Source organism: Capsicum annuum, chromosome 9, assembly GCF_002878395.1.
Source record: "Capsicum annuum cultivar UCD-10X-F1 chromosome 9, UCD10Xv1.1, whole genome shotgun sequence".
Taxonomy (NCBI): domain Eukaryota; kingdom Viridiplantae; phylum Streptophyta; class Magnoliopsida; order Solanales; family Solanaceae; genus Capsicum; species Capsicum annuum.
In genome coordinates, this window is record NC_061119.1 from 23,104,444 (window position 1) to 23,171,183 (window position 66,740).

Sequence of the window (66,740 nt, forward strand, 5' to 3'; positions counted from 1 at the left end):
GATTTAGGACTGTCAGCTACAATTACCCACATTATCAGTTATACTCAGGTACGGTCATTCATGTTATCATTCATGTCATGTTATCAGTATTCAGATTCAGTAATCACGATATCACGTTGTCAGTTACAGTTACGAAATTATGTATACATTCTCACATTCATGTTAGACAGTCAGTTAGCATTAGCATGCATGTAAACCCTTGCATTTAGCTTACCTCACATATATACTCAGTACATATGTACTGACACATTTGCGCTATGGTGCTTTCTTTTTATGTTACACCATGGGTTCAGAGACACAAGTTTCAGATCAGCAGTAGATTCCAGATTCAGCAGTCAGAGTAGAAGTGAGTCCTCATCCTTGAGGACATAATGATTTTCTAGAATCTCATTGATTAGCTTATTAGTTAGAGTTAGTTGGGGACATGTCCCATCAACTCCTTATTCAGATACTTCAGATAGTAGAGGCTTTCAAACTAGATACAAACTATCATATTTTAGACTTCAGTTTTATTTTGGGTATTCTATTATCCTACACAGATGTTACGTTATTCAGTTATGTTCATGATTGAATCTTATGGCCTTTCAGTGCATGTTTCCGCATTATTATGTCATCTGATATAGTATATAGGTACAGATATCAGTCATGGGTTAGCTTGTGGTCGTTCAAGGTCATGAGCACCATGTAGTATTTCAGTTCAGCAATTTGGGTCGTTTTATGGTGTTGCTAGGTTGATTTGTTGTCTGTCTTGGTAAAAATGACGTTGCAATAGATGAAAATCTGATGCGATAGATGAAGATTTCTAATGCAACAGATGAAAACATCTGATGAAACAGATTAAAATCCGATGCAATAATAAAAATCTAATGCAATAGATGAACAATCTAACAGATCATTCATCTGTTATGACGGAAGACTCTTCTGTTTGGAAGAAATCTAAATAGTATTGATCCAACAGATAACTCATTTTACAACAGATGAGTGATATATTTAAACAGTTCAATGATCTATTTTTATTGTCTCCAACAGTTTACTCATCCGTTGCAATAGGTTTCAACAGTTTAGTGATCTGTTTTTATTATCTCCAACGGTTTACTCATCCGTTGTAACAGGTCAGTTATATATCGCAACAGATAACATACCTGGTGCAACAGATTAGTGATCTATTTTTATGGTTTCCAACGGATTACTCATCTGTTGCAACAGTTCAGTTATATATTGCAACAGTTTAGTGATATATTTTTATGGTTTCCAATGGATTACTCATCCTTTGCAACAAGTTGGTTATATGTTGCAATCGATAAACTACCTTGTACAATATATTAGTGATCTATTTTATGGTTTCCAATGAATTACTCATTCATTACAACAGGTTGGTTATATGTTGCAATAGATAAACTACCTGATGCAATAGATTAGTGATCTATTTTTATGGTCTCCAACGGATTACTCATCTTTACAACATGTTGGTTATATGTTACAATAGATAAACTCCTTAGTGCAACAGATTAGTGATCTGTTTTTACTATTTCTAATGGATTACTCATTTTTGCAACAGGTTGGTTATATGTTGCTACAGATAAACTACCTGTTGTAACAGACTAGTGATCTATTTTTATGGTTTCTAACGGTTTACTCATCCGTTGCAATGGGTCGGTTATATATTGCATCTAGATAAAATAACTGGTGCAACAGATTAGTAATCTGTTTTTATTATTTCCAATGGTTTACTCATTTATTGCAATAGGTCGTTTATATATTGCAACAGATAACATATCTGGTGCAACAGATGTGTGGTCTATTAGAACTGTTATTTTACCATTGTGCATGTTATATCTACTGTTATCCCTTTTTAATGATACATTAATCAATTATAATCTATTTTATGTTCCTGTTAATTTAAGATAATATGGATCCTAAAAGAAAAGAAATCGAATCAAGTCCAAGTAAAGAAACAAGTGCAGCAGCTTAGCTATATCCACCACTCTATGAGCTCTCTTTACAAGTGTTATCTCAATCAGGAGCAGAAGATAATAAACACGGGGTGGAGGAATGTCTCAAAAGAGATGATCCAAATGCTAATAGCCCTTCCACCGAAGAGTTGGTCAAAACCTTAAGCATTGATCATTATCCTATGAGAATGCAGTGCGATGGTGCCACTGATTTAACGGATGATTTCATGGTTAAGTCAGTCATGGAAAAAATTTTCGACGCCTTCAGAAAAAATACTTCGAGAACAAAAATTGGATGCTTATTTTAGGGAAAGCTACTATGGGTAATATCTTGATTTGCCGGAGGACAATAATGCTCGTTTATAGATGAAAATGGTATACGATCTTCTCAAGCGTAGGTTTATGTATGAAAACAAAGAAAAAATGGATGAGGTGTGGATAAATTACTGTCGCATGCCTGTTTTTTTTGGTTGGAAGGAGTTTGCCATAGTTACCAGACTAAAATGTTATCCTTCTTTTCCTTTTTAAGTTATACCTATCTGACCCAAAAAAAAACACTCCACACACCCAAAAAAAAGGTAAAGGCAAGTCGAGTGATTGTGACGACCTGGTGTCCATTGTTGGTCCAAGCTTTAAAAACAAAAATTTGATAGAAGCATTGAAAGGTAAAGGACTCTCAAAGAAGCAGCAATCATTGTGCTTGGTTTGGTTTGTACATAATATTCTTTGGGTGAGAGACGTTAACAACATCATAAGCTCCAGTTTAATAAATCTCTCCGAGGATCTTGAGGCATTTAACAGCTATCCTTGAGGTTATGAAAGCTTCAAAATAACTGTCCAATATTTGTTGACTCCGTTAACGCCAAAGACAGTCAACTTATATGGCTTTTCATGGGCCTTCATGGTAAATATTTCTTTTATCATGATATGATTCATCAGTTTTTAATTTAATAATGCTTTTGATTTATTGGTGTTATGTTATACGCTTGGGCATTTGAAGCCATTCCTTATTTAAGACAACAAGTGAACTACCAGAAAGAAGTTTTCTGTCCAAGAATCCTGAGATGGTTTTTGGCCAAAACTGATAAAAATGTAAAAAAATTTGATCTTTTCAACTCCTCGAAGGAAGCAGTAAGTCCAATTCTAATCAAGTTTTTATTTTAATTAATGATTATTTTAAATGATTTAATCATCATTCTAATATATGTACTGATTATTTTAAATTGTCCATCCGTGGCTTGTTCCGATCAAACGAGAGTTGAAGATGCTCTTTTTCTTACTTTATGGTCTGTGCAAACTTTATCAGGCCCTAAGGTCATTGATGGAATAAAAATGGAATTGTTTGGAGCAACAACCATCAGAAGAAAAACAATTTTGGAGGGTGGGCTTGTTGCTATTGATGATGCTAGTGGTAGTGGTGCTGTTTTTGGGGCTAATGATGCTCCTCTTATAATTTTTGAAACAAAAAGCCATTATGATTATGATCATACTGGTTGTACAGATTTTTTTTCCAAATTTGGCCATATCTAGCGAATGTTTTGCATGTAAATTTCAAGTCTGCAAGGTGAAACACGATGGAGTAATTAATGCTATTAATGCACTAATTGCTTCTGTAAAGGAAATGACATCTAAGAGGGATGTCATTTCATCAAAGAGAATTTTATATCCATACACTCCACTAGAGATCAAGGCGGCTAAGAGAAAAAGGAAAGATACTTCCAAGGCATCATCAAGCATCGAAAAAGCAAAATTGCAATGCCTCTGTCTTTGTCTTGCACCATTGTACAGTGTGCAAGGGCCACAAGAGAGAAGCATGAGCCGAAGAAGGTGAATGTACATCATCTATTCCAACAAACAACCAGACTCATATCTGTTTCAACAGCTGATACATCTGCTGAAAATTATCAAACAGATATATATATCTGTTGCAACTGTTATCTAACCTGTTGCATCATATGCGTTATCTGTTGCAACAGATGAGTCATCTATTTGAAATTATTGTACTGCTCTTGATTTACCTATTCGAATTCGTCCCAACAGATGATCTATATATTGCAACAGATGGATAATTTCTTATATATCTGTAATTAGCATTGACAATTTCTGGCTTTTCGGGTGGATGTCACAGTAGAAACCACTACTGAAAAGCATAATATCACAGTCTATAATCCATCAACTGCTTCCAAAGAAGAAGAAAAATTAGAGCCTGTCAATTCGGGAGAACGGAAGAATTATCCATTTGAAGGGTTCAACATCTCGGATGAGGCTCCAAAAAAACTAACACAGTTGATCAATGAATATTCATAATGGATTGCCGATGGGCTGTTAAAGCATCATGCCGGCAAGTACATAAATCAATTTTTAAAGATATTGATTTATACGATCTTGTTGTAAGAACGGACATTAACACATATAAATCATCACGTAGAAAATAAAATGACGAATGCTATAAAGTGAACGAATCGAGTCTTGGTTTTGATATGTTTGACTTTATTATTGCACATCCTGAAATGAAGAATTCGTTCTATTTGATGTCACAGACCCAAACTTACTGGAATGTTGAGGTTTAAATGTCATACATATTACTATTAATTAATATTTTATTTAATTATATCTGTGTATTAATTTTTCATCACGTAATCCAAAATATTTGATTATATGTGCAGCACATCGATGTCATTTTTTACTACATCCGAAAGAAGGCCAAGTTACAAACACTAGAACAAGACAGATACACGACAGGCAATTGTTTGTACAAAGTTTACATCAATAATACCTATGATAGGTATTGTCAACAACAGCCGAAAGTTTCCTGAAATGAGTTATGCTTAATCAAAATCATCAAAGGTTTTAGCATTCTGACTGGCTTACCTTGGCATTTGGTCGACGAAGTGTACATCCCAATCAATTATGGTGATGAATTCCATTGGGTGTTGGCTGTCGTCGTTCTAAAAGAGAGGCGCATCCAATTTTATGAATCGATATCGTGAAAGAGACGTTTCGGGCCGTCGTCTGAGATACAAAAGCTGGCCAAAATATTACCTACTTACCTTGATATGAGTGGCTTTTTGGACCACAAGGTTTGTACTGATTGGTTGACAATTGAAGCATACTGGATAAAATGGGTACTCTATTTGATGTACAATATGTTGAAGGAATTGCTCAACAAACCATTGGCAGCCTGTAAGTTTAAGTGTCATGATTTAGTTTTATTTCATAAATTTTACAACGCTTGCATGAACGACAAGATATAGATTATCTATTTTTTTAAAATGCAGGGATTGTTGTCTTTTTGTTGCTGCGTACGCCAAGTATTTGAGCGATGGATTACAAGTACCAAATGATGGACTTGATGTCGGATTACTCCAAAAAAGATATCCTGCTCTTTTATGGAATACGGAGAAGCAAAAGCTCAAAAGCTGTACGCAAGCGACATTAAAGATCCACGTCGACCAAAGCCAAAATTTGCAGCACCAGATGAAAAACTTGTCCATATGGAGTAGATCTTTATAGCTTGAGTCTGTCAATGTAAAAAGCTATCCTCCTTGGTTTAACTTGTTGATTTATTTGTAAAGTAGATCATTTGTACCCATAATAATTTTTTTACATTTCATTTATTTGTTAAGTTATTTCATGTAATTTTTGAAGGCTTCAACTTATTTTATGTTGTCTATGAATATGATTTAATCCTTAGTTTTGAACATGTTAATTGAAATGGAATACTAGATTCAAATATCGCAACAGATAATACATCTGCTGCAACAAACGACATATCTTATCAAATAGATTTAGACATATGTTGCAACATGAGATGCAATACGTAGGTCATCTGCTGGAAATTATATAATAGGTCTTCCTACTTTCTTAATTTTTTCCAACAAATTACCTGTCAGTTGCAATAGATAGATTATATGTTGCAACAGATTGGATATCTGTTAAGACATACAGACTAGGAAACATCTATTAATGCAACAGATGACCAACCTATTTCAACAGATAATCAATCTATCACAACAGGTATTATATCTGTTACAACAGATATACTATCTGTTGCATTATAAAAATTCAACTTGGCCAGTATAAAAATTATTGCCACTACATGTAAAGTGAAGTGGCTTGAAATGAAAAATTATTATCGTGTTCGTCTCCGTCTTTGTACATATTCTTCTTTATACATGGGATCCAACCATTTAGTTAGTACCCCATAAGCCTAGACCTATTGCATCTTTCCCACAACGGCGTCGTACATACGGATCTTTTCTGTGCCGATTAGCAAACACTCGATGTATGCAAGCGAGTACGCCCGCACGCTGTACCAGTTTTATTTTTTGGGAGCTGGATGTTCTTATTTCGACCTTCAAAATCCCATGATTCCTTCATCAAGACTTCAGTCGGCAAATGATCCATCAGCTTACTCTGCATCAACAACTTGGGCAACAACTTCAAGAATGGCTGCATGTGGGCTAAAAATGGGTCCTCGCTGAAGACAAGTGAGTTGCAGTCATAAACCTTAATCTTTTCCTCGTAGAGTAGTATCTCAACAACGAGAAAATGTTTGAATTCCATGTTCATGACTGCAAGGATTCTCTTTGCCTTGGTCTATCTCTTGTCGAGTGGATATGGCCTCTTCCCTCTAATATATTTAATCACTTCTTCATCCGATTGGACATAGAAACTAACTTATCAAATCCTGAGCCACTGGAATCAGCTAGCTTATGGAGATCAGCGTACCTATCCTTGAAATTATAGTAGAAGTTGAGGTCCATTATCCTATCGGCAACATCATAAGCATCCGGGTACGCTAATTGCCTACCCCTCATGAGGCAAAGAATTTCATCAACATACTATGGTAGAAGAAGATAATTTTTAAATAGGTTAGTAATTCTAAAGAATAAAAACACAATGAAAAAAATTCGAAGTAGAGGGTTCTCTGAATCAGTTCACAGATTACCCAGCCAACGCAACTTATACAACAGATGTGTATTATGTTGCAACAGAATACCAAGCTCTTGCGATAGATTACACATCTACTGCGTAGATTCTTCTTCATGGAGTAGATTGAAAGGCTAGGTTAGTAAAAGTAAACTTTCATTGTCCTCGTACCACTCACCCATGTTTGTCATATTCATAAAGTCTTTGGCGGAAAATGAATACATGGTGTATTATTTTCGAACCTTCATCCTGCCATTCATGATTTCTTGCAGTTCCTTCTTCTTCTCCTTGCCAAGTGCTGCAAATATGCCCACCTTTTTCAGCGGCCCCTGAACTTCAATAACTCTTGGAGCGGGAGGAGTTGTAATTTTTGTTGTTTTCAGAACGAAGAGAATTTATCTAATTTTTCTTCTCTTTCTCCTAACCGCCACTGTAGGAGTGCATGGCTCCCTCACCTCATTGGATGGTATGACACCCCTCCTGGATTTTAACTCCTCAGCAGCTTCAGCAATAGCCTCAACCTTTTCAAGGATTTTATCCTCTCTGTCTTTGCATACTTTGTATTTGCAATAAGAACATGAGGGTAAAGAGGGGTGAGAGGGACCACTGTAAAGGAAGGAGGACCGCTATAGGGGTGAGAGGGACCTTTGCAAAGGGTGTTTCCAAAAGTATTTATTTTTTGCTGAGCACCAGCATCCTCATAATCACAACTGACAGCAGCAGCATCAGGATGGCTGCCACCATCATAAATAACTCCACCAGCAACACCCCCAGAAGAAGCACCCAGATCTGTTACAGTTTGAGGTTGGTCGTGAAGAACTTCAACATTAGGCTGACCTTGGCTAACTGCTCTTCTTATGGATGTTATTCCAGCCAATTCCTTCTTTATTAACTCCACCTTAGGATTTTCTTTTGTATCAACAAGACCCAATGTAAGAAAAGAAGTCATCCCCAGCTCATCAATAGTAGGCACGATCCAAGGATTCACAACCTATAAAAAAATATGAGGCATTTAAATCATATAATAATAATTTGCAGTCAGTTGGGTTACATGGATGTTAACACAGGCAACTTATGCAACAGACGATCTAGCTACCACAACGGCTGATTTGTATGTCTCAACAGATTGACAATATGTTGCATCAGATTACACACATGTTGCATAATTTGTATCAGATGGATAATCTATTGAGTCATGTTCAGAGAACCAGAGCAACAGACGGTTAAACTATTGCGAAATATGGATCATCTGTCGCAATAGATTACCCATATGTTGCACCAGTTGCAGTTAATAGGTAATCTATTGCAGCAGATGACCTATCTGTCGCAACAGGTCGAACATCTATTTCAATATCTTTCTTTGAGGCAAATTATTTTAGTTGAAAGAAGACATACTGCATCATCCGAAGGGTTAAAGAGATCAGCCTCCTTAATATATTTTTTGCTGCTCTTGGTTGCAGTCAACCACCTAAGGATCCTTGGATGAAAAACCTTATTCGAGTAATCCTTGAGCTGCTTTCGGAGGGGAGGAATGGCTTCATATGCCCAAGCCTAAAAAATGTAAACAGAAAGCAAGCAAAAAAAAAGTCATAATAATTATATTTAATATAAATTAATGGATGAGTAAAAATAGTGATCAATTTTACCATGAAAACCCAGGGGAAGCCGTATAATGTGATCGTCTTTAGGGATAGCTTTGTTAGTAAATATTCGACAGTCAAGTAGTAGCTGTCATATCTCCAGGGACAATTGTTGAATTTTCCAAAATCTTCAGCAAGCGCCAACAAATCAGGTTCTATGACTTTCGTGATGTCTCTTGCCAATAAAATGGAATGGACAAACCAAACTAAGCATAATTTCTCCTGTAGCGCTTTGGTATGTTTTTATTCTCGAGATCCGCCATAAAATCCTCCCCTTTGTAACTAGATCCAACAATGCTCAACAACCCATCTTTTTTACCTTGCGTTTGTTGGACCCTTTGTGGGGTGTTTCCTTGATGAGAGGTTCTTCTGGATGATCGCATCTCAAGCCCATCATTATGGCAAACTCTTTCTATCCAAATCAAACCAGCATGCCATAGTATTTGATCCAGACTTCATCCATCTTTTTTTTGTCCTCCTTCGAATCTTTATCATCCTCCGCATACTTGATCCTAGACTTAAGAAGGCTATATACCATGCTCATTAGAAAATGGAGAGTGTGGTCCTCAGACAGCTCGAGAAAGTATGTAAAGAAACTCTTCTTAAAAAGTCCATCTATGTTTTTATTCTTCATAATACTCCTAAGTTCGTCAAAAGGTTTCCCCAACTGACATTTAAGTACAAGATCACCAAATACTGTGTTAGGGCTATTCATCGGCATTGCAACTCGAAACTTGTCAATACTAATGGTTTTGACAGAATCATGCTGGGATTTTGATATTATTTCATGCCCCATTGGTGAGAATAAGTTATCACTTTCCTCAGCTTCATTTTTCCCTAACTGAGATTGTTCTGGAAGTTCCTCTGAATCTATCCGTACTCTAGCCTTTTTTGTTTGGTGATCAAAAGTTGATCCACTTTCTCCACTTTCAGTTTCTTTTCATTTGAGAGATATCTTTTAACTATAAACAATAGAAAAAACAAAAAATACATTGCATTTGATGTCTGCATAATTTTTTTTAAAAAGGTAAGACAAATTTCAATAAATTATTCTACTCCACATTACAAAAAAAATACTCCAACGGATAACCCATCAGTTCGAACAGATAGGGAATCTGTTTGAAGACCTATTTAATATCTCCCAATAGATCTTCCACCCGTTGCAACAAATGGACCACCACCACCACAACCAATGCCACCAAGACCACCACCAATACCAACACCAAGACCACCGACACCACCATCAAAACACAAATACCGACACCACCAATAATAGACACCAACAACACCACAAATACCATCCAACAATACCACAACAGTCAACAAAATACTAAGACAAAAACTAGGGTTTTCTCGGGTGCTTCCTACTTTTTAGCATCAAAATACAAAATTGTTAACCCATTCTCGAAGATAATACAACTAAAAGTCTTCTTTTTCATCATTAACTAAAAATCCCTAATTTTTAGAATAAAGAACAAATGTAGAACTATTCTCAAACTCTGTTACCTGCGAAGACAGAGAAAATGACGGATACAAGCCAGAATGAAGTTGAAAATAACAACTATATAGTCGAAAATTAGAAGAAAATTGATCTGTTTTGAAGGGTTGAGCAATATGTTGAGTTGTTATTGTCTGCATTGTTGAGAGAGAGAGAGAGAGAGAGAGAGGAGCGAGAACTTGAGATTTGAAATGAGAAAAAGTTTTTCCCACGAATGGATGATATGTATAGGTTGATTTGTAATTTTGAAAAAGAATGACAAGTTTTGAAATTGTTAATTTGGTCCGAATTGATCTTAATTAATTTTTAAAATTTCGAAAGATATAGTTTTTAAAATATTAAGTTAAAGAGAACTCATTTCAACTCAGAGTGATCAATCAATGACTCAGATCGGGATGAACACAATACCAACACCATGCAAATGCAATGACTCAATTGAGGTTGTTGTTGACCCTGTGAGCTTATTCATTCATTCCTAGTTCCACCTAAATCAGTTTAGGTACTATTAATCTTAACATTAAGTTAATGAGAACTCATTTCAACTCCGAGTGATCGGCCAAAGACTCGGGTTAGGATGAACGCAATACCAACACCATGCAAATACAACAACTCAATTGAAGTTGTTGTTGACCCCGTGAGCTCATTCATTCATCCCTAGTTCCACATAAATCAATTTAGTTACTATTAATCTTAACATTAAGTTAATGAGAACTCATTTAACTCCGAGTGATCGGTCGACGACTCGGGTCGGGATGAACGCAATACCAACACCATGTAAATGCAACAACTCAATTGAAGTTGTTGAAGACCTTGTGAGCTCATTTATTCATACCTAGTTCCACCTAAATCAATTTAGGTCCTATTAATCTTAACATTAAGTTAATGAGAACTTATTTCAACTCAGAGTGATCGATCGACGACTCGGGTCGGGATGAACGCAATACCAACACCATGTAAATGGAATAACTTAATTGAAGTTGTTGTTGACCCCATGAGCTGATTCATTCATCCCTGGTTCCACCTAAATCAATTTAGGTACTATTAATCTTAACATTAAGTTAATGAGAACTCATTTCAGCTCTGAGTAATCAATCGATGACTCGGGTCGGAATGAATGCAATACCAACACCATGCAAATGCAATGACTCAATTAAAGTTGTTGTTGACCCTGTGAGCTCATTCATTCATCTCTAGTTTCACCTAAATCAATTTAGGTACTATTAATCTTAACATTAAGTTAATGAGAACTTATTTCAACTCAGAGTGATCGATCGATGACTCGGGTCGGGATAAATGCAATACCAACACCATGCAAATGCAACGACTCAATTGAAGTTGTTGTTGACCTTGTGAGCTCATTCATTCATCCCAATTTCTACCTAAATCAATTGCAATGAAATCTGTTGCAACAAACGACTGAGCTGTTGGATATTTTTAAACAAATAATTATATCTGTTGCAACAGATGACATATCTGATTTAATTATCAAATAAACATTTGCATATGTTGTGACAAATGACTAAGCTGTTGGAATTTTTCAAACAGTTATTGATATCTGTTGTAACAGATGACATATTTAATTTAGTTATCAAATGGACATTTGCATCTGTTGTCACAGATGACTGAGCTGTTGAAATTTTTCAAACAGATATTTATATCTGTTGCAAAAGACGATATATCTGTTTGAAATTTTTTTTTTCTTTTAATTTTAAAGCAAGCTTTTGTCCAAGTAGATAAAGTAGTACTACTAAAGGCAGTAAAAAATATTTCTTGGATAACTCAAAAATCTCATTGAGTAGTCTTGTCTTGTCTTTTCAATGTCACCAATTTTCTTCCTCGTGCCCCTCAAATTATTAATGAATATTAATTAATGAATATTGAAACCCCTAATACTTCCTCCGTTTCATATTAGTTGGCCCCTATTGACCTGGCACAACCATTAAGAAAATATTAATTAGGGATTTATTTTACCAAATTAGTCTTATTAATTATGCTTTGAAAATATAAATTTGAATAAATACATTTTTTTTAGTCATTTAATATTAAGGGTAGTACATCTAAAAATTAGAATTATCTCATCTCTCCTTCAGCCCTAAATTTATTTTATTCGTCTCTCATCTTTTTCTTTGTCTCATTTTTAGGGTTATCATAACCTTTTTTCTCTCATCTTTCTCATAAAGATCCTTTCTGATCTAAACCGATCTATATATTAGATTCTTCGACTGAAATTATTGTTTTGATCCCCTTTTGACATTAAGTATGATTCACTATTGCTCTTTCATTCTCGTCTTCTTCTTTGCAAGTTATTTACGTTTGTTTTTTTATTTAATTACCATTTACCCATATCATATTTATTTTAAAAAATTGAAGGAATTTTTAATTGTTGAATAAACAAACCGAGAAGTTTTACTACAATATGCAAAAAAAGTCATCTGTTGGGAGAAGTTTAAAAGCCTTATTGGCAGTATCATTTTTTTGTATGTATTTTTATTTGTTTCTTTGTTGTTGATGTTGTTATTGATGTTGTTGGTAGGGTTGACATTGTTGAAACTTATGGTGTGTTGTTGTTGATGGTGTTGGAACATAGGATGTTGCTTCTTTGTTGTTGATGATGTTGTTAGAACAAATGTTGTTATTTTCTTTGTTGTTGATATTTTTTATTTGTTGTTTCTTTGTAGTTTAAGGTGTTGTTGATGTTGCAACAGACGGAGCAATTGTTGGAACAAATCAAACCACCAACAAGGCTAGTTTGATGTATTCCAACAGACCCCACATCTGTTGTAACAGACTCCAGATCTATTGCATTAAACTCTATATATGATACAATAGACTCCTTATCTGATGCAACAGACTCCTCAGCAGATGCAACAAACTCTACATTTGTTGCAACAGATGAATAATGTTCTTTTTGTGACATTAATTTTTTTTCTCTTCTTTATAGATATAAGGTACTGAAAGTTGATCAACTTTTGCCCGACCATCACACGTGGCTACAGTAAAGATGGGTTCAGAGGAATAAGCTGCATGCAGATAAAACCACTTCATATGTGGGAGGTATGTATTACTGATAATGTTATCGTGGAAACACACATAGAGTACACTGATTTTGTGAATGTTGTTTTTACCGATTAGTCATAGATCATTAAAACAAGATATCTGCAATTTTACAGTTAAGTTTGGTAGGTCCAAACTGATAAGGCTGAGGGACCATGAATATGGTTCTGATACCCTGCTAAGATTTAATGTCAGTTGTTGCTCATGTTTATTTGTTAAGTATTATGAAGGGACCTAGTTTTGGTGCCATTGTCAAGAGATTCAATAGCAATTGGACTAACTTTTAGGGTGCATTGGACTTTGAGAAGGCCTTTGAAACCTTGCACTACATCTAACAAGAACGAAAAACCAATATAGTTATCGCCCTAGCCCAAATTTATATGGTTGGGTTGCTCGGGGTGATAATTATACGCCAGTAAGTGCGGTAGGAGAATGCCTTCAAGGAAAAATGGGTGGTTGATGAAAGACTATATCATATGAGAGTTAATTAAAGAAGAGACATAGGGTAGAAAGTAACTTCTAGCGAATCTGGCTGATGGAATTATCTTAAAACATGAGAAATCTGAATCAAGTGCAAATATGAAATCGTATCCGATAATGTAAATTCATTTTTTGTCTCTCTGAAAGAAAAATAATGCAGATGGTTACGTTGCTAGGGAGTTGTGACTAGGTAGCGTGATCTGGATTATCACCTAGATAAAAAATAGCAGAAGACTAAGAAAGCAGCCTTAAGGGCATCGAGGGTTGAAATGATGTATAGTAAGTCTAGAAAACTTGTGCCAACAACAACTACAGTTAAAGTAAGGAATCTAAGTGAAGACGGTAATTTCTAAATTTTAAATTGCATCTCATGCTTTCTTGTTTGTGGTTCCAATTATGTCCACTGTTGTTGACCTGATCGGAACCACAAACGTGATTGAAAGACAAATTGAGTATCATTACTTCCTTATCAATATGGATTAATTGATTGTGTTTTATAGCCTTAGGATGCTTTCATTATTTCTTGGAGAAGATCATAGGCTTGCTCTAGTTTGTGAATTTTGATAATTTTCAAGCTTACTTCCAGCTTGCTGATTCTGTATTCAAGCTTATCGTTGTCGTCTTCGAAGTACGTCAAGAGTTCCTGATCTCTTGTGAGCTCAATCAGGAACACCACCTTCAAAGTTGTGCATTTTAGAAGGCCTTCAGAACACTTTCTTCGGAAGCCTTAAAGGATATATAGAGGGTCCCTGTGTTTGTTATAGATTAAAATGTGTTGATGCACACTAAAGATGTGGTCCCAGTAGTTGAACACACTTTTATCGAGCGATGCTCAATACAGCTTGCTCAACCAATTTGATAAATTAATAAGCAAGGAGTTACATAGCGTGTGGTTTCGATCAGGTCAACAACAGTGGACCTAATCGAAACAACAAACAAGAAGGCACGAGATGCAATTTAAAATTCAAAAATTACTGCCTTCGCTTAGATTCCTTACTTTAACTGCAGTTGCTGTTAGCGCAAGTTTTCTAGACTTACTGTACAACATTTCAACCCTCGATTCCTTTAAGGTGACTTTCTTGGTCTTATGCTATTTTTTTATCTAGGTGATAATCCCAACCGCGCTACCTAGCAGCTCCCTAGCAAAGTGTTCATCTGCATTATTTTTCTTTGAAAGAAACAACAGACGAAATTACATTATCGGATACAATTTTATATTTGCACTTGATTCAGATTTCTCATGTTTTAAGATAATTTCATCGGCCAGATTTGCTAGAAGTTCCTTGCTACCCTATGTCTCCTCTTCAATTAGCTCTCAGATGATATAGTCTTTCATCAACTCCCTTTTCCCTCGAAGGCATTCTCCTTTGGTTCCTTCTGGAGTATAATCATCTTCTCGAACAACCCCTCCATGTAAATTTAGGCCAGGGGAATTTCTATTGGTTTTTCCATTCTTGTTTACTGCAGTGTGAGGCTTCGAAGGCCTCCTCAGAGTCTAATGCACACTTAAAGTTAAGTTCAATTGTTATTGGATCTCTGCAATGACACCAAATATTGACCCCTTCTCAAAACTTGACACACATAAACAAGAGCAACAACCTTTTGTAATTTGTAACAGGGTATCTGCACTATCTTCATGGGGCCCTCGGCCTTTTCAAATTTGAACCCATCAAACTTAACTGTACAATGCAGGATCTTGTTTGAGTGATCAGTGCCTAATCGATTAAAAACTGCATTCACAAAAACATTATACTTTGTGTGTGTTGTCCCGGTGACCTTGTCAGTAATACTTACTTAACTCCCACACATATGATAGTGGATCCATCTGCACGTACCTTATTCTTCCTAGCCCATCCATGGCTTAAATTGAATAAACAGATGATTAGCTAGTTGCAACAGATGCCACATCTGTTTAAATTGACAAACAATTGTAGATACCTGTTACGACACATGATCAACCTATTGCAATAAATGGCATATCTATTGGAAAAATCAAACAGATATATCCATCTGTTGCAATAGATTGTTAATATGTTGTAAGTTATCTAACAGATGAAATATATTTTGCAACAGATTACCCATCTGTTAGATTTATTTTAAAGCAATTTTCTTTTCTTTTCGAAGTACAATAAAAATATAAAATATTGTATTTAGATTTTTTTTTACTTTACATATTTGAAAAGTCACCAGTTTTATTTAATTAAGAGATATGAACAGTCGTGGCTTTTTGTTTGACTAACCCCTTCCAATTCAATCATTTATAAATAGATCTCTCCTTACTTGTTCATTCTACTACACTTACAAATATGGTTGATCCAGATTCGTACAAGAAGATTCATATCGAGTCCTTGCAGGAACTTCAAAGGCAATTAAATGAACTCCAGAGGAATATGGCAGACTTCGGAGCAAAGCTGAGGAGGGCCCTGCTGCTGCCGGATGAAAATTGTCTGGTTGACAATACTAATAGTAATAATAATAATAGTAATGATAATAATAATAATAATAGTAATAATAATTAGGTTATGTTTTTTTTTCTTTTAGCGTATGTATGTATTTTCCTCCTTTTGTATATCAGATTTACCCAAGGGATTCAAAAATCTATGTTTGGTGGTCGACTTTGAACTTTTAATTCTTATTTAGTATTTAATTATCATTCTTGCTTATTCCTTATTATCAACATGTCGACAGAGGTTAATCTGATGCGATATATCGATCATATGTTGCAACAGACGGTTATTAATAAAAAAGAGTTATTGTTATTGAGGGGGTGAAAAGACATGACTTTCCAATTATTTAATATGAAAAATGATTCGTAAATAAATAATAAGGAAATAAATGATAAACTCAATTTATAACCGTAACAGAACGGTTATTTAATTTTAATAATTGATCGTGACTCTTCGACATATTTATTTTTAAATCTATTTTTTTAATTTATATAATAAAAGTCACCAAATTTGTATTAAAGATATGTTGATTATTAAAAAAGATAGCTTATATGTGCAACAGATATATTATCTGATACAACAGATTGTAGATTTGTTGCAACAAATGGTATATCTGTTGAAGCTCAAAAAAATGGTTACTGAAAAGAACTTATCAAGTCACAACTTTCCACAGCAATAAAAAAGTCACCAATATTAATAAATGGAGGTGAACAGTCGTGCCTTTTAATTTTTGAATCTGTGTTTTAATTTATATAATAATAAAAAAGTCATCAAATTTGAATTAAAGATAAAGATATGATGATTATTAAGAAGATATATGTTGCAACAGATATATTATCTGTTGCAACAGATCATAGATTTGTTGCAACAAATAGTATATCTGTTGTCACAGATGGGTTATCTGATGCAACAAATATATAATCTGTTGCCACAACTCAAAAAAATGGTCACTGAAAAGAACTTATCAAGTCACAACTTTCCACAGTAATAAAAAAGTCACCAGTATTAATAAATGGAGGTGAACAGTCGCGCCTTTTTGTTTTTTAATATGTTTTTTTAATTTATATAATAAAAAAGTTACCAAATTTGGATTAAAAATAAAGATATGATGATTATTAAAAAGATATATGTTGCAACAGATATACTATCTGTTGCAACTGATCGTAGATTTGTTGCAATAAATTTTATATCTGTTGTCACAGATGGGTTATCTGATGCAATAGATATATAATTTGTTGCCACAACTCAAAAAAACAGTTACTAAAAAGAATTTTATCAAGTCACAACTTTCCACATTAATCAAAAAGTCACCAATATTAATAAATAGAGGTAAACAGTCGTGCCTTTTTACCTAACTCATTTAAATTCAATCCTTTATAAATATGTCCCTCCTTACTCGTTCATTCTACTACACATATGTATTTATTTCTTGCTCTTGTCTTTCGTATTACACCTTCAACTACTTTCTCTTCAAGAACTTGATTGCTTTTCCCCGTCTCTGGTAAGTTTTTTTCTTGTTTTTTGTGTAAATATACGTTGTATTACTTTCGAATTCTTTTCTTTACTTTTATTTTTTGCGTTTTTTGTCAATTTATGTATGTTCTAGCTATGGGCGATCTAGTGTGGGATGTCGCTATTTTACGAGACGACGTACAAGAACTGAAGAGGCAGGTACATGATATACAGTGGGAGTTGGCCGCTGTCAGAGTAAGGATGTTGCAGGAGATCCGCAGGATAAGAAGGACGTTGCTGCTGCCTGCTGAAGATGCGGCTGGCGATAATAATAATAATGATGAAGAATCTATTAATAGTAATTAGATTATTTTGTTTCTTCTTTCTTTCTAAGTTTGTATATGTATTTCTATTTGTTTTAGTTTAATAAAAAAATTATGTTTGATCAACTTCGATCGTTTTAATTCATATTTAATCTTCATTATGTCTATATTTTCTCAACAAACATGTCGACGATTGGATGTCGACGATTGGACGTAAGGAGTAATTTTGAATCCAATAGCAATAGCAAGATTTAAGATTTATCTGTTGGGTTTGTGGCAGGGGATGATTTATGTTGTTCCAAACAGATTACTCATATGTTGCAACAAATAACTAGTCTGTTTCAACTGACAACTCCCCCCGTCTCAAATTACCCTACCCGTCCCAAATTGAAATGACACATTGATTAAGAAAAATAATTAATAACATGCCTAATTTACCATAATACCCCTAGTAAATGATGTTTACATTTTAATTTGAAGAAAAAGTGATTAATGCAAAAGGTAAAACATGAAATTTTTTTATCTATTCTTGATTAATAAAAAAAACAAGTTAAATAAGAAATCAAATTAGAAAATTTGGGACGGGTAATTTGAGACGGGGGAAGTATTTAATTTTCATTCTGTCTATTATATTCTCAACAAACATGTCGACGATTGGACGTAAGAAATAATTTTGAATCCAGTAGCAATAGCAAAACATATTGGTTATCTGTTGGGTTTGTGGCAGGGGCTGATTTGTGTTGTTCCAAACAGATTAATCAGTCTGATGCAACAAATAATCAGTCTGATGCAACAGATAACTAGTCTGCTGCAACAGATTACTCATCTGATGCACCAGATGAGTGATTTGTTTAAATTGTGGGCACTTATGTTGGATTCATGGTCTGCTTCTATCCATAGTTAGAAAAAATAGCAGTAACTTTGTAGCTCAGATGACAAATTCAACTAAAAATCATAATTTGACTTACCAAGGTCTCCTATGAAGTAATATCAAAGTGAAAAGTGGTGATGTTCGAAACAAAATTTGACCTAAGAAATTGATAAAATAGCAACAGTAAGGTAACAACAACAACAACAATGGTCGACAAGAAGAAGATGAAGATGATGATAATGAAGCAGCAGCGGGAACAATGAACAACAATAATCGTGAAGAGAGAGAAAACAACGGATGAGAAGAGAGAGAAACATGCCTTTTTCCCTCAATTTTCTGTTATATTAACTAACATTTGGATCAAAGTATAAATTTAAAAACTTGCGAGTTATTTTCAAACTTCTCCAACTTTCTTAATCCATAATAAAGTAATTGTCACCTCCACCTAATAATTAAGACTTGTGTCACCTACACCTCATTTTAACACTTTTTGTCACCTACAGCCCAAAGCCCCCACTCTCTTACATATAATAGTAATAGTAAAGTAATATATATATATGTGTGTGTGTTACACACATATATATAAAAAGTGATAGTCAAAGAATTTTATCATTTTATGGCTTTATCTCAAGGTAAAATATGTTGGAATTATTTATACCACTCAAAGAATGGATAACTTATCCCAATATTATTTGTTAATCCCAAAATAATTTATCGCAAACTTGACAATCAAACAAGGCACAAAAACTTTTATCCCAAGACTATTATTTTATCCCAGAACTATGTGTTTTAATACCTTACACCAAACGACCCCTAAAGGTTTTAAAATTAATGTCACTAACACTAGTCTTAAAATTATTACCTCTACTCAATTCTTAAAACTGTGTCACTCTTTTTTAGTTTTGAATCCTTTTTATCACCCTAATTAATTTTCCCCACTGAGCCTAACATTACTAATCTACCTACGCCAATTCAATACTATTCATTCTTATACACTCTACTACGAGCCGTAAAACAAGATTACCCTGAAATGGGATGGATATCAATAGTGATTCTATTGAGTACATTCACCAATCTTTTGTTAGAAGAGTATTTCAGCCAGATGGTATAGTCCAAATAACTCGAAAGTGTTTCTACTGAGAATTTTATTGAAAAAACAATACCATGTGCTACTTCATTCTGCGATATGCAAAAGATCTCTCTAGATATCATTGTCTACGTCCAGAAGATCCTGTGCTTTGAAAGAAGCTCGGAAAACAGTTTTGACAATTGATCAAAAGAAGAATCCCCTTTAAACGATATTCCCTTGGACACGGCCATACAAAAGATAAAACTCACGCTTGGGAGGGGGAGGAGCACGGGGGGCGGGGGGGGGGGGGGGGGGGATTTGCTAGAGCAGCGAATAAGATAGGAGCATTCTCTACATACGAAAGAATCAAGTACAGTTGCTTCTGAAAGAAAGCAGCTTATTCTGTAACAGATTTTCAACCTCCTTATAACAAAGAGATTGAAAAAAAATAAGAGTGAATTGAAGAAAAGAAGGAACTATTCTCATCTGGCACAAGCTCCTATTTTTGCTTTGCAATGCAATATTTCAATAGAACATGCAAGATCACAATTTGCAAATATTCTAGTATTTGAACATCAAGTAGTAGCTTGGAAAAGGGAATGTAAGGAATCTCCATGTAGCCAAGGGAAAATATGCAACATCCTCAAATTGTTTCTTTGGTGTAAAACAGCAAAGTCTAGACCCTGTCAGCTTTGTAACAAGGAAATACTCAGTCAAGAAGATCGAAATAGAGACGAGGAAGAGTAAAATTATGCGAAACGAACAATCAAATGTTAAGAGGCGAACAAATTGGAGAAAAATCACCTTCACGCAACAAGAAGCAACTCATAAGTGAAAACATCATCCATATAGGAATAATGCATCAAGTGAAAGAGAATGGATACTGACTAAAATTTGGAGAGGTAAATATCTTCAATAAAAATGTTTAGCAAATACACATGTCTAGATGGTTAGTAGTGAGTCCCATCTTATTTTCCTCTTGTTGTTTTCTGTTGTTACTACCGCCTCTTTTTCATTGTTCGTTTCAGCCGAGAGTCTATTAGAAACAACCTCTCTACCTTATCAAGGTAGCGGTAAGGTTTGCGTACACTTTACCCTCCTCAACTCAGACCCCATTTGTGAGATTGCACTGGGGCAAGTCTCTTACTCAGATATGCTATTAAGAATTACTATATTATCTTACGGTGTTTTGTAAAGGCTTGGTATAAAAATTCTCTCCCCACCCCCTACACTTTCCCTTTCAAAATACATTTCTAGATCAGTCATTGTTCTTACATTAAATTAGAATAGTTATATTATCCATACTATTCTAATTTACATATACGTGGGTGGACAAACAAGTAGACAGAGAAAGTTACTTTGGTGCAAGTAAACAAGTAATTTTTGAAAAGAATCTGACGAAGTAAATGAGTAGCACACACAAACAGGTTAAAGAAAATGATTCATCATAGATTATTGAGCGACTTTACTTTCAAGGAAGATTTTTGGTGAAATATCCAAAGCTGAACTTACTTAGGGCAAGGCGGGGTAGGGAAAAAATTGGGAAATGCTAAAAGATGTATGCATTTTATGCCAAACATCACTACCCCAAACTTAAGCTCTTGCTCGATCTCAAGAGACAACCCCACTCCCACTAATAACATACATTTTCTTTCATGCACCCTCGGTTTTCTTCATAAGTTTCCGTTCTAGCTTTCTCATGTTCATACTTCCCAACTTCTTTCAAGCACCCATTTTCAATTAAAGTGCTTTGAGAGTTGCGGGATCAACTTCTTAAGCCAAGTAGAACAAAATGAAGGTTGGCAAAGAGATGGATAAAAATAAGGCTAATCGAAGAACCACCTAAATCATTTCCTCGTCTCAACAGGCTAAGCTTCACTTTGGAGACACATCAAGCAAGTTCTAAACATTAATAGAAAGAACGGAATATCACAAATACTGGCGCACACGACGAATCCATATCAACTAGGGGTGTGCATCAGTCGGTTCGGTTCGGTTTTATGTGTTATTGGTTCGGTTTATCGGTTTTCGATTTTTAAATATGTAAAACCAATAACCAACCAATAAGATATTTTCCTATCGATTTCGGTTTATCGGTTTTTGGTCCTTCAGTTCGGTTTTCGATTTAACCAATAAGAAAATACTTATAAAATAGAAATAGTAACAAAAAATGAAATCTTAGTTACTGCCAAAATCCTATGCAACGCATTTTAGTTTACAAGAATCTTCAAACTTGAACTGAATGTTAGTTCGGAAAAAATTGAATTCTAATTGTTGGAAGCTATAAATGCTTCAAGCTTTCCAATACGATAATAGTCGAGCTTTTTATTGTGCCTTTGTTATCCCGAATAGGTTAATACTTTGTGAATCACTGAATTGTGAATAAGTAGTGCATAATATATATATATATATATATATATATATATATATATATATAGAGAGAGAGAGAGAGAGAGAGAGATTTATATATATATAACATAAATAAGGATAAAACAATAACTTAGTGTATCCTTATTGGGTCATCGGTTTAACCGATAATCCAATAAGCAAAAACCGAAACCGAATCGTTTACCCAATAAATTTTCTTGTAAAATCAATAAAAAACCATTAACCCAATACCAATAACCCAATAACATTTTTATCGATTCGGTTTATCGGTCGGTTCGATTTTTGCACACCCCTAATATCGACCTCCAAATTAAGCAAGCAAAGACACAAATTCAATGCAAGCATTGCTAAGCCAATATAATCTCAAGAGAGAAGTAAATGAGCCTAGGCATCTCAATGCGGCTATTCAATTTATCCAATCATGTTCTTAAATTCTTCCAAGAATTTCTCAATGTTGCACCTAATCTGAGCACTTAGCATTCAAACAACTTTAGTGCCACCAACTTACTACCTAATGAGTGAGTTTCCTCAAGACGATCGTCAACCATCCATCATCGAAAAAAATCCTCCCTAATCCTACTTTCATCATCTAAGCAACACACTACTCCAAAAAAAATTCATGATAGGGTCCAAGACGCGGGATAAAATACTCCCTCATTTTTTCCGAAACTGTTATCCGTTATCCCACCAACCAAACTACCATAGCAGTTTGCAGAAATGTGAAACTGACAGTTGAGACATCAAACGGTACGTTATCCTGAGAAGGGAGTATAGGGCATGCTAATAGCCCGTTTGGCCAAGCTTATTTTTCCCTAAATTTGCTTATATTTTCTTGGAAGTGCTTATTTTATAAAAATGAGGTATTTGGACAAAATTTTGAAGGGAAATAAGTGCTTCTAAAGAGTAGGGAAAACAATTTTTCATAAGCTAAAAAAGTAGTTTTTTCCTAAAAGCACTTTTGAGATAAATACACTTAAAAACACTTTTAAAAAACTTGGTCAAACACTACTTGCTGCCCAAAAGTGTTTTTAAAATTTATTGGCCAAACACAATCTGTTTATCACCAAAAGTAATTTCTTGAATAGCACTTCTAAACAAAGCACTTTTTAAAATAAGTGGATTTTAGAAGCTTGGCCAAACAGGCTATAGTTAGTCTCTCTCCCGGCTTCAATGCGCAAGAGAACATTATTATTATACTCCATTTGACATGGATCCAACAAAGAGCTAATTGTTTTTGTTGTCCTTATATCATATTAAGGGTATCGTTTCGTTATTGGGATGGGATAGACAAGGATATCCCATGAAATTAGCTATCCCACCTTCCATATGGGATAAGATAATTCCACCATTTTAGTACAAATGGTTCTGGACACTAATTAATAACATAACCAAATGCGGGACAGAATAATCCTAAGATTGTTATCCTTATTACACCAACCAAACAGCCCCTAAGAGTTCATTTTATAAAGCATTACTTTAGCAAAGTTCAAAGAGTTAGCGAACATGTTAAATCACAAAGCGCTGGCCTACATAGCTATACTCCTCCTCAGTCAAGTCCTGGTGGATTAACACCCATATGATGATACTCTAAAGCATCACCTAATATGCTGACGGATGACGATAACATGTTATGTATCTAGTTGTTCACACAGTCTTCAAATGTATTCAGTTGCTACTTTACTGTGCTAATAGCCTTAACTCATAATTCTGATTCTTGGAAAATTGACATTATATGACCATGCCATTCCCATACCATATAATCCAAACCCGTATCCTTATGCAAAACCGATACATATATGATGTTCACCAATAACATATCTCAACGCGCTAAATACTCGAGCAAAACACACAAATGATAACCGTGAAAAGTGGTAATTCAGCATAGAGATATCAAAACACAATAAACAACATATATAAACACACAAAATACTCAAGCTAAACACACATAAAAAAAAAGGCGAAAAGCGTTGATTCAGTAATAAACCTTGTAGAGCCAGCATTTATATTCCTCCTAAGAATCCGTCCCTCATTATTCGTCTCCCCAGATTGAATCAACTCTCTCAATCCCAAATTCCCAATTTTCTCCTCTTTCTCACTTTCCTCTTCTCCCCTTTTCTCCTTCACAATCTTCCCATTAACTCTTTCAAAATAATTCCCATATATATATTCCGGCATATACCCATTTTCCTCATCAAAAAGCATAATATGACCATGCCATTCCCACACCCGATAATCAGAACCCGTATCCTCATGAAACCCAATACATATATGATGTTCACCAATAACAACAGCTTGACCCGAATTCGGCATCAACGAATCAACATTCCCCGTTAATATTATCCGTATAATCTCTTTCTCTACAAGGGATTCTTCTTTCGATAACTTGGCTTGGGAAGAAAAAAGGTCGATTTTATCGTTGTCGTCGTCGTCTTCGGAAGAGAAAGGGAGGGTGTTGAAGAGGAGATCTTCGAGGCATTGTGGAGAAGGTGAGTTGGAAGGAGAACGAATTTGGAGACGGTTCATTAGGGATTGGAGGAGGAGGTTGTCGAAGTTTGGGGTGGTGGCGGTGAAGGAACTCATGGTGGTTGACGGCGGTGGAATGGTGATTGGAGTTTTGAACTTTGATGAAGGGTTTAAGTAGAGGTTTTTTTGGGTTTATGGGCAACCAAGAAAAAGAGAGGGAGAAGGTAGAGCATTGTGAAGTGTCTTATTTTATAGTCCCTCTAACCAGTGACGGGAGTAGAATTTTCAATAAGAAGTAAAAAATAAATAGCCGATTGCCATACAAATTTTTTTCTTTTTTTTCAAAAAATTATTTTATTTTGATGAAAAAAAGTAAAAATAAAAGACGTTTGATCATTAATTTTTTAACTCCAATTTCAAAAAATTATTTGAAAAATTGAAAACAAGTTTTATTTATTTTTACTTTTTCACTCATACTTCTCTCACAAAATTTTAAAAACAATTTTAATTTATATTCATGGTCAAATAGAACTCCAACTCCAACTCCAAAAAATAGTAATTTTCATGGCCAAATAGAGCCTAAATTTATCAATGAATATCAATCTGTATATATAATTAGTATACGTACCCATGCGATGCGCGAATACTATTAAAATATTTTTTAATTATTTTATTATGAAATATCTTGTTTGAATATGTTAAATCACATTATCTTTAGAAAAAGTTCAACTTTCATTTTTTTTCTTAATGAAATGGTAAAACGAAATCTACATCCCCACCCACTTTCCACCCCTACCCCACCCTGCGTTCATATCCATCCCCCACCTCCACCTCCACCCCCACCCCCACCCTTAATTTTAAAATAAAAAATAAAAAAAAGCTACCTCTTCCTCCCTCCACGCCCATCCCCCTAACTCTAAATCAAATCTATAAAAAATACTTTATTTTTAATCTATCAAATCTATAAAAAAAAAAAAAAAATCATTAGTTGTAAGAAAAAAATACTTTATTTTGCTCTAATATGACTTTGCATAAATTATTTTTTGTGTTAATTTTTTTATCTCTTATCTCAAAATATAGATATTAAAATAGATAAATTTTGTTATACACAACAAAATAAATAAAATAAAAATTAGAAGAAGACTCCAAAATAATCTAATTTGTCAACATTTGTCTCTTCATTTAAAATTAGTTAGTCACTTTTACATCTACCGAAATATAATTTTATCTCATATTTTAATTTTAATTTTTTTTTTTACTCAAATTCAAAATAAATTATAAACTTTTCCTAAGAATTAAAATGAATCCCATAATGTATGTAATATTTTTTGAATATTAATTTTAAAGAAAAAGTAAAATCATAAACTCATTTAACTATAACAGTTTACTCATCATAATTAAAAAAAAAAACACTTTCAAAAGTTCAATTTATTTCTTAACCTTTAATTCATCGCCCATGATTTTTTCATTATTTAGGCTATCTATTATATTATATTATATTATACAATGTACAGGATCTCTTAGGCTGGGGTATGCCACTCAGCCTACCAGACCATATAATAATATCGGATTAAGCCTAAGTCGGAAGATCGAACCAAAGCACCAACCGAAATAGAAAAGAATCTTAAGTAGTTTTATGACTGTATGGACTTTTTTACCCAAACATGGGGCCTGTCAGAGATTTAATAACCTTATGTTGAACCTGTGTGTCTAGAAGTTCTAATTGTGTGGAAATTCGTCCTTTTCTCAACAATACAGGCTAGAGAAGCACAACTTATTAGACGGTGTCACAGAGACAAGGTTAACATAAGTGTATTGAACTCGACTGTACCTCCATTTTAGAACCAAGTCAAGAAATTAAAAAGATTCTTTTATATTTTGATAGAGTCTGGAGCTTTCATAGTTAACATGTCATCGAAGTTAGATCTTCAACATAGATATAAGAAAATATTTTAGCCGGACATAGTCACGGCTGGACTATGGTAGAAGTTTAAGTAAATGAATATAAGTAGTAAAGAGATATGTACCTGACTAGCCGGGAACCAAACTGAAATAGTAGTAAACAAGCAGCTTCTTCTTTACTTAATTCTTGAATATATTACAAAGAGAGAGGGAGAGAGGGAGTTTTTGAAAAAGAAAAGGAGAGAATTTCTGAACTCCTCCCTCTTCTCAAGAATGAGGCGCCTATAAATAATAAAAAAGAGAATCTTGCACAGTAATAGATGGGTCCCTGTGCACAGTGATTTTACTATTACAAAGAGGAAATTATTACAGTTATATCTTATCTATCAGTCATGTGTTGTCTTTTCCTTTCCATTTCTTGATGAATGCTTCAGCTTTTTCAATTTTTTCTTCTTCTATCAGAATTTTCGGAGGTTGTGAATCAGTAATATTTTCAGTATTTGTTTCGATACTATTCATTGATAAGTCTAAATTTTCCTCAACAGTTTAAAGTAATTTATCTCTGACCTCTGATAAATATTCTTCTATCATTTGCATTTTATTGCCGTCATGTGCAGATATTCTTCGGGAAACATAGTTAAGACTCTTTTCTTCCACCAAAATTGATTTTTTGGGAGTTTTTTCATATTCAGCAATTTTCTTGACTATTTTCTCCCATTGGTCATGACCATAGGTGAGTTTAGTTTCTGGATCTTTTCGAAGCAATTTATCCCAGAAATTATAATAAAATGTTCGGTATAAGGCAGGAATTTGTTGAGTGTCATAGTCTATTTCTATGGACCAATGATGGATCTAAGGGATAGAGAATTCTATATAGAAATACATCTGATCAATAGTATCGATTTTACAAATATGATCTGAAAGATATAATTCGGTTAAGAAAGGAGAGGATTTTTTCCATGAGTAATATAAAGAAGAATATTCTGGAGGTAATATTTTGACCGTAGGTCCATGTTGAGACCACCATTGAATAAACCAGTTTGGGATAGGTTTTTCAAATACTTTAGCACAAATTTTTATGAACCAAGTGTGTTTGTGCTTATAATTATTATAATATAATACTTGAGAAAAGGCTTTAATATAATCCCAGTAAGTGAAATTGGCAAGTGTTTGGCCCATTGGTCCCATTGGCATAGATCGTTGAGTCATTGACGAAATTCCCCATTCTTCAATAGGAATAAGTTTTTTAATTACCATTTTGGAGTATCCATGAACTCCAGGAGTAGTTTCTCCGAGGGGGCTATGATCAAAGGTTGCACTGAAGGTTTGCACTAATATATGTTCATAATAAGTTCCAGTTTTGTATGATTCGCCAGTAAAATATACGTTGGCAGTAAGGTAATTTTTGAGTAGTCTCCATGCTTCTTCAGAATTTTCTTGTCCGGGAATATGCTGATTTTCAATATATAATATAAGTTCTCTAGCATCCAGTTTTTCATGTGAAGGCTTATCTTCAGAATTTTCTTGAACTATGGATGCAAAAGAATCTGCAGTTTTTTGTTGATCTGATAGATAAGATTGCAGTTGTTTGTATAATGGATGATTTTCAGGAATGTCTTCTAAATGTACAGAAGAACCAATACTCAGAGTTTTGGATGATGAAGATTCATCTCGAGGAATTTTTGAATTAATTAAAGTTCTATTTTCTTTCTGCAATATAGGGAAATTAGAACTTGTAGAGCTATATGTAGAATTTCTTCGATCAAAATATGAAGGGTTTGTTCATCCTCCTTGATATGAAGAGTTTTGATTTCTTCCACCTCGTCCTCTACCTTTGGCGAGTTGCCAAGGAGGATCCATACTGCATTAATAATCAGAAATTTGATCAGCATACCATGACATATATTCAGAGAGATCTTCATAAAGTGTGTCCTTTGTGATAAGGTCCTCAATGACTTTCCGTAGTATAAGCATGTATAAATTCATAATTAGAGGAACTGCTTTTATAAAGGTGATTAAGAACTTTGCAGAGAAGAAGTGTAGAAAGAACTTCATTATATCTGTAAACATTAATCACTTAAGTCAATATCAAACCAATAAATTTCTTTTTCAAGGAATTCGTCGTGGTGAACAAAATTTTTTTCTTCTATTAGGCTACGAATTAGAGTTTCTAAGATAAGAAAATGAATATCTTCATTTAGAAGAATGCATTTGATAATAGTTATTATAGTTTCTCAGAGAGGAAGTATGTATAAAAATTCATGTTAGATATTCTCGAGATAGAAAATCAGGCAAAGAATTTTCACTACCCTTTTTATATTGTATTTCATAATCAAAAGGGGCTAATTGAGCTTGCCACCGCGCAAATATTAATTTAGAGGCATCATGTTTGAAGTCTTTATTAAACATAAATTTGACGGATTGAGCATTAGTTCTAATTATAAATTTTTGGTTATACAAATCATCTTGGAATTTTAAAACGCATTTTACAATAGTTAACATTTCATGGGCTACCGTGGCGTATTTTTTCTGACTTTCCGTCCATTTACCAGAATAAAATCGAATCAAACATTCGGTCTTCGTATGGGGATTAACTTGTTTAAGTATTCCGCCATATCCAATATTTGAAGCGTCTGTTTCAACGATTTTTAACCAGGTAGGGTTTGCAAGAGAAGTACAAGGAAGGGTTTGAACTCTGTTTTTAATTAATTTTACTAAATTAGTGTGTGCTTGAGTCCAAGGAGTTTTGTGATCCTTTTTTAGTCTATCATATAAAGGAGCTAAGTCTCTAGACAAATTTTCATAAAAAGGGGAAATATAGTTAAGACTACCGAGGAACCTTTGAAGCTGTTTTTCATCAGTAATAATATCAAGAAATTTTTTAGCAAATTCTAGAACTCGTTGTATAGGTTCAAGAGAACCTTGAGAAATATTATGTCCTAAAAATCTAATATTTGTCTGAAATAAACTTATCTTTGGTTTAGAGATGACTAAGCCGTTTTAAATAATTATTTGCTTAAACGTATGCAAATATTTAAAATGAGACTCAAGGGTTTTTGAAAATACTAATATATCATCAATATAGACAATGATAAAGTCCATATAGGGATTAAAAATGTCATTCATAATCTTTTGAAATTCGGAAGGAGCTTTCTTTAAACCAAATGGCATGACATTCCATTTATACTGTCCAAAAGGGACATTAAAAGCAGTTCTATAAGTATGATTTTTATCAATTTGAATTTGCCAATATCTAGATTTTAAATCAAATTTAGAAAATATATTAGTATCATATAATCTGGAAAGTAAGTCCTTTTTATTCGGTATAGGGTATCGAATCCATTTTAAAACTTTATTCAGAGGTTTATAGTTTATAACTAGTCGAGGTACTCCTCGTTCCTTTTCAACAGCATTATTGACATAAAAAGTGGTACAAGATCAAGGAGATTTTGAGGGTTTTATAAGACCCTTTTGTAAAAGATTATCAATTTCTGTCTTACAGAATTCCACTAACTCTGTATTCATTTGACAGGGTCGAGATTTTGTAGGAATCTTTTCTTCACTAAAGTCATTTTCATAAGGAAGAGAAACAATATGCTTCTTTCGGTTCTAGAAAGCATTTGGATGATCCGCACAAATATCAAGAATCAATTGATTAGAAATTATTTTTATTTTTTCTTGGACTTTTACTGATTTTAAAGTATCAAAAATATTAATACTCATTAGTTCCAATTGTAAAAAATTAATTTGTTTTTGTTTCATATTGATAAGGGTATTTATATCTCTTGTTACAGGATGAGTAACAAAAGGATAAGAGATTTGTTTATTCTTATAAGTAGCCTTAAAACCATTTACATCAATATGTGTATAAGGATAGATAGCATTTATAAAAGGTGTTCCTAAGATAATAGGAGGATATAACTGATTTTTACTAAAAAGAAGAAATGAGGAATGCAGACTTTATCTCGACATATATGAGTATTTGGTACTTTATAGTTGATATCAAGAGTATGACCAGATGCAGATTTTACTATGTGAGTAGTTTTTTCAAAATACCTGGTTGGAATTAGTCCTTCTTGAATACAACTAGCATCAGCACCACTATCAATCATAGCAACATTAGTGACAGAAAATTCCTTATTTATCAAAATAGTGCAATTTATATACCATTTATGAGCTGTAACTATTTGCATCATCCCCAAGAAATAATCCCTTTTCAAATCTTCTGTTGGACTAAGTTTATCAATTTCATCATTTTCAGAGTATTCCAAATCCTTATCTTTTCCTTTTGAGGTAAAAGAAGTTTCAGGGATTTCAATAATCTTTTCTTCAATTTTCGAAATTCTATGATTGGAGATCATCTGATTTTGTTTTAAGGAAACAATTTCCCTTTTCAATTGTTCAACTTCGATTTTTAAATCATTAAAGGTAGTATCTCTACCTGGGGTTTTACTCAACGCAAGACGTCGATTAACTTCGGCTAAGGAATAAGACATGTGATGATTATCAAAAGAGTTATCTTTAGAAATACTAGTATTAGCAGAAGTTTTTTGAGTAGCAAAATTAAGGATTTTTTCACGCAGTTTTTCATCAGTAACTTCTTTTACTAATTTGAGAACATTTTCAGCAGTAAGAGTTTGAACATTTAAATCAAGATCTTCGAATTGCGCTTGAAGTTTATACATTATTTCATCACAATTGCAAACATCATTATCACAGTCATTACATTTATTAACCTGATCGAGCTCACTATCAGAATTAGGTAATTCAAAATCATCTTCAGATGTAGAATCAGATTCGGAATCAGAGGTATATAATAAATTATAAACTTGGTCATGAACTTCTTCAGAAAGTCCTAAGGACTTGAGTTTTTGTAATTTGCAGTTTGGAGCTATATGACCATACTGGTTACACTTATAGCATTTAATTTTGGCTAATTCTCTTTTGGATCTATTTTTCGTGAATCTGGTAGACTTATGAAAGAATTTTCTAGTTTCACGTTCTTCCTTGGTTCTATGCCTAGAACGTTTATTTCTATAGGATTTATTAGGCTTGGAATATCTTTGGGGTTTTCGTACGAAGGGTTTATCCATACCAAATTGCTCACAAAAGTCTCCTAATTGGGATTTTTCTCTGAGTTTATCAAGCTTAATTTGTCTAGCTAATTTCAACTCGTTGCAAAGGGCTAAGCTTTCTTGAGTACAAGCTACAATAAGCTGACCATAAGTTTTTTCTGAATACTGGACTTCTCCATAAGATCCTCTAAGAGATTTTCTAACTCTTTCAGCACATAAAGGTGGAAGGCCATCAATGAATTTAGCTTTCCAATGGTCATACTTACTTTCGGGTAAATCCATAACCCTACTAAGAAAGGTATCTTTATACCATCTAAATTCACCTAAGTGTTTACATTTTAAACCATTAAGAAGGGTCCTAGTGTTTTCATACTGATTAGTAAATCTTCCTCCAAAATGTTCAATAATTGTAAGCATAAGGGTATAGACAGCATCTGAACGTCCTGCCTGAAGAGGTCGGCCTAGATTATCTTTTTCGGGTTTATCATTGGTGGCATTAAAAATAGCCTCGCGTTTATCATCGTCCAAAAATTTATCCCACCAGCCTCGAAGTTGGCCAGTAAATCTCGCAACAATCATTTTACAAATTGTTGGGTCGGTGCGATTGGCCCGATTTTCTGGCGAAGCAGTGGCTGTGGCAATAGTAGCAGACATGGACATACGATGGATAAGAATAGAGATTTGTCGGTCAGATAATCCGTCAATATTTCATTCATAAATGGCTTCTCCACTATAAGAAGTATTTGTCTAATTCCATTCCCTTTCCTCTATCAGAACATCTTGAGGAGTTGGGCGTGGATAATATGCAGTAGACATACGGGTAATATTAGCGTATTTCTTTCTCGGTTGTTTCTTAATCATACCTTTTAGCTTATTTAGCTCGGAAGAGATTACATCTCCAGTATTTTGAGTAGACTCAATTTTATCAACAAAATTAGACTCAAGATTTTGTACAAAATCATCAGAAATATTAAGAGGTTGAATGTTTAAACGAGAGAATTTTTTATCTAAGAGTTTCTCTAATTGGTCTAATTGAGAAATTTTTTCAAATCCTTCTATTTCAGGAGGTCTTTGAATACAAGGTTTTGATAAAATATATCCTTCTTCATCAGTGATTTTGGAAGTAGAAGGAATGTTAGAGGAATTCATCTGGGTGCTAAGTTTGTTAACTAACTCAATTAATTCGTCAAGTTTTTTATCAAGAGAGGAAATGTGTTCTCCTAAAACCTTAACATAAAGACTCAAATAATTATTTTGGGCGATAAGGTTATTTATTTCAGAAACAGTAATTTTTCCCACATCTTCACTGACAAACTTTTGAAAAGCAGAAAAAGTCATGCCAATATTATTGGGCAATATAAAGGAAGACTAAGGAGGATAGAGTGCTTGAGTAATTGTGCCATCAGAATTTTGATAAGATCTTTCGATTATTTTAACATATGACGGTAAATATGCATACATGAACCATGGTACAAAGAAAATAATTTTATTATGTAAAGCACAAATTTCATAGAATTCTTCTGAAATATTTCGTAATTTATCAGGAGTATAAGTTTCAAAAAATCATGTCCTAAAGGTTTTCCATTTTTCAGAAAAAAATTCTTCCTGAATATATTTTCTTGCCTGAGAATGAGGACTAAAATCAATAAGTTGTGTCATCATGGTTAAACAGAATTGATGGCAAAATCCATTCAGATGGGGTAGGATTTTCATTATCAAAATCTTGAACTATATTAGTTTTTGAGTTGATTTTTATCTTTTCTACACCTTTAGGTATAGTATGCGAATCTGCAGAATTAATAGTATGCAAAGATGCCGCTCGATTCCTAGCTGGGCCATACTGAGGTTCTATAGGAGAAATATGATGAATAGAAGGAAGTCTTCGTGGTATTGAGAAAGAATTTCTGTAGACTAGGGGATTACTATCAAATTGTAGACAAATTCGTCCATCTGAATTTTGAGTTACTTGAGTTAACTCTGAATTAGTCACATCGTCCGCCAATTATTTTGGGGAAGTGACTGAATTTAAAATCCATGTTTGGGGGAAATCAATTTCATCCCATCTAATAGGTCTTTGGATAGTGACCCTAGATTTTATAAAATTAGTTTCAATAAGCATAGTGCAATCAGAATTATCATCAATTAACTTACATCGAGGATTTAGAGTTGATAATAATCGATAGTATATGCGGTAAGATAATCCTATTAGTTTAGATCCAGGGGCATAATCATATCCATGAGTTTTCACATTTAAGGTTAAAGCATGAAGAATATTTACATCAGTTAGAGATAATTGTAAATTTGGCTGAGTATTAAAATATACAGGACCATAAGCAAGAGTAGATTCAATAGATCCCATTAAGGATTTTCAAAAATTTAGATTTCTAGCATCACGCAAAGCAGCTAAAAATGTTTCAGGGAGACCCTTTAGGGTTAAAGGTCGAAAGGCAATTTGGACTAAGCCAATATGCATATAATTATAATTACGTTTAAAAATATCAATATCATGCTTATTTAGGAGTTGAATAGTCTGTTCATCAGCATTTAAAGCAAGAGATTGTTCAGTTGTTTTAGTAATTTGTTTATGTTTTATTTTATCAAAAAATCCATATTCATATATGGTTTTTAATTCAACTTTTGGAATTGTCCATTTATTCAGTAGATCCATATCTTGAGGTAAATCTACCTCTTCGAGTTTTGTACTTTTAGTACTAACTTCTCCCATATCCATAGTTATAAAAGTCTTAATTTCATATTAATATAAAATATAAACAGAGATACTAGCTATTTATTTAAATTTATATTAACTTTGTCCCAAGAGTTATAAGGAATTGAATAAGGTAAGAAAATTTGTCGAATACGAATTTAAAGATGTACAGACTTTCATTTGGTTGGAATACAATTTAATCTTTCGACCAAAAAAATATAATATTGAAAAATAAAATTGAACAATTCCAAATTGTATACATTATTTGGACCTTTTCTCTACAGACAATAAGTTCAGAAAATAAACATGAGCTGTGATGGAATTATTCGGATTCCTCTATCCTTAATCAAAGGGCTTGATTGATACTTGGACATGAAAAATCCTCTTAAAAACGTCACTTCAAAAAATAGGGGTTACAATGCATGAATACTGAACAGTCGAACTAAAAGGTTTTAAAAAAGCACAAATATCAATTGCATGCAAAGAACAAATAGAATAATAATAACACCTTTCAAAAGGTAATGGTATTAGACTCGATATTAATCTCTGTATAGTCCATATCATCAAATTCTGGCCCCAATTTCACAAACTGAAGAAGACTCCCCATAGCCAACATTGCTTTGATATTCAAATCATGTAATGCTCTTTCATATAAACATCCAATTGTACTTTCGTACAATTTCTCATCCATTTTATTACCTATTAAACAATATCCCAATATCCTCAACACAGGTTGTAACAACTCCCACAAGTAGGTTGTAACAACTCCCATTGCATATCCTCAACACAAGTTGTAACAAATTTCCTGACATATAAATCCTCTTTTTCACCTCATTTCTGCTACTTGTTCCTTTTCGTTTACAACAACAAAGAAAATTGAAGATGAAAAAGTTACATCCTTCTAGCATATAAAAAAAATATCAAATAAAAAATATTTTTTAAATAAAAAATATAAAGAATGCAGTAAACAAATTCACCAATAAAGCTTACGACATAGGAGTATATATAAGAAATACTAAGAAGCTAGAATCCTATTCCAATTAAAATTTCATTCAAATTCAAATATCATATTAAGTTGTTAAAAAAAATTAGTTTGTTATTCTTTGTTATCCTTATTTTTTTAAAATGTGATGAGATGTATATTTACCTAATAATTTATATATTTGAATTTGAGATAATGACTTGAAACCAATGATGTTGTTGTTGTTGTTGTACTACTAGAACTACTACTACTATTACATATGTATTACTACTATTAATATATTATTATTATTGTTATTATTTACTACTTATTACTACTATCTTCGTACATTTGAATGGTAAGCAAATTGTGCACAAATATAATAATGAAAGCATATGCCAGCCACAAATATATATTAATAAACGAATTTGATTAAAGAATCAAAGAATAAGCACAAAAGTTTAGAAAATGAAATAAGAAGCAAATTTGATTGAAAAATTGAGTTTATATAGGAAAGGATTAATTGAAATCCTGTTTTATCTAGTATAAAGTTTGTTTTCGAATCAAATTCTTGAACACTCTATAACTTCCTATGAAATTAAAAAATTTATCACTAATTTAACTAATTAATTTTCAACAAACTCTATCTTTATACAAAAACATTTTTTTTAAAAAAATTTATTTAAAAATAAATTTTATTAAAATAAATAATATAACATACAATCTTTGAATTAAAATAAATAGTATAAAATAATAGTTACATGAACTTTGCTAGAAATAATAGATTACAATCTTTGAAATTCATATTGAATCAGTTGGTGTCAAAATATATTTAAAATTAGAATATAAAAAGACAAGTTTTCTTCTACAAAATTGGAGCATGTGTGATAATGCTCGAGGAAAATGGGGAAATAAGGAATGAAGAAATTACGTGAGTGAGTGGTTTAAGATGATTTAGATTAATTAATAATTTTTCTTAGGTCATTTTTATTTTATTCCTTTATTTTATGTTTTTTTTTTAAAATAAAAAATAATGAGCTTTTTTCATATAAATAAGTTTTCGTTTTAAAGTTAAATGTAAGTTTTTAAATTATTATTTTTAACTAAGTAAAAAATGGATAATACATTTGCTTAATCATTTTCAACCAAATATTCAAAAGATATTCTATTTTTAAGCTAATGATTTTCCATTTTCTTTTAAAAGAATGAGGTAAATTCAAATATTATATATATAGATTCTACTTCTTCCTCTTCTTTCTATTATTTAATATTTAAATATATTTTATAATATTAAAAGAGATAAGTTATGAATAGTTAGAGTTTATCTAGAATTCTTTTAAGTTAATGATGCTTTATTTTTATAAAATTATATATTTTTAAATTAAATACCTCAATTTTTTTAAAAGGATGATGTATTTTAAAATTCAAATATTATATATATATATATATTATTTTTATTTCTCTTTTTATTATTTAATATTTAAATATATTTTATAATATTGAAAAGGATAAGTTATGAATAGTTAGAGTGAACTCTTTTAATTTAGTCATAAATTTTTTTTATAAAACTTAATATTTTTAAATTTAAATATATTTAACTTTTTAATTTAAAATTTTTATCACAACATCTATATAGCACATGGCTTCTTCTGTCCTTCATCTTCTGCTTTATATTATATAAATAGATACTTTTTTACTACTACATAGAAGAGCCAATCAAGGACGATCAAAGGTAAAAAAGAAATTTCATACTAATAAAAGTTACTTTTCCATATTCTTCAACCATCCGGTTCTTTCTTTCGCCAACAACTCAACATACGCAGCACTACTCTCAAACGAAAACTCAAAAACTCATTCACTCTGTTTCTCCTGCTGCATCCCCCACAGTCCTCCTCCTCCGCCGTCATTCTCCGACGAAACTCCGATAAGTGGCGTAGCATTTTCAGTTTTCTTAACGGTAACGGTAACGGTAACGGGAATAGACACAAACGGCATTCTTCACCGGAGTTCCGTTATGATCCTTTGTGTTATTCGTTGAATTTTGAAGATGAAGCGAACTTCACCAACTTCTCTTCTAGACTTTCTCTGTCGCCGGTGATGGTGACGTAACCGGCGAAGTGAAGGTGAAGCATTTGGGTATTACAGCTGTTAATGTTGTTATCGCACACTTATCTTGATCTTAAGGTATGCTTTTCTTTCAATTTTTTGCACCTAAACCCTCACTCTTCGATACTCTGTCTTCGATCTGTTTAGCCTCCATTGCAGTAAGTGAGTGAAAATGTTTGTTAAGGTTTTGAATCCAAATGCTGAATTACTCAACAAATCGGCGGCGCTTCACATGAATATCAATGCTGCCAAGGGTTTACAGGATGTTCTTAAGACTAATTTCGGGCCTAAAGGCACTATTAAAATGTGAGTTGAGGTGTTTGATTTTGTTTAGTATTTATGTTTTTGATAGGTCATTTTTATGGAGATTTGTTTATTTGTAAATTGATAGGCTTGTTGGTGGTGCTGGTGATATTAAAATTACTCAGGATGGAAATACCTTGCTGACAGAGATGGTGAGTTCTTATTGTTATACTCTTTATGAGTTTTTTTATATATTTATTTGTTTTTTCAAGTTCTTAAAAATGTAGTTGTCTCTGAATTTGATGTTTAGTACAATTTCTTGCTTAGCTCAAAATGTTACACTCAACGGGCTTTGTTGGTTTTAGTATCAAGGAAATGTAATAGTGATAGTCGGTAATCTCATAATTCATCTGTTTAATTCAATGTCAAAGTTTGTCTGCACATTTTCTCTGATTTATTCAGTAGAAAACTATCACTAAAGAATCTAATTTTAGATGCTTATAAAGTTGTTGATTTTAAGAAAACTGAAGTTTATTCAGTACCAGGGTGTATTGTATGCGGCCTTACCTTGCATTATACTAATTAAAAATCAAATGCTTAGGAACAACATCATTGGAATGTGTCTTCTTATTTGCCTTGACCCGTAAGAATAGACTTCTACATTATTGGCAATCCAAGCCAGAAAAATGCATATATGGATTGTTACTGTTCTCGAAATATTTACTTTGCTAACTTCCTTTATTTTTTGGCCAAGCTGCAGTTAATGACTTAATTAAGTACCTTCTTTTTCTCATCTTATCTTAGAGGTTCCTTGGGTTTTGGTGAGGAAGCACTGCAATTTCTTCCAGGCAAAATTGGTTCACAGCTACTGCTCTGTTGTCCTTTCCTTTGTTTGCTTAAGAGATTGCTTATCAAGGATTTGAAATAAAAAATGTACATACGTATTTGTAACTCATCATATATCTTTCGTGTGTAGGATGTTAATGATGTGCTAGCTGGTATAGATCATGTCATAGATATGGGACTTGCAGATCCATCTAAAATAAATGTGCTCGGTGGTTCCCTTGGTGGATTCCTGACAAGTCACTTGATTGGCCAGGTCTGCTGAAGTTCTATAAATCTTTATAATTTCTACGTCGTATCCATTTAAATTTGTGAAACTTCTGGTCCTTTCTAGATTTGTTCTATGCACATTTGTTGCTTTATGTAGCGAAGGTGGACAAGCTTGTGTATCTGAAAGACTATACATTGACAGTTTACCGAAGCACCTTCATCTGAACACCTTGCTGTCTTTCTCAACAAATCACGTATATCACACATTTCTAAGGTCTGGTGTAATCAGCAAAGTCTGAATTTCGGAATAGCTTTCCATTTTAACCAATTGTAAATCAAATCGTAAATAAAAGATGAAGTATTAAGTTTTTTCTAGATTTCAATGATCATTGGTAATAGTTGTACAAGAAGTAAATCATCTCCCCATGGATGTATTTTCTGAATCCTATATTACTGAGTGCATTTGCTACATCCATTTAATCTATTATTGCAGGTCTAAACTCCTATACTCTTCTTGATAGGTACCAAGGACCTCCGTATACCAATGTGTACAGGCTTGCAAGTAAAATTTAATATAATCTTTCACTGGTACTGATTCCTTATAAAATGTTTATTCTACATTTTAACTAACATGAAGCCAAGGACTTTCAAACTGTTTGACATGCTTTATTTAAGACGAGGTCTATGGGAAGCAACCTCTCTATCTCTATGAGTTAGGGTTAAGTCAACGTACATTCTACCCTTCCCAGACTCCACTTGTGGATTTACACGGGGTATGTTGTTGAAGCTAAAGACTCTCCTTTTCCATACTAAACGAAGTGTCCCACATTTATAGCATTTACGGGCTAGGATGAGTTGAGTAGTGAATGAACTGACTGAGAATCTGTGTTGCATTTGTAGCATATTCAAGATTAAATGGATTGATGAGAATGCAGTAACAAGCTACAGTTGCTTGCTTCCCTTGATAATCTGCTAATTCTGAGTAGTGTTATTCCTGGTGCATGAAATGTTTGCTAACATATCAAGTGTGCATTAATTGTTGTAGTAAGTGTTTGCTAATATAAAAGTGTGCATTAATTCTTGTAGGAATCAAAATGTGTCAATGCCAGGCAAAAACAGTGGTATTGTCAGATGCGTTGCAACACCCCCTACGGAGAAAACTTGTAAGCCTTCATGTTGATGTTGTTTTCCAGAGCAAATTGTATTACATTTTTTGATGTTTTTCTGTTGATTTGCCAAGTTTAAATGAGAATAGTATACTTGTGAGCCTGTGCAATATGGATCAATTAGAGCTTTTGAAAATTGATATTTGGAACTTTAAACTAATCAATGTTTATGATTGTATATAAATTTCTTTTAGCTTGCTAAAAAACAGAGCGAGGAGTCAAAATGTCTGCTACACATGCATCTTTTTTTAAAAATGCAAAAATTGTAAAATTACTGTCTTTTGACAGTGTCAACAAGAAAACAACTGTTAATCTTTTTCTCACCTGTATCTGTCCATTCAAATAGATATGCCATTTCTTGAGATTTGACAGTGCTAATGAAATTTTTGTGTTCCTTGAAGCTTACAAGACACAGGTCTCTCGCGATGAGAACTTGGCTAAACTTCAAGCTGGTTATCTGTTTCCTGAGGTCTGTATTTCAACTGGTCCTTTTTCATTAATTTGATTGTTGTTTATCTGTTTTCTTTAAGCTACTTTGCAATTAAAGATGCTGTTTATAATGAATTGGCTATAGGAGATTAGAGAAGTTGGACACAGTGCTTGAATAAGTTGGAGGCATTGCTTTTGGGATCATTCAATTATAATACTAATTTAGATGAGATAGTAGTAAGATGGAAATATGATGTGACAACGTGCAGATTTAGTTACATTAGAAAAATTATTTGCTTTTTTAGCTCAATGTTGGATGACTGATTTTGAACAGTTGTTACCTCTCTATGCTTCCATCCTGAAACTGTTGAAAGAAAACTCTTTATAGTAATACACTAAAAGAGCATGCTTATTTTTGTAAACCTTCCCTGCTACTTACTAGGATTCAAGTTCTAAACAATCTCTCTTTGGTGAAGTTAGATCGGAAGAAGGAGATCTGCACACATGTTGAAACACCCCGATGCTAAAATTATAAGCCTTGGAATTGGTGACACTACTGAGCCCATTCCTGAATTTATAACTTCTGCCATGGCACAGGTAATGCTGATAACCTTGTTGAATTTTGTATAGAACAAGATATGGTTCCTGATGTTCAAGGGTCTTTTAATATCCTATCGCGCTGTGTTATCAGTCAAAGCTTCAAAGTTTTCTGTACCTTTTTGTCTTTTTCTTTTGACCAATGATGGGATTACTAGCAAAAAATGTGTATGGTTATGTTTGGTTTTATAATGGACATTTTTCTGAGTATTTCTGTTGATAGATTTCAACATCTGACTAAACACTCTAGCAGTTAACTTGGCAAGTAGTTTGTATTTTTTATATATTCGGCTTATTGAACTCTAAATCGATAACTAACTTCCTGTTCTTGATTTTGTTTTCCTTTACTAATTGGCAGAGAGCACATGAACTTTCAACATTAAAGGGTTACAGTGTTTATGGTGCTGAGCAAGGAGAAAAAGTAAGTAGGGGCTCCCACATATTTATGTAATATGATATTATTTCTATTCCTTATCGTCCATTTCTTATTTCTCGTCCTTCTTTTAAGAAAAATGGTATTTGGCATGAGCATTGATAGTTCGTCTTTCCTCTTTTTATACTAATTTCTTTCTTCATTTCCTCGTTTTCTTTCCTCAAATACATTGCGATGTTCTTTATCAAGCGGTTCATGCGATAAGAGTGGAAACTTCCTCTTATTGTAACAAAGTCGAAAAATAGGAGTTGAAGGACAGCCAGATGGTCATCCAAGCTATACCTGCATATTGTAGATTTGTGATGTCTATTTTGTTTTATGATTTCTCACATCATTGTGTGATTTAAGTGAAGTGGTACTATATTAGAACTTTAGTATAAATTTTATACTGTAATGGCTACTGATACATATTTTATTACTTTCATTATTGCATAATTTCACATTTTTCTTTTATTTGTTAGTCTCTTAATTGTCTGTTGGACCACTCCTTGTATTATTACCAGGCCTTGGCTAAAGGTTCTAAACTAAGCCTTGTTTGTGTTTCTACCTGTAGGCTTATGTGGATTCAAGTGTTATTATCTGCCAAACTGGTCAGTTTCAGAAGGATGTGGAGAAGTATGGAAATATTGCATACATGAGATGTACTCCAGAAAACGATTTCTTTCCTGATTTATCCAGTGTTCCACGGACAGACATTATATTTTTCTGTTCGCCTAATAATCCAACTGGTGCGGCGGCATCAAGGGAGCAGCTGACTAAATTGGTGCAATTTGCTAAAGACAATGGCTCAATCATTGTTTATGATTCTGCATATGCTATGTATACATGTGATGACAGTCCAAAGTCCATCTTTGAGATTCCTGGAGCCAAAGAGGTAAGTCCAGATCATGTTATTTGCTTAATGTTGATTGTTTTTTAGTGAAAGTTTCTCCTATCATTTGGTCAACCACTACCTCAAATGACGTGGAGAGGCTGTTCCGAACAAACAACATATATGATGTTTACCAAATAATTTAACTTCTCTGCTTACTAAACTAACAAGTAAAATGTTAGCGAAACATTAGAGAATTTATGACCTGAGTCCTTGACCTAAAGAAAAATTATGCATAGTTACTTTCTTACCTCCCAGATTACTTAACCTCCAATATGCTATTTGAGTCTGCCACTGTTCTAGGCAGCATATGTTGAATGTCAAAATTTGATATCTGAGGCCTACACTACTGTGACAAAAACATAATGTAGGAAAACGTGATCCAACGTCCAAGTCACCAAAATCTTATTTATTACTTATCTGCAGAGTGGAGCAGATGAGAAAAACATGGAGAGACAGGACAAGAGTGGTAGAAAGAGAAAGAAAAACTGCTCTGCCAAAACCAATGTGAGGAAGAGAAGTATCAGCACGAGCAAAGGCATGAGATGGAGCAAAGAGAAGTTTTTGCAGAAAGAGTCTACGAAAGTAAGTCATTTTGAAATTTCTTTATTTGGAGGTACCTCATTCTATGGATTTAGTCAGAAAATTGAGTTCATTTGCTCTATTACCTCCCGTAGGCAGAAAGAATGAGACTTAAAGAAGAAATGCACCGAGATGAAAAGGTTGCTAGGTTTGAAACGGATAACGTAATGGATTGCCTGAAGAATATTAGCGAAAGAATCAATAGGGGTAAGGTAGTGGATTAACCGTAGATTTAATGATCCATTACTACTTTGATTTGCTTTACTCGACTCTGGGGTATTTCAAAACAACTTTTTTGTCTCCCTCCAGGAGGTAGGGGTAAGGGTAAGGTGTGGTTACACTATATTCTCCCCAAATCTCAGTTTATGAGATTTCACGGGATATGTTATTGTAGATTTGATGATCCATTACTGCGTTTATTTGCTTCAGTTGAGCCGAGGATCTTTCGAAAACAACCTCTATCTTCCTCCAAGAGGTAGGGGTAAGATCTATGTACATACACTCTATTCTCCCCAAATCTCACTATATTGATTTCATGGCATATGATGTTGTTGTCGTCGTCGCAAATTTGATGATCCATTACAACGTTGATTTGCTTCACTTGAGTTGAGGGTCTTTTGAAAACAACCTCTCTATCTCACTCCAAGAGATAGGGGTAAGGTCTGCATATATACTAATTTCCCCAAACCTCACTTTGTGATTACATATGTTGTTATCACCGTAAAGTTGATGATCAAATGGCTCTAATACAGGATGCAGGAACATGAAAATGGATTGGGAAAACAATTTAGCAACGGTAAGTATTCATTCAATCAAAGATTTGATGATCCATTACCACATTGATTTGCTTCACTTCAGAAACAACCTCTCTATCTCCTTCCAAGAAGTAGGGGTAAGGGCTATTACTACATTGATTTGCTTCACTAGACCCAAGGCTCTTTCAGAAACAACCTCTCTATCTCCTTCCAAGAAGTAGGGGTAAGGGCTACATACGTACACTCTATCCTCCCTAAATCGCACTTTATGTGATTACAGGGGACATGTTATTGTCATAGATTTGATGATCGAGTTCCTCTATACAGGATGCTGGAACATGAAAATGGATCAGGAAAACAACTTGGTACAACAATTGACATGAAATCCTTGGCAGAATCACTGAGATATCACTTGAAGACAGACATCGAAATTTTGACCGTGAATGGCGGAGGCGTTGTTTACTATTGAAGCAGCATGGTGACTGGAAATTATTTGTATCATACTATAGAGGTGTTCAGCGATGAAAATCCAAATGGTTCCATTGTTCTGTGAACAATTCTGGCAAGTGCTTAGAAACTTAATTATTGTAATTGCAAATACAATAATGATTGATTGCATATATAAGCAAAATTAATGCATGTACAACCTACTGCTTTTCTACATTCTTATTATTTCACATTTTTTAAAAAATTTTATAATGTGTGTTTCTTTGTTTTTTCCCTTCCTGCATTCGGAAAGAGCTAAAATAGTAATTCTTATTTGGGATTTTGGAAAAAGATGCGTAAAGTACTTTGTTCTGATCATTCTGGTGATTTTCTCAAACATGTTGATATGCAAATCAACATTCTTGGTGTCTGTTGCTCGGACTCTTTCGATCTGTTAGAGGATGTGTATTCGATCCTCTAAAATTAGTAGACTTTTGGAGGATCCAACAACAGGTGTGGTAATATTTTTTGAGAGTTTGAACAACATAGCTTGGTGTAACCTTTTTTTTTTGTTTTTTTCTTCTAAAAAAATTGCATTTTTCATATCATTGTATATTTATTGTTTGCAATATTATGATATGAAATTAGCAAAATCACAGATTACTCAAATATAAAGTTCACAGGATACCTGAGAAGCTTGTGAAGTAGTGATTTGCTTGTATGTAATTGATAGTTGAGATTCACAGGTGTATAAGTTTCACAATATAAAGACCTATGATGGGTTAAATTGCCACTGACGATTTCACCTTGTATTGGAAGCAAATCTGGACATTCTTATACATAGGTGAAAGAAGAAGAATTGTCAATATGAACAGAACATACCATAAGAAGTAATCCAAATGCAAAGTAAAAATCTAAAACTCTCACACACTCGTCTTTGATAAAAATAATAATCAAGTCCATTGCCACGTCAGCGTCCTCTTTTACAGTCACTGTCCAGACTCAAGGCAGATGCTGCTGCCGTATTTGCTCGATGGCTTATTTCTCAGAGTTGTCGTGTTATTAACAGTTCTTCGACTCTAATCTATGTTTGAGAGAAAAACTCGAATAACCGGAGGACCTATGCTAGCAAGGCAAGAACCATAGATGACTTATGTGCGAAACTGATGAACTTAAGCTATTACACATATATTTTCAGGGATTGTATTTTATTGTTTAATCGACCTTCATCCCTTCAAGAAAAGGTAAGACTGATGGAAGATGGAAATCCTTCATATTCAGTAGTTAATATTAGGTTAATGATATGTAGTTTTGTACTGTTAATGCTATTGTAAATATCAAACATACTAACAAATTTCAAAAAGTTAGGATTTAGTGTTGTGTTTCATGTTGTGAGATTTTTTTCCACATCGGCAGAAACAAGGCAGCTGGAGTGAGATAAAATGGGAGGGAGCTACTTTATAGCATAGTTACCTGGACGGGGTCAATGGGCGATCATGAAGGCCCATGGCCTAAATTGACCTCCATTGCACTTTGGAGGGGTGCTAGCCTAAGGTCAGCCCAAGTAGCCGAGCCTACGTCATAATCAAAAGAAAACTTGAAAAATAATGTACTCAAGATTTGTCTCCATTTTGTGAATGACTTCACTGAAAAGAGATTAATAGTTCAAGGAACCATTTTTCATGGGCATTTGATATAAAAAGGCATTTCATCTTAGAAGCACATTGCAGTTAAGTTGCTTATTATGTATCTCAATGCATTAACAGATCACTATGTACACATGATAGCATTCTATCTGCCCCTTCCAAATTAAATTCTCTTCTCTTTCTTTCATTAGATATTTAAATCTTGAAAAACTCACAATTAACCAATAATGTAGGCGCCTGATTATAAAGAACCATCTCTTAGCATTCCTGGAACTCCAGGAATAGTGCAGCATGAGATTTTGAACAACAGAAGACATGTCCTGACTAAGGTAAGTTTTTTTTTCTCCTTTATAGCCATGTGGCGTATTACTTTTTGTTGTTGATGAGGGTAACTGTATTTTAAAAAATATGATTCTGGATCCTCATGATGGATTGTGTGTTTTAAAGGATACTGCTGGTACAGTGAAAGTTGTGGGAGATCACTAGAGGCACTGTGATTCACAACTATGGAGGGGTTAGAATGTAATGTTTCAAGTGGCTTGCTAAATTACAGTGGCATATTTTTAACGAACGCTTTTATTTAATTTTCTTTGAATTATGACAGTTGTCACCTTCTGCCTCTAAGCTTCTTTTCGTCATATATATTGTTTTCCAAATGTAGGTATCATTTGATTTGAGAAGAAGAAAGAAGAACTTATTGAGATGGTATATATTATTGTAAATTAATCCAACTTTCACATATAATTTTTCTCCTCATAAGATTTTCCTGAGGCTTGGAAGCTTGGCTGTACATCTGGATATGCCACAATGCTTTTCTGATGAGATGTACTCTGCGGACCTCAACATTCCAGGGAAGCCTGAAGATGACAAGGTATTTAAAAGGGTTATTTTATTTTGAATTTTCCACTTGGTTCCTAAATCCCACTTCCATTTATTCCTATTACTCCCTTCCTATTCTTGGATTATATACTCTGCTTCTGTTTTCTTAGGTTATTTTTCAAGATTGAATGCCAAAGAAGATAATTTTACAGGAACTATCATGTTAGCTTCCATTGGATATCAATACTAACTTACAGGCTGTAGGATGGTTTACTAAAAACGTTTTTGTCTGGGCTAGAACCATTTAGCATATGAAGACAAAGATATTACTAGCTTTTTGGGAAGTTTATGCACATATACAGCTTAGATTTCTGCTGCTCTGTTTCTTCTAGAAGAGTTTCATAAATGAGTTTTGCTGATCTTGTTATTGACTTATTGTTTACAACCTGTCCAGAGATTTGGGACAACTTTTCTAATCCCAGTTTACATGTTTTTGCTGTCTCTAAGGAATCTTCCTCCACGGCAAGTTTGCAAATTACTGTGATTCCTAACCACTCAACAAATCATTCCTAATGCTGTCACGTCTACTTCTGTTATTAGAGCGTGTGGAGAATTGGGTGATTTTAATTTGGGAATGTGTGTGTATTGGGTTTGGTTGTTAAGGTTGGTTTTGAACATAACTTGTCAGTTTCGAATTCTTTGATAACGTTTAACTTGAGGCTGAATGATACTGTTTCAGCTAGGACAATATTTGATAGAAGGCAAGAGTAAAGATGTCGTTTCTTGGATAGCATTCTAGATATGTATGTTCAGCTGGGAGAGATGCCAGAAAGAAATGAATTTTCCTGGAGTACAATGATCTCGAGGTACAGTCAGAGTGGTAATGCAGAAGAGGCTGTGAATCTCTTCATTTGAATGGTCCAACAGGGGTTTAAACCTAATAAGTAGCGTAGTAAGTGCATTGGCCAGCCTGGAAGCTTTGCTAATCAGAGGTGGAGCTACAGTGTAATACGGGAGTTCGGGCGAATCCAGTAGCTTTTCCGTAGGTCGAAAAATCATAAAATATGTATAGCTACATAGCTGGGAACCCACATCAAAATGCAAGCAGATAGCTCAATGGTCGCGTGCATGCATCAAAAGGCCTACTTTCCCCAAGATTGTGGGTTCTCGAAACCTTCTCAATTTTTCCATTTTCTCAGTATATAGATATTTTGTATTTTGATGAGAAAACATAAACTTATATAATTGAAAGAAGTAAAAAAGCAACGTCTTCTGCCATTTTGTTAATCTTTTTTAAAAAACAGAAGGCTTATAATTAAAAAAAGTAAAAAGAACAACGTCTTTGATCTAAAACAAAATTATGTATTTTTTTAAAAAAAAAACATAAACACTTATATTTATATAGTTTTTAGGTAGTTCGTGGATTTTTAATTATATCAAATATCGATACTTGTTAGTTAGTTTGACGATTTATATATATTAGTTTGAAATCATAGTTTTGTCTTATAATTCAGAACCCCTATGCCTCAAATTCTGGTCCCGTCTCTGTTGCTAATGGGAAGTATGGCTGTCAAGTGGGCCGGCCCGGCCCAACCCGGAACCGGCCCGTGTTATTTAATCGGGTTGAGGGCCGGGCCGGGGCCGGGTTGGGGTCTAAGTGGGCCGGGCCGGTCTGGGCCCAACCGTAAAAAAATCAAAAATCACCCTAACCCGGCCCACTTAACCCAATCCGATCAAACCCACCTAAACCCAGTCAAACCCATTTAAAAAACCGGTCAAACCCGGTCAAACCCGGTCAAAAATATTAAAAAAAAAACTTTTTTTCAATATACATTATATATACCCACCTATATACATTATAAATACGTTAAACAATATATATACACTATATATATAGTATATACTACATTAGAATTTAAAAAATATATACACATATACACAATTACACATATATATGCACCATCCAAATATATATGTACTACTTTAAACTTTAAATAAAATATACTACAATATATATATATATATATATACACATGTATACGTTAAATATACACGTCTATAGAAGATCTATTCACATATATACACTCTATTCTATATATATGTAATACTTTAAATGAAATATACTATAATATATATACATTACAATATATATTTGTATAGTTATATACTAATTTATAAAACATATACACATGTATACGTTAAATATACACGTCTATAGAAGATCTATTCACATACATACACTCTATTCTATATATATGTAATACTTTAAATGAAATATACTACAATATATATACATTGCAATATATATTTGTATAGTTATATACTAATTTATAAAATATATACACATGTATACGTTAAACATACACGTCTATAGAAGATCTATTCACATATATACACTCTATTCTATGTATATGTAATACTTTAAATGAGATATACTACAATATATATACATTACAATATATATTTGTATAGTTCTATACTAATTTATAAAATATATACACATATATATATATATTAAATATACACGTCAATAGAAGATCTATTCACATACATACACTCTATTCTATGTATATGTAATACTTTAAATGAGATATATTACAATATATATACATTGCAATATATATTTGTATAGTTATATACTAATTTATAAAATATATACACATGTATACGTTAAACATACACGTCTATAGAAGATCTATTCACATATATACACTCTATTCTATGTATACACACCGTTCAATGTATATATACTACTACTTATAAAATATACTACATTATATATACATTACAATATATATAGATATACTTATATACTAATTTATAAAATATATACGCATGTATACGTTAAATATACACTTCTATAGAAGATATATACACGTGTATACGCACCATTCAATGTATATATACTACTACTTATAAAATATACTACATTATATATACATTACAATATATATAGATATACTTATATACTAATTTATAAAACATATACACATGTATACGTTAAATATACACTTCTATAGAAGATATATGCACAAATATACAAAATATATGCTACTTAATATAATAAATTAATAATATTTGGTAGTAAATTAATAATATATAAGAAGTAAGTTTTTAATTTAAAGTAGAAAACTAGAAATTCAATTTAAAATTTTAAATCGTTAAATGAAAAAAAATAAAAAGCAAGGACTAAGGAGTGAATGAATTTGGGGAATTTTATTGATTGCAAAATGATCCAAAATTTATAATTTACATGAATGAAAAATCTATAAATTATGCATCATTTTTTCCAACTCATTCATGTTAATATTAATGTGAACTTGCATAGGATAGTCAAAGTCAACGGGGGCAAAACTATGCATTGGACTTGATTCTGCTGAGTTCTCCCGTGAAGTCATAATTTCTTCAAGTTTCAGCTCGTCGCTCGGCTCCGGTTCCATTCCTTGGTTTCTTCTTTCCACTCTAATCCAATCTCTGAGGCAAACTAGAACATTCATTGCATTGCTTCCCAATGAGTGTCGGTTGTCTCCAAGCTGCTGTCGTCCCTGACTAAAGGCGCTCTCTGATGCAACGGTTGACATTGGAACATTCAAGATATCTCTAGCTAATCTTGAAAGCACAAGATATTGTGTTTCATTACTCCTCCACCAATCCAACGTATTGATCCGTCGTCTGCGATCCTCTGGTGCCGTCCGAAGATAATATTTCAGCTCTTCCCGATAAGTTGATGTGTAAGTTCTCTCATCAACACTGTTCCAACAATTTAAATCATAAAACGAATCAGAAAAACCACTATGTGCCGGCCTTTTAGAAGATGATGACTCCTCGGGAGGATGAGGAGCGACAGTTGGAGTGATATTTGTAGGTACGGCTAAATCAAATAAATCAGCATAGTGATTATATAATTTTTCTAAGTAATCCTTTGCATCAGCCGTAGCCGTCCACAAATCAGGTTGTACTTGTTCAGAATCATGGTTAGTATTTATTTCTAAGTTAGTATAAATAAGAGTACTAAAGTGACACATATTATTATATTTCATGCACGGATTTAGTATAGCACCAACCAAGTAAATAGGGGGAATCGGGAAAAAATGTTTTTTAAATTTCGTAAACATGGCGCCAACAGCTTCTTTATAACCTTCTTTATTTTTATATTCTTTGAGCAAACCAGAAATATCGGCTATATATGCCAAAATATTACAAACAGTAGGATAATAAGCACCGAAAAATTCAACCGTAGCTACATAAAATTTTTCTAAAAACTTAACAAGATCATTAATTACAACCCAATCAGAATTATGTAGCATGCAATCAGCAGAATCAGCAAATGAACCGCAATGTTGGTTAAAAGCTAGTGTAATAGGAATTCTATATTTATAACAAGTTTTAAAAATTCATACGTAGAATTTCATCTAGTATCAATTTCCTCAGGCATCAAAATCGGTGTAAGTCCATTTTCTTGACATTTAACTTTAAATTCTCTAATTCTCGATCTACGATTATTTCCTTGAATAAAACCAACAGAAAGGCAAATTTTTTCAATATAAAACTCAAAAAACTCAAGACCTTCTTTTACAATTAAATTATATATATGACATGCACACTTAATATGAAAAATTTCAGGCAAGGGCGGAGATAGCGTAGATTTTAATTTTTTTTATAGCAGTGTTGTTGTTAGAAGTATTATCAAAAGTAATACATAAAATTTTATTTTTGATACCATAATATCCGACAATTTTAACAATAGAATCAACAATAAGTTGTCCAGTATGTTTACGATCTTCATCATATAAAAAAGCAAGAATACGTTTTTGTATCATGAAATTACTATCCATCCAATGACAAGTAACGGTTAAATAATCATTTTTATTTACAGCACGACCAAGATCAGAAGTAAGGGACAATCTACATTGAATATTTTTTAACAATGTTGATAAATAAAAACAATATTGTGAATGAAGTCTAAAAATATCAGACCGACAAGTAGTTCTAGGAATACCGTTAAACATAGGATTATAAATTGCTTGTATATAACGAATAAAGGCATCAGAAGAAGGAAAATTAAAAGGCAAACAACCCACAACTACCATTTTAGCTAGTAGTAATATGTTTGATCGTGAATGCTCAAGAGATTGATCAAAGCAGAAAAAATACATCTGTTGTTGTAACATTTATAAATAGTATATGTATAAATGTAAATAGACAACAATTACTATGATATATGAATGTCGTGTGCATCCAATAGTATGGTATTTTCATGGTTGTATAAAACATACATTCCATGATAGTGATATTATTGTATATTAAAATGTATTTATTTAATATAATCTGCAATAATTAGTTTATATTGATCTTTATATACAACTTGATTATTATATTAGATTCATAGCAAAATTACGCGTTGGGCCTGTGCAAAGCACAGGCATACCTATCTAGTACTATATAGAAAGGTGATCAAGTGGACGATCAAGGGCAAAAATGTAATTTTATACTCCATGATATTCTTAAGGGCATAAATATAATTTTGTACTCTGATATTTTAGTTAGTTGTACTAGAGCTCTAGAGAAGTATCCAGATTCATTCACTCTTAATTGATGAACAGAGTAGTTGATAGAATGTCGAATCATCCCCCCTTTCAATGACCTCTGCAAATCTCTCCTCTCTTTGTATGTCCAGAATTCGTCTATCTTTCTAATCTTCTAGCCTTCTCCCAAACTAATTCATCTTCTTATTTCCTCGAAACCCTTTGCATATCAAATCGCTCTTTCAGTTTTTGATTTCTGGTAAGCTTTTCATCGATTTTTTTTTCCTTTCATGTTCTATTTTTTTTGCATTTCTATTTTTTTATTTTTTGAGGAAGTATTATTTGTCATGATTTAGTACTTTCTTTGGATCAATTTGTTTGATTTATTTCTTTTTTTATTTTGTTTTAAAAAAATCTTTTTTATTTTTTAGCAACATTTGTAATTTTAATTTTTCATATGTCACATTCAAGATTATAAGATTAAAGAATATTTTAGTATATTTGACATATCTTTTATTTAATATCACAATATTAAAAAAATATTTTACTTTTTGAAATTTCGTACCAAATTAAAATAGACCAAACAAACTGGAACAGATAGAGTATTAACAGAATGGTGCATTTCTTAGAAAAAAAATACAAAACTTGTAGATGTTAAATTGTGCTTCTGAATATATATATATATGTATTTTCAAAATTCAAACTTCTAAAATTATGTTTTAGCCAAAGGTTATTTTCATAAGCTTCTAATAATTATAACAAACATATAAAATTCATTAAAATTAATTTATAAACCATTACGGATATTATGTCATACCAAAGTTGAATTTCTTATTTAAAATTTAGTCCATTATATAATATAATATTATTGATGTGTAAAGTTCCAAACTATGTCTTGAGATTACTTTTAATTAAGATATTGCAATGAAATAATAAATTACAATGTGATTGAACTGATATGGAAACAATTGACACATTTAGTTCATACTCAGAGAAAAGAGTTTAATTAGTTAGTGTCTTTTTTATTTTTTTTTTAAAAAGTCTTTTTTATTTTTTAGAAACATTTGTAATTTTAACTTTTCACATGTCACATTCAAGATTATAAGATTAAAGAATATTTTAGTATATTTGACATATCTTTTATTTAATATAACAATATTAAAAAAAAATTTACTTTTTAAAATTTCGTACCAAATTAAAATAGACCAAACAAACAGGAACAGATAGAGTATTAACAGAATGGTGCATTTCTAAGAAAAAAAATACAAAACTTGTAGATGTTAAATTGTGCTTCTGAATATGTATATATGTATTTTCAAAATTCAAACTTCTAAAATTATGTTTTAGCCAAATGTTATTTTCCTAAGCTTCTAATAATTATAACAAACTTATAAAAATCATTGAAATTAATTTATAAACCATTACGGATATTCTGTCATACCAAAGTTTAATTCCTTATTTAAAATTTAGTCTATTATATAATATAATATTATTGATGAGTAAAGTTTCAAACTATGGATTGAGATTACTTTTAATTAAGATATTGCAATGAAATAATAAATTACAATGTGATTGAACTGATATGGAAACAATTGACAAGTTTAGTTCATACTCAGAGAAAAGAGTTTAATTAGTTATTGTTATTTATTTATTTATTTATTTATCTGATTTTGATTTGATATTGAATTTTAACAAATTAAAAAGGATTTTGAATCTTATATTAATAGGCTAAATATATGAATAATGTATCAACATACTCTTTAATTTTACAGAATTGATTAAAAAGTTGTAAAAAATAAAGAGACGTTCTCCTTTTAAATAGATCAAAACGGATTGAGTACTATATTAATAGTAAAATAATAAAAAAGATACTGATAAATGATGAAAAAGTATTCATTTAATTTTAAAACTATATATACTAAAGATAATTCTAAAACTATAATTTATTTAATTTAATTGGTACGTCGACTCCTCGACTCCGGCGACGTGTAAGAGGGTCACACCGGTCAAAACAGGTGGGTACGAAGACGCCAGCGACCATATTCCAGCAAGACCCAGTCGCACCGATGAAATTTCGGCGCCGCTCCGGTATCCTCTTTTTGGCGACTTTATTCCGGTAACCATTTTTGACCTCAAAATTACTGGAATCAGCAACACGGAGGAGTACCCCGGTGACATCTAGACTTTGTTATTTAGTTATTTCTCACAATCTAGTTACAATCTAGTTTCCTTGTATTTTTCCATTTCTTATGATTATATTGTGACTAGCTTCTGTAGCTTATTGGTGGATATTGTTGGGTTGTTCTAGTTGCTTGGCCGGTTAGTGTATTTAGTGCGTGCCTTTGTTTTTCTATTGTTTCATATTACGGCTTTGTTTGTTTGTTTGTTTGTTGGTTTGGGGCTTCGTTTTTGCTTGTGAATAGTGGTGGTGAGAGTTGATGGTGGAATAGGGTCATGTCCGAGGAGGTTGGGACTGGGGGCTGTTGTGGGAGGGGGTAAAGATGGGAGGGCAGGGGTGAGTGTGGGGTCTAAGTCGAGTAGTAAGGCTAGTTCGAAGAGGAGTGGTAGAGGTAGGAGAGAGGCGAGAGAAGATAGGTTGAGGGTAGGGTCTTGGAATATAGGAACGCTTCAGGGTAAGTCCGTAGAGCTAGTAAAGATTCTTAAGAAGAGGAGGATTAGTATTGCGTATGTTCAGGAGACTAAGTGGGTAGGGTCTAAGGCTAGGGATGTGGATGGGTACAAGTAGTGGTACTCTGGGGGTGAGAGGAGTCGGAATGGAGTAGGCATCTTAGTGGACAAGGAGCTCAGAGGCCAGGTGGTGGAAGTTAAGAGGGTCAGTGATAGGTTGATGACGATTCAGTTGGTCATTGGCGGGTTTACGCTAATTGTGTGTAGTGTGTATGCACCACAAGTGGGCTTAGAAGAAGAGGTGAATGCGAGATTTTGGGAGGCTTTAGACGAGGTGGTGAGAAGCGTGCCTAGTTCAGAGAATATTATCATAACAGGGGACTTCAATGGGCAGATTGGGGTTATACTAGGGGGCTATGAAGATATGCATGGGGGTTTTGGTTTCGGTGTTAGAATAGTGAGGGTGCTGCTCTGTTGGAATTTGCAAGGGCCTTTGGGCTGGTGGTTAAAAATTTGAGCTTTCTGAAGAAGAAGGATTACCGGATTACCTTTCGAAGTGCGATAGCCAAGACCCAGATTGACTTTCTGCTGCTTAGGAAGGGGGATAGGGTTTTATGTAGGGACTGTAAAGTCATTTCGAGTGAGAACCTTTCAACCCAGCACAGGCTTCTGGTGATGGACGTAATTATCAAGAAGAGCAAGAAGAGAAGGGTCGGGGAGGGTCGACCTAAAATTAAGTAGGGTGACTTGACACCTGCTAGTGCGCTGGAGTTAGGGAAGAAGGTGGCGGGAATGAGGGTGTGGGAGTATGGGGGGACGTTGATTCTATGTGGGATAGGGCTGCCAGATGCATCATAGAGACTGCTAGAGAAGTATTTGGTGTTTTGAGGGATCAGGCAGGATGGTATAAAGGGGACTGGTGGTGGAATTAAGAATCTAAGAAGAAAGTGGAGATTAAGAAGGGGGTGTATGTTAAGTTGATTGAGAGTAAGGATGGAGAGAAGAAACGGGTGAATTGGGAGGTTTACAAAGTAGCGAGGAAAGAGGCTAAGTTAGCAGGTATGGTTACTAAGACAGCAACGTTTGAGAGCCTGTATGCGGGCTTAGAGAAGAAAAGCGAGGAAAAGAGGATGTATAGGCTTGCTAAGGCGTATAAGCGGAAGGGTTGTGACCTCGATCAGGTAAAGTACATTAAGGGGGAGGATGGTAGTGTTTTGGTGGAGGGGGTTCACATTAAGAAGAGACAGCAGGAGTACTTTTATAGACTTTTGAATGAGGAGGGGGGCAGAGGCATCGAGTAGGGGAGCTGGAGCACTTGAAGGAGATCCGTGATTTCAGTTACTGTAGATGTTTTAGCATTGAGGAGGTCAGAGAGTCTATTCGTAGGATGCATAGGGGTAGGGCGGCGGGTCCCGATGAGATTTCGGTAGATTTTTGGAAGTTTTCTGGTGGAACAGGTTTAAGGTGGTTGACCGATTTGTTTAATGGTATTTTCATGTCTGCGAGAATGCCGGAGGCATGGAGATGGAGTACGATGATTTCTTTATATAAAAACAAGGGTGACATTCAGAGTTGCAACAACTATAGGGGTATTAAGCTGTTGAGTCACACTATGAAGATTTGAAAGAGAGTGGTGGAATGAGAATTGAGGAGGGTGGTGTCCATTTCAAAGAATCAGTTTGAATTTATGCCTGGTCGCTCGACGACAGAGATAATCCACCTGGTGAGGAGATTAGTGGAGCAGTATAGGGAAAGGAAGAGGAATTTGCACATGGTATTCATCGACCTGGAGAAGACGTATGACAAAGTTCCTAGGGAGATTCTTTGGAGATGCTTGGAGGTGAGAGAGGTCTCGGTGGCGTACATCAGAGCTATTAAAGACATGTACTATAGAGGAAGACTCGGGTGAGGATGGCGGAAGGAGACTCAGAGCATTTTTTGATCGAGACAGGGTTGCATCAGGGATCGACTCTCAGTCCTTTCCTATTTGCGTTGGTAATGGACGTGTTGATGCCGAGTATCCAAGGTGCGTTACCTTGGTGTATGTTATTTGTGGATGATATAGTGATGATTGATGATACGCGGGAGGAGGGGCGTGTGAATAAAAAATTAGAGGTTTGGAGGCAAACCCTTGAATCTAAGGAGTTCAGGGTAAGTAGATCCAAGACGGAGTATATGGAATGCAAGTTTAGAGACTTGAGACAGGAGGACGATATGGTGGTGATGTTGGACTCCCAGGATGTTTGTAAGAGGTATAGTCTTAAGTATCTTGGGTCTATGATTCAGGGGAATGACGAGATTGATGATGATGTCTCTAATCGTATTGGAGTAGGATGGATAAAGTGGAGGCTGGCCTCAGGAGTGCTGTGTGATAAGAAGGTGCCCCCTTAAACTTAAAGGCAAATTCTACAGAGTGTCAGTCCGACTGTCCATGCTGTATGGAGCGAAGTGTTAGCCAGTCAAGAACTCCCATATCCAAAAATTGAAGGTGGTGGAAATGAGAATGCTGCGTTGGATGTGTGGACTTACTAGAGGGGATCGAGTTAGGAATGAGATTATTCGGGAGAAGGTGGGAGTGGCTTCGGTGGAGGATAAGATGCGGGAAGGAAGGTTGAGATAGTTTGGGCACGCGATGAGGAGGGGCACGGATGCTCCAGTTCGTAGGTGTGAGAGGCTAGCTTTGGATGGTTTCAGGAGAAGTAGAGGTAGGCCGAAGAAATACTGGAGAGAGGTGATTATACATGACATGGAGCAGCTACAACTTACTGAGGACATGACCCTAGATAAGAAGTTGTGGAGGGCGTGGATAAGGATAGAAGGCTAGTGTGAGTGTGTGGGTTGTAGCAAGTAATTCGGTGATTTTCTTGTGTAGACGGGTTAGTATTCTTTGGATTGTGTCCATAGGTAGGAGTCTCTAGCTAGGAGAGTTTGGGTGTGGTGGGTATCTTTGGTCTCTGTGTGTATGTTTCTACTTGATGGGTGTCCTATTTCTTAGTCCTTATTTCGTAGTCCTCTTATTTTTCTTATCTCGCATTTTCTATGATTTTTATTTTTGCTATTTTATTCCTTATTTTTATTATGTCATCCATCGTGCTGCTTGTTTCATTACGACCTTGTTTACTATTCTTTATCTTGAGCCGAGGGTCTGTCGAAAACAGCCTCTCTACTTCTTTGGAGGTAGCGGTATGGACTGCGTACATCTCATCCTCCCCAGACCCCACTTTGTGGGAACACACTGGGTTTTTTGTTGTTGTTGTTGTTGTTGTTGTTGTAATTGGTACGTTTGTTCATATTATATCATGACGTTATATTTGGTACACTTTACATATATCTTTTTACAACATATTTACAATCTTCAATATAAAATATATTATTTTGAGGTAGTATATTCTCTCATCAGGTATATAATATATATTTTTTTAAAATATACTAAATTATCCTCTTGATTTTATAGTATATAAAACAAGATGTGGAACCATAACTTTTTCATTTTTATCACTTTGTAAAGAATGATTTGATTAATTTTAAATTTCATCAAACAAGTTGAATTTCATTCGCTAAACCCCTTCAAAATAAATTTATAGATGGGTCATTTTTAATTTTTTATTTGTTTTGTATGATTCTATAAAAAACATTAATATAATTGATACTTTATTATAACTTGTATCTTTATCATCATTTTTGATTGTGTTAATTTGAAAATATTGATGATCATTTAAAAAACTAATTAAATACCTATAAATATATTTAAAATATTAATATTGGGCCCGTAAAAGAGATCCTTCATTATCTAGTATATAACTAGTCGGCTTACGCCGTGCCGTGCGTACCATGGTCCAATGTTGATTCTTAAAAATTCTACATTGTGTATAATTCTATCATTTAGTTAAAACCTTTGTGTGTTTGGTTGATAGATTCTAAATTAGACATATATTATTATATTTAGATTGATGAAATTTTTCTAACAATATTTTAAGTTGTTCAAACTTTTGTGACATTGATAGTCAATTATATTTTTTAAATAATTTATTTTCTTAATTACTGTGATTTATAATTTTTTTTCTTCTATTCTACTAATTAGAAGTGACATAGTAAAATTATTATAACAAATACTTGTGAAATTTTTTTAAATGGTCCCATATAAGACATTAAATTAATTTAAAACATCAAGAAATAATTTATATTTTTTAAGTGGTCACATATAAGACGTCAAATTAATTTGAAACATTAAAAACAATTTATCCCTTTATGTCTATTTTATTTTTTAATTAAATATGATTATTTTTTAACACTTAAATTACTTATAAAAACATCAAAAAATAATTTATTATTTTATGTCTATTTTAAATTTTTATTAAATATTATTAATTTTTTAATACTTAAATGACTTATAATAATTAATTATGAGTGGTATAGTAAAATCACGGTTGAAGCAGTTGAAACAATCATATCATAAATGTCTATTTAAAATTTTTTATTAAATATTTTTAATTTTTTAATACGTAAATAGTTTATAATAATTAATTAGGGGTAATACAGTAAAATTACAGTTGAAGCAGCTGAAGTAGGCATGTTGACCATGAGCAGCCTGCTTCAGCTGCTTCTTTGCCACTTATTATATAGGAAAATATAAAAGAGAAACATAGGAGTTATGATGTGACATACTTCTAAAGCCAAGAATGATATTTATTTTTTTCTCAAATTTTTGACATTTATTTTACTTTTTTCTCTTTAAAAGATACATTAGAAAATCTAAAATTTATTGCTTAATTACATTTTCTTAATTATTCATTCAATTATTTTTCAGTTTTAAAAACTCAATAGTCATTGTCATTCATTTAGAAACTAGACACAAAGCGCCCGTGCTAGCACGGACCCGATACTATTTTCTTAATTTTAATTTATATGATATGAATAAAATTTAAAGTCAATAATTTTTTTTATATTTAAAATATTTTGACTAGTTAATTTACTTAAATTTAACTTAATATGTGTTATTTTCCGAAAGTCAGTAAAAAAGTTATATACTATCCGTAAATATTTTAAATTATTATTATTATTACGGTATATAATATTTTTATATAATTTTTACTTTGTTCCAATTTATATGGTATAATTTGAACTTTGAGAGTTAATTAAATTTGTTACAAGGTTTTTAGATTGAATTTTGAAAGTTAAAAACATTTGAAATTATTAATTATTGTGATGTATAATATTTTTTTTTAATGTAATTTTAAGGTAATATATGTTATTCTTTTTGACCCAATATATTTGGAATAAATGAAATTTCGAGAACCAGATATTTATAATTATAAAATTATAGTAGGCATTTGATCGCAAATATTATTCACAATATTTTAGAATATGTTTTTACTTTATTCTGAAATACCTATTTAGCTATAAATATTTCAAAATATATTTTCATAATATCTAGATTTTTAAATAACAACTCAAGAGTTATTTTCACTATTTTTGAATTTACTTTTTATATTTTTTTAATTTATTTTTTCTCAGAAAAATCTAAACCAAACACAAAAAGAAGGAAAAAGGAACCTGAAATTAATGTGGGTCCTCGATATGTATTGAAGAAAATTAGAACAAATAAATAAAAAACCATTAATGAAAAGACAATTAAAAAGGATGGAACCCAACCTATATGGAAAAGCTAAATGGGCAGCTTTTTCTATAATAAATCAAACATATCAAGGGTTTATTGTCCAAAAGATGAAAAAATACATGTATATAGCATGTAGCTACAACAGATTTAAGCAACAAAAAATAAAAAATACCTAAAATTTCCTTAAACAAATTGTCAATTCCAAGAAGCCCACATGTCGATCAAGACGTGTGCTAACTCATGCTTATATATATATATATATATATAGATATATATATATGGCTTTTTCTTTCTATTTCTCCAATTTACTTGCTATGTGAGAAAAAGCCAACCGACACTTCTTAAATTCTTTTAAAGAGTTAATAACTCAACTAGTCACTCAACTTTGGACTTTTATCTCAGAAAGTCACTCAACTTGGGTTTTTACTTCAAAAGTCACTCAACTATCATATTTTTACTTGAAAAGTCACTCAAACTATTTAATTATTTTCTTAAATAAAATTTGTTTATGTGAAATTTCTATTTAAATTAAAATTCTATTTAGTATCTCCTTATTCCTCTAAATTTGTTTGTGTGAAATTTCTATTTAATGACTCTTTTATTCCTATTCCCCTAAATTTAGTATCTACTCTCCTCTTTCTCATTTTTCTTCTCCTTCTCGCATATTGTAGTAATTGATTCAACATTAAAATATGTTTAATAAAATATGAAAAAATCACATTAAAATTTAACAATAACCAAGAATTATAATTACAATTATTTTGCTCTACCTTTTCAATCCTTGTTTGAGCTTCTTTTTTTCCATTTGATATTGATGTTCGTATAGAAATCTAATTAAATTTAAATTTGCACATAGCTTATTATAAATGCGACGCTATCAATGATATACCCCCCCCCCCCCCCCCCCCTCCTATTTTCACTCTAAAGATGTCCCTTTTTTATAAATGTCTGTACTATATGTATGAAAAAAACCACTGTACTATATGCATATGTATGATGAATTAGGGATTTTATACCCATAACTAAATATTATGAGTAATATATCTACATTGTAGGAATTCACTACATGCATGTAATAACTATGTACACGTGAGTTTTAGTAAAAAATGAGTTAAATTACATATCATTTAGTTATATTTCATCGTATTAATATAGTTTATATTAATAATTTTTATCCTTCTATTATTATTAAATTTAACTTGATCTTTTAATATTTTATTAGGCATATTTAATGTTGAATCAATTACAATATGTGAGAAAAAGAAGAAAAATGAGAAAGAAAAATTAATTTATGGGAATAAGGATAAAAGGGCCATTAAGAAATAATTTTTAATTTTTTTGAATTTTGCATTTAAATAATAATTCCACATAAGCAAATATTATTTAAAAAAATGATTAACTAGTTTGAGTGACTTTCTGAGTTAAAATGTGAAAGTTGAGTGACTTTTGAAGTAAAAACCAAAGTTGAGTGACTTTTTGGGATAAAAGTCCAAAGTTGAGTGACCATTTGAGTTATTAACTCTTCTTTTGAATCATACACAGAATTTACTTTTTATCCTATTAATTGTACCACTAATTAATCATGATAATTATAGATCAGTTGAAATCTTTTGAACTTCCTCCATCTTTTTCTTTTCACCTAAATTTATAGTATAAATTTAATTTTCAAGATTTCCAATGCATGTATTTCTTGAGGAGCAATTATACTGTCTTCCCAGAATCCATTAGTAGTGTTGCAGTTCTTTTGGCATCCTATTGTCGTTTAGGTATATCAATTGGCGCGATGCACATTTTTCTATTAACGCATTTGTATGGTTGACGCTATTTTCATTGTTCCCTGTCTTCGTCTTTTCACGTTTAATGTGATTGAAAGTTGAGAAAATTGAAGGAAAGGTGTCTTTTAAGTCTTGAATGAAGGATTGGTGACATTGACCAATTTAAAGGGTCAAACATAATTAAAAAACTTGATTAGGTTAATTGTGGAATTGATTAATATTTTCTAAACTTTTTAATCTTTTCAAAATACAAATTAACCCACACCCACAAAACTTTCCTCCCTCTGCAAATCAATCTCTCTCTCTTCTCTCTTCTCTCTTCTCTCAATAGTTTCTCTCTCTAACTTCTCCCAACCAACAACTTTTTAAATTTCTCCCTTCAATCTTATGCAACTTCAACCACTGGCAACAAATAGTTTTGAGTTCTTGCCCGTTTATTTTTTACTTTCAACCGTCAGTCGACGTGACAACATTCTCCGGTGATAAAAACTTCTAGTTCTTCATCGTTTCTTTTTTATTTTCACAAGTAAAAAATAAGGGCTTTTAAGTTATGACGAAAATGAGGAACTTGATTTGTTGGTACTTGTTATTTTTTTATGTTTTTTGTTATTTTTTAATGTTTGATATTTTTTCGTTGAATTTTTCATCTGGATGTATCTGCTACTGCTGTTTTTCAATAATGGATAAAATATGTAACGTAAATCCAACAGATGAGTATTTGTTGCAACATATATGACTAATCTATTGCACAGATTAGTAATCTGTTGCACAGATTAGTAATCTGTTGCAACATATATGACTAATATGTTACGCAGATTAGTAATCTGTTGCAACATATATGACTAATCTGTTGCGCAAATTAGTAATATGTTGCAACATATATGACTAATCTGTTGCAACATATATGACTAATCTGTTGCACAGATTAGTAATATGTTGCAACATATATGACTAATTTGTTGCAATATATATGACTAATTTATTGCAACAAATGAGTAATCTGCATATATGACTAATTTGTTGCAACATATATGACTAATTTATTGCAATAAATGAGTAATCTGTTGCAACAGATGAGTAATCTGTTGCAATATATATGACTAATCTGTTGCAACAGTTTACTCATCTGTTGGATTCGTTTTATAGTGTTGTAATATAAATCCAATATATGGGTCATCTGTTGCAACAAATTAGTCATATATTACAACAGATTACTCAATTGTTGTAATAGATGACTCATATATTGGATTTATGTTGCAGGTTCTATCCATTGTAGCAGTAGCAGATACACCAAATAAGAAATTCAACAAAAATTATAATTTACTTACAAAATAAGCTATGAAGTAATATCCAATTGATATACGAACAAAATTTGACCTAATTTTTTTTTTTTAAAATTTCAACAGAGGCACAACGAATAAGTAAAACACATAAAAAATTTCATGAAACAGGTAAAGAAGACAAAAATAATATACCATACATCAAATGCAAAAATATTAAAGGGACACACATTTGAGTTCTCCTAAAAATGTTTAAGTTCCCTAATATTTTAATTGCTTTCTAATAGTTGACCCATCTGTTACAACAGATTTTCTATCTGTTTGATAATTTTCAACAGATGAATCATTTGATACAAAATGCTAGTCATCTGTTGATTCAAATTAAGCAATTATTAGTAACAACTAAACTGATTTAGCTAAAATTAAAGACGTCTCTATAACAATGGGACAAACATTTGTGTTCTCCTAAAAATATTTGAGTTTTCTAGTATTTTAATTATTTTTCAACAGATTATCTATTTGTTGCAACAAGTTAGTCATCTATTGCAACAAATGTTTATAACAGGTTAGTCATTTTTTATTCAAATTAAGCAATTATTAATAATAACTAAATAATTTAATTAAAATTGAAGACAAGTCTTTAATACAAGACCTTAGACAATGAGACAAATGTTTGAGTTCTCCTAAAAGTAGTTGAGCTTTAGTATTTTAAATTGCTTTTCAACATATATCAAACTCGGAATCAAAATGAGCCACGAAAGTTAAAAAGTTACCAAAATAGGTCACCTATTTAAAAAGTTACCAAAATAGGCTAAACGTAATAATTTATTATGTTTTCTACTTTTTTCTTAACGGTTAACTAACAGAGTTGACTTTTACAAAAACGTAAGAATTTCTTATGTTTTACATTTTTTTTAGTAAAACGTAAGAAATTCTTACATTTTATAAAAATAAATATATATAAAACGTACGAAATTCTTACGTTTTACATGATAACTGATAAAAAAATACAATAAATTGTCAAATCAATTAAAAAGGTATTAAAAAAAGAGTAGTTCAACGTAACAAAAAGTTACATTCTTAACTTTTTTATAGCAGTGGTCCCCCACCCACAATTTCTTTTTCCACAAATGTTCCATCACTTCTACTTTTTCCTCTTTTTACATATGATAATTATGAATTTTTTTATTAGTTAAATTTATTTATATTTTACATGTAGTTCAAATAATTTATTTTTTCTAATAAATTTTTACGTTTTACATAAAAAAATTTAAAAATTATACTTTTGAGTTTTCCTCTACTCCAAAATAGTGAAATGTTGAATTATCGTCAATCAAATATGCTACTATATACAAGAATTATATTTTTTTTAGGAGTGTTACTAAAAAAATATATTTTTTTATATTAATTTAGGAGTGTTCCTAAATTAAATTGTGATTTTTTACTCCATTAATTATAATATGAAACGTATTTGTGCATGTGAGTCTCCTCAATATCCTAATAGAAACACTAATCGAAAACTACGATGAATCACTATCCGAAAAAATTAATTTCATATTTTTAACACACCAAAAAAATATAATTCTTGTATATAGTAGCATATTTGATCGACGGTAATTCAACATTTCACTATTTTGGAGTAGAGGAAAACTCAAAAGTATAATTTTTTTAGAGAGAAATCGGATAATTAAGGATAGAAGTAATTATTTTTTAATATAGAATAAATATAAGAAAATTGTTAAGTTAATGAGATAATTGATACTTCTATTTTTTACATTTTTTATGTGAAACGTAAAAATTTATTACATAGAGAAAAAAATAAATTATTTAAACTATATGTAAAATATAAATAAATTTAACTAATCAAAAAATTCATAATTATCATATGTAAAATGAGACATTTGTGAAAAAAAAAAATTGTGGGTGGGGGACCACTACTATAAAAAAGTTAAGAACGTAGCTTTTTGTTATGTTGAATAACTCATTTTTAGTATCTTTTTAATTGATTCGATAATTCACTCTATTTTTTCCTCGATCATCGTGTAAAATGTAAGAAATTCTTACGTTTTATATTTTTTTTATAAAACGTAAGAATTTTTTACATTTTACAAAAAAAAGTATAACGTAAGAAATTGTAAAAGTCAACTCCGTTAATTGATCGTTAAGAAAAAAAATAGAAAACGTAATAAATTATTACTTTTAGCCTATTTTGGTAACTATTTAAATAGGCGACCTATTTTGGTCACTTTTTAAATTCTGTGGCTCATTTTGGTTCTGAGTTCACATATATCTTATCTATTTAATAATTTCCAATAAATGAGTCATATGTTGCTGTAATTTAGTCATCTGTTGCAATAAATGTCTATATTTGTTGGATAATTTTCAATAGATGAGTTAGCTATTGCAACAGGTTAGTCATCTGTTACAACAGATGTCTATATATGTTTGGTCATTTTCAGCAAATGTCTTTACTTGTTTGGTCTTTTCCAATAGATTACTCATCTATTGCAACATGTTAATTGAAATCGTAATTGAACTTACCAATTCATCTTTAATTTTAGTTAAATCAATGTTGTTATTACTAATAATGTCTTAATTTTAATCATTTCAAATAAAACTGGTCAATTAACACTTTACTCAAGACGAATACACTTAGATGATCATGTAATTACTATGAGATTAATTGAAATCATAATTAGATTATCAATTCATCTTTAATTTTAGTTAAATCAATTTAGTTATTACTAATAATTACTTAATTTTAATTATTTCAAATCAAATTGGTCAATTGATCATTCTACTTAAGACGAAACACGTAGTTGATCATGTAATTACTATAAAATTAATTGAAATTGTAAGTGAACTTACTAATTCATCATTAATTTTAGTTAAATCAATATAGTTAATTCTAATTATGGCTTGGTTTGAATCATTTCAAATAAAATTGATCAATTGATCATTCTACTTAGGACGAACACACTTAGTTGATCGTGTAATTACCATGAGATAAATTGAAACAGTTATTGAACTTATTAATACTAGTTAAATCAATTTAGTTATTACTAATATAATGGTTTAATATGAATCAATAGATGACTAAGATGTTGCAAAAGATGAGTAATCTATTGAAAATGACCAAACAGATAAAGACATCTGTTGCAACAGATTAGTCACCTATTGCAACAATTAGTAATCTGTTGGAAATAACAAACAGATAAAGTCATATGTTGCAACAGATTGGTCATCTATTGTAAATGACTAACAGATAAAAACATTTGTTACAACGGATGACTAATCTATTGCAACATATGTGTATATCTGTTTGATAATTTTTAACAAATGACTCATCTGTTGCAACAGATTAGAGGTTATACACTTAAATGATCATGTAATTACTATGAGATTAATTAAAATTGTAATTATTAAATCAATTTGGGTATTACTAATAGTGGCTTAATTTGAATCATTTCAAATAAAATTGGTCAATTAACACTTTACTCAAGACAAATACACTTAGATGATCATGTAATTACTAACTATGAGATTAATTGAAATCATAATTAAAATTATCAATT

General features: G+C 32.5%; 2 protein-coding genes and 1 pseudogene across 45 annotated transcripts; 2 read left to right on the forward strand and 1 right to left on the reverse strand.

Moving 5' to 3' along the window:
- Positions 1–20,052: 20,052 nt before the first annotated feature.
- Positions 20,053–24,831, reverse strand: LOC107842972. 2 transcript variants are annotated; one of them, XM_016687064.2, is made up of 2 exons: positions 24,091–24,831; positions 20,053–20,401 (listed from the first exon to the last, which is right to left on the reverse strand). In XM_016687064.2, exons 1-2 carry the CDS (start codon positions 24,684–24,686, stop codon positions 20,395–20,397), a joined length of 603 nt encoding a protein of 200 aa, XP_016542550.1. In that variant the 5' UTR covers positions 24,687–24,831; the 3' UTR covers positions 20,053–20,394. The 2 variants fall into 2 exon arrangements, with proteins under 2 accessions (XP_016542550.1, XP_016542551.1); XM_016687065.2 differs by having other exon boundaries at positions 20,053–20,408; positions 24,091–24,828.
- Positions 24,832–36,877: 12,046 nt separating this feature from the next.
- On the forward strand, positions 36,878–47,612 carry LOC107842973 (probable LL-diaminopimelate aminotransferase, chloroplastic). Of its 43 annotated transcripts, none has more exons than XR_007044488.1 (18): positions 36,925–37,398; positions 37,505–37,626; positions 37,712–37,775; positions 38,540–38,662; positions 39,138–39,178; positions 39,703–39,779; positions 40,184–40,251; positions 40,692–40,808; positions 41,167–41,229; positions 41,795–42,115; positions 42,539–42,697; positions 42,790–42,901; positions 43,447–43,490; positions 43,730–44,011; positions 45,755–45,850; positions 45,969–46,392; positions 46,848–47,003; positions 47,080–47,612. XR_007044488.1 is itself a non-coding variant. In XM_047396144.1 (16 exons), exons 1-15 carry the CDS (start codon positions 37,366–37,368, stop codon positions 43,668–43,670), a joined length of 1,479 nt encoding a protein of 492 aa, XP_047252100.1. In that variant the 5' UTR covers positions 36,925–37,365; the 3' UTR covers positions 43,671–43,672; positions 43,777–43,908. The 43 variants fall into 43 exon arrangements, 22 of the variants coding, with proteins under 22 accessions (XP_047252100.1, XP_047252101.1, XP_047252106.1 ...); XR_007044489.1 differs by having other exon boundaries at positions 46,183–46,392; XR_007044490.1 differs by having other exon boundaries at positions 46,282–46,392.
- Positions 45,341–45,462, forward strand: LOC124887454 (annotated as a pseudogene).
- Positions 47,613–66,740: the final 19,128 nt, after the last annotated feature.

Coding starts and splice junctions, on each gene's coding strand:
- LOC107842973 (XM_047396143.1), top strand. CDS start 37,366: ATGTTGTTATCGCACACTTATCTTGATCTTAAG. Junction 40,252..40,691: donor CTGGTTATCTGTTTCCTGAG/GTCTGTATTTCA, acceptor TGGTGAAGTTAG/ATCGGAAGAAGGAGATCTGC. Junction 43,491..43,729: donor GGGAAAACAATTTAGCAACG/GTAAGTATTCAT, acceptor ATGTGATTACAG/GGGACATGTTATTGTCATAG.
- LOC107842972 (XM_016687064.2), bottom strand. CDS start 24,686: ATGAGTTCCTTCACCGCCACCACCCCAAACTTCGACAACCTCCTCCTC.